General features: G+C 40.7%; 1 protein-coding gene across 1 annotated transcript; it reads right to left on the reverse strand.

The window, feature by feature from the left end:
- Positions 1–8,657: 8,657 nt before the first annotated feature.
- On the reverse strand, positions 8,658–54,826 carry LOC134600827 (uncharacterized). Its single transcript, XM_063445215.1, has 15 exons — positions 54,720–54,826; positions 54,563–54,588; positions 52,998–53,054; positions 51,355–51,411; positions 50,330–50,374; positions 49,317–49,382; positions 44,266–44,313; positions 36,847–36,891; positions 35,021–35,059; positions 30,451–30,495; positions 29,841–29,891; positions 28,502–28,558; positions 25,062–25,115; positions 17,866–17,899; positions 8,658–8,869 (listed from the first exon to the last, which is right to left on the reverse strand). The coding sequence occupies exons 1-14, from the start codon at positions 54,784–54,786 to the stop codon at positions 17,885–17,887; spliced, it is 672 nt and encodes a 223-aa protein (XP_063301285.1). The 5' UTR covers positions 54,787–54,826; the 3' UTR covers positions 8,658–8,869; positions 17,866–17,884.
- Positions 54,827–72,089: the final 17,263 nt, after the last annotated feature.

The following is a 72,089-nucleotide window of genomic DNA, read 5'->3' on the forward strand; positions in this document are numbered from 1 at the left end:
ACACCCTGTGTATAGTGTGTACAGTGTGTGTATATTGTGTGCATAGTGTGTGTATAGTGTGTGTATAAAGTGTGCAGTGTGTGTATGACTGTGTATAGTGTGTGTATAGTGTAATGGATCACCTGGCACCCCGACTGGGTACCTCCGTTAAAGGATGCTCCTAGCGCTTCCTGAGGACTCCAAGCACTCTGGCAGACACCACAATCACCGAATCTAAGAAGCATATGAATGCTCTCAAGCCTCTGAATGCTGTAGACAGTTGAATAGGAACCATACGAATAGGCTTACACTCCTAGCAGTCAACTGGAACAGCATGCAATCAATCCTTCCCCCAATAATGAGACGACACTTCACTTTGAGGGTTAAAACAGGAACTCTGGACTGGCTCATCCAGCCTGGCTTTTATTTCCAACTCACACATACAGGCCACACCCAGGGGGAGGCATAAAATAACCAATGACATAGATGTTACCTCCCACACATCCCCTCCCCTTAGTGTGACACATAATCCCATTATGCATACAGTTTAAAATATACTTTTTACACAATATTTATAACTACAAAACCATACATCACATTCACACAAAATTACATATCCACAATCAATCCATTCAGGGGAACAACATATTAAAAAATGGCATGGATCAGACCAGGGGTTCAAAAGTTAGTAAAGTATCTTTTAAAACCCCTAGCTTTCCAGGTTTACAGGGCCTTCTCTGTGCTGGAGAAGTAATCCAATTATCTCCCAGCACAGAGACAGACTCCATTAAGCACATGGGGACACAAAGACAGTAAAACACTTTAAAATACATAAATTCACCTTTTACACATAACACACAGACATTTCACCTATCCCCAGATAGCTGGGATCTGCGCGCACAAAACTACCGAATAGCGCGCAGATCCTACTCACACAGTACAATTGCCATGGAGCTAAAGTCTTTCCCATAGTCTTTCATTATATGAATAGGCTCCATGGTATAGTTATCTGGTGTATCACATTCCCATAAAGTCTGGTCCATAGTCCAAAGGCAAGAGGCGGGCAATCAGCCCCCTCCAAGGACACGTGGCGAGGTCAGTTTCGCCACATATAGTGTGTGCAGTGTGTGTATAGTGTGTATGCAATGTGTGTATAGTGTGTATGCCGTGTGTATATAGTGTGTATGCAGTGTGTGCAGTGTGTATGCAGTGTGTGTATAGTTAGTGCAGTGTGTGTATAGTGTATGCAGTGTGTGCAGTGTGTATGCAGTGTGTATAGAGTGTGTATAGTGTATGCAGTCTGTGTAGAGTGTGTGCAGTGTGTGAATAGTGTGTGTGCAGTGTTTGCAGTGTGTGTGGAGTGTTTGCAGTGTCTGTAGAGTGTGTATAGTGTGTGTAGAGTGTATGCAGTGTGTGTATAGTGTGTGTAGTGTGCATGCAGTGTGTGTGCAGTGTGTGCAGTGTATGCAGTGTGTGTGCAGTGTGTGCAGTTTGTGTGCAGTGTATGCAGTGTCTGTAGAGTGTGTATTGTGTCTGTAGAGTTTGTATAGTGTGTGTAGAGTGTATGCAGTGTGTGTAGAGTGTATTCAGTGTGTGTATAGTGTGTGCAGTGTGTATGCAGTGTGTGTATAGTGTGTGTGTGCAGTGTGTGTAGTGTGTATGCAGTGTGTGTATAGTGTGTGTAGTGTGTATGCAGTGTGTGTATAGTGTGTGTATGCACTGTGTGTGTTAAGTGTATGCAGTGTGTGTGCAGTGTATGCAGTGTGTGTAATGTGTATGCAGTTTGTGTATAGTGTGTGTAGTGTGTATGCAGTGTGTGTAGAGTGCATGCAGTGTGTGTAGAGTGCATGCAGCGTGTGTAGTGTGTATGCAGTGTGTGTAGAGTGTATGCAGTGTGTGTAGAGTGTGTTCAGTGTGTGTAGAGTGTATGCAGTGTGTGCAGTGTGTATTCAGTGTGTGTAGAGTGTATGCAGTGTGTGTAGTGTGTATGCAGTGTGTGTATAATGTGTGTAGTGTGTATGCAGTGTGTGTAGTGTGTATGCAGTGTGTGTAGAGTGTATGCAGTATTTGTAGTGTGTATGCAGTGTGTATTGTGTGTATGCAGTGTGTATGCAGTGTGTGTATAGTGTGTGTGTGCAGTGTGTGTAGTGTGTATGCAGCGTGTGTATAGTGTGTGTGCGCAGTGTGTATGCAGTGTGTGTATAGTGTGTGTAGTGTGTATGCAGTGTGTGTAGAGTGTGTGTAGAGTGTATGCAGTGTGTGTATAGTGTGTGTATGCAGTGTGTGTGCAGTGTATGCAGTGTGTATAGTGTGTATGCAGTGTGTGTATAGTGTGTGCAGTGTGTATGCAGTGTGTGTAGTGTGTATGCAGTGTGTGTAGAGTGCATGCAGTGTGTGTAGTGTGTGTAGAGTGTGTGCAGTGTATGTAGAGTGTGTGCAGTGTGTGTAGAGTTTATGCAGTGTGTGCAGTGTGTATGAAGTGTGTGTAGAGTGTATGCAGTGTGTGTAGTGTGTATGCAGTGTGTGTAGAGCGTATGCAGTGTGTGTAGTGTGTATGCAGTGTGTGTAGAGTGTATGCAGTGTGTATGCAGTGTGTATGTAGTGTATGTAGAGTGTGTGTAGAGTGTATGCAGTGTCTGTAGAGTGTGTGCATTGTATGCAGTTTGTGTAGAGTGTATGCATATGCAGTGTATATGTTGTGTGGAATAAGTGCTGCCACTTACCTGTCCCTCCTGTCCTCCTCGGCTGGTGGTCCGGTGACACAGCATCACTGGGCAGTTTAGAGGGGCCCAGTATTCTCCATGCTCGTTAATAAGACTATCTACCCGAGTTTCCCATCCAGCAGCAGCAGGGTCCTCTGTTCTCGCGATCCGCAAGAGAGTTGCTATGGCAACCCACGGCAACGCTCTCGCGGATTGCGAGAACAGAGGACCCTGCTGCTGCTGGATGGGAAAATCGGGTAGATAGTCTTATTAGTGGCCGGTCCCTTTACACAAGACACAGGGCGGCATTTCGCTGCCCCTGCGAAAGTTCGCCCCGGGCACCCGCCTAGTGAGTGGTACCAGGGGCGGACCGCCCCCGCCAGCCCCCCTTAGTACGCCACTGCCTCTATATACAGAGTAACATGGCTCCTTCTATATACAGAGTAACATGGCTTCCCTCTATATACCGTGTAAACATGGCTCCCTCTATATACAGAATAACATGGCTCCCTCTATATACAGTGTAACATGGCTCCCCTCTATATGCAGTGCAACATGGCTCCCTCTATATACAGAGTAACATGGCTCCCTCTATATACAGAGTAACATGGCTTCCCTCTATATACCGTGTAAACATGGCTCCCTCTATATACCGTGTAAACATGGCTCCCTCTATATACAGAGTAACATGGCTCCCCTCTATATACAGTGTAAACATGGCTCCTCTCTATATACAGAGTAACATGGCTCCCTCTATATACAGTGTAAACATGGCTCCTCTCTATATACAGAGTAACATGGCTCCCCTCTATATACAGTGTAAACATGGCTCCCTCTATATACAGAGTGCGGGTGGGGGCCCTATAAAATAATAATGGGGGGACCTACTGCTCTCCCCCACGCCCCCACCCCTGAGCGGCGGGTGGGGGTCCTAGGTTACAATAAGAGGGGGGGACCTGCTGTCCTCCCCCCGGCCCTCAACCCTGAGCTGCGGGTGGGGGCCCTATAAAAGAATAATGGGGGGGGACCTACTGTCCTCCCCCCTGGCCCCCACGCCTGCGCGGTGGGTGGGGGCACTAAAAAACAATAAAGGGGGACCTACTGTAAAAAAAAATGTATGCAGCTTCCAAATAAATCTAAAATGGATGCTGTCCAGGAGGTGGGAGGGTCTGCTAGGGAGGGTGTGCTGCTGATTGGCTGGAATGTGTCTGCTGACTGTGAGGTACAGGGTCAAAGTTTACTCAATGATGACGAATAGGGGGCGGATCGAACCGCGCATGTGTTCGCCAGGAACTATTCTCCAGCGAACCGTTCGGTACATCACTAGTTGACACATTGCCGTGCATGGCACATGTGTGTAATCTGATCGTACAACACTTTGTGCATAAGTACACAGGCTTACAGGATGTCCTGAAGCAGGCCAGGAAGGTGTGTGGTCATGTCAGGCGTCCTACACGGCCATGGCGCACTTTGCAGATATCCAGCGGCGAAACAACATGCCAGTGAGGCTCTTGATTTGCGACAGCCCGACACGTTGGAATTCAACACTCCTAATGTTCGACCGCCTGCTCCAACAAGAAAAAGCCGTTAATGAATATTTGTATGACCGGGGTGCTAGTACAGCCTCTGGGGAGCTGGGATTTTTTTTGCCACGTTACTGGACGCTCATGCGCAATGCCTGTAGGGTCATGCGTCCTTTTGAGGAGCTGACAAACCTAGTCATTCGCACTGAAGGCACCATCAGCGACATCATACCATTTGTTTTCTTCCTGGAGCGTGCCCTGCGAAGAGTGCTGGATCAGGCCGTAGATAAGCGTGAAGAGGAAGAGGAAGAGTTGTGGTCACCATCACCACCAGAAACAGCCTTATCAGCATCGCTTGCTGGACCTGCGGCAACGCTGGAAGAGGATTGTGAGGAAGAGGAGTCAGAGGAGGAATGTGGCTTTGAGGAGGAGGAGGAAGACCAACCACAACAGGCATCCCAGGGTGCTCGTTGTCACCTATCTGGTACCCGTGGTGTTGTACGTGGCTGGGGGGAAGAACATCCCTTCATTGAGATCACTGAGGAGGAGGAACGGGAAATGAGTAGCTCGGCATCCAACCTTGTGCAAATGGGGTCTTTCATGCTGTCGTGCCTGTTGAGGGACCCTCGTATAAAAAGGCTGAAGGAGAACGACCTGTACTGGGGACTGTTCCCCCTACATAGGGTCACACTACTAGACCCCCGGTATAAGCAGACAGTGTCGGAAATGTTACCAAATTACAACAAGTCAGAAAGGATGCATCATTTGCAAAATAAATTAAAAAGTATGCTTTACACAGCATATAAGGGTGATGTCACAGCACAACGGGAATATAACAGGGGAAGAGGTGAAAGTCATCCTCCTCCTCCCACGACCACGCCGGCAAGGAAAGGATGCTTTACAGACGTGTTGTTGATGGAGGACATGCGGAGCTTTTTAAGTCCTTTGCATCGCCACAGCCCTTCGGGATCCACCCTCAGAGAACGACTCGACTGACAGGTAGCAGACTACCTCGCCTTAACTGCAGATATCGACACTCTGAGGAGCGATGAACCCCTTCACTACTGGGTGTGCAGGCTTGACCTGTGGCCTGAGCTATCCCAATTTGTGATAGAACTTCTGGCCTGCCCCGCTTCAAGTGTCCTGTCAGAAAAGACCTTTAGTGCAGAAGGAGGTATTGTCACTGAGAAGAGAAGTCGCCTAGGTCAATAAAGTCTAGATTACCTCACCTTTATTAAGATGAATGAGGGATGGATCCCGAAGGGACTGACAGTGGGCGATACATTTGACTAAAAAAGGCCTGATGAGATGAGTTGCCTTGGGCTAAAAATGGTACACACGCTGCTGTATTTTAGCTCTGAATGCAGGTTGACTTGCGTGACTTATCCGCCACCTACTAGGGTTCAAGCCCCAATGTTTTAGGGCACTTTCTGCCTGGGAAACAAACATCAAATTTCAGCTGCAGCAACAATACCTAATTTTTCAGGCATGTGTACATGCCTAATTTTTCGGGCCTCTGGTGATGCACTGTGGCTTCAAAAACCAAACCAAAAAAAAAGGCACATAACAGGGATTAAACTGATAGGAATAGTACTTCTTAACACACCACTCCTATCTGGTGGCACATTAGATTGCACGCGCAGTGCCCCAAATTTGAAGTAGGAGGACCGACCAAGCATCTTCTTCCATCTCCCGGTTCCTAAAATCGATGCCATATATACGTCCCCTGATAGGGCGCCAGCTTGTTATTCTCTTTTTCACTTCACTAGGGACACTTTACTGCACTATGGGCACTTAGACCCACTCTTTGTCTTGCACAGTGTTATTTCTAGCCAGTATCTGTGATGGGAAATTAGGCAGTCATCTAAACATTTAGATTGAGCTTTAGCTTAGAACACCCTTGAAGGTGTTTAAGGAGATTAGGGCTAGTTTAGAGGATTCTTCTTAGACCTCTCTGAATCTTTATAGCCCTTCTACCTATCCATCATTTCTGGAAACTAGCTAAGAGAAAGGGTGGCTGTGTGTCTGTGATACATTTAACTTAATATATCACCTTATTGACACTTTTTATGATAGCATCACTCCGGTCTCCATACTCTCTGCCTATACCCATCTATTTAGAGGGAATTTCCTTGCCCCAGGCAATATTATATAATAGGTAATAGTATTACCATTATTACACAATTAGCCACTATAGGGGACTGAGTATAGTATCCCTTTGTTATTTATAAATGATACAATAAAGACGTTTGTCCATTACTCAATTTACTTTAACAAAGGGTACTAACCACGGTATTAGGAAGCATTACTCTGTTTTCCCTTTCTCCCTCTATTATACACCTATGCTCACAAGGATTTGTAGGTATCACTTTATTATAGTTGTCTAACCTTTTCCTATGCCAGTTTTAGATCTCCTTCTTGGGAGATTTTTTTCTTTTTTCAGTTTATTAGCATACCTACGTACAAGCCCTCGGTGGGGCTGGCACCACCACCTGACCACATTTCCTTGTTTCTTCCACTCATACCGCTTTTTCCATCTTTGAAGGGGTTTGGCGAAACAAGGAAATAGTCCTCTACTCGTAACAGGGATTAAACTGATCAGAATAGTACTACTTAACACACATTATAATAACGCAGAGAGAGGCAACGCAGAGAGCGAAGTCCGAAGAAGAGGAGTCAGAGGAGGAAGGTGGCTTTGAGGAGGTGGAAGACCAAACACAGCAGGCGTCCCAGGGGGCTTGTTGTCACCTTTCGGGGACCCTTGGTGTTGTACGTGGCTGGGTGGAGGAAGAGACCTTCAATGACATCAGTGAGGACAAGAAACGGGACATGGCTAGCTTGGTATCCAACCTTGTGCAAATGGGGAGTGTGAGGCTGTGCAAATGGACTGTTTGCGGTTGTTTGGGGTGCGTTAAACGGGGAGTTTGGTCTGTCACTGTGAAGCGGGCGTAACCCTTACACTACCTGATCGATACAACATCATACAGTAGGTCCCCCCTCATTATTTTTTGGCCCCCACCCACCGCTCTCGGGTGGGGGTGGGGGAAGACAGTAGGTCCCCCCATTGTGATTTATGGCCCCCACCTACCACGCAGGGGTGGGGGCTGGGGGAGGACAGTAGGTCCCCCCCCCCCTTATCCTTATTTACTGAATATTCCCGTGTATAACAATGTTTGGCATTTAGTGAATATTCCCTATTCTGCTTTGTGTCAGTGTGTATCATGGTCTCTGAGGACAGGTGTCAATCCATATCTGCCAAGTGACCCTATGTAGGGGGAACAGTCTCTATTCTGCTCTGTGTCAGTGTGTATCATGGTCTCTGAGGACAGGTGTCAATCCATATCTGCCAAGTGACCCTATGTAGGGGGAACAGTCCCTATTCTGCTCTGTGTCAGTGTGTATCAGGGTCTCTGAGGACAGGTGTCAATCCATACCTACCAAGTGACTCTATGTAGAAGGAACAGTCTCTATTCTGCTCTGTGTCCAGTGTGTATCAGGGTCTCTGAGGACAGGTGTCAATCCATATCTGCCAAGTGACCCTATGTAGGGGGAACATTCCCTATTCTGCTCTGTGTCAGTGTGTATCAGGGTCTCTGAAGACAGGTGTCAATCCATATCTGCCAAGTGACCCTATGTAGGGGGAACAGTCCATATTCTGCTCTGTGTCAGTGTGTATCAGGTTCTTTGAGGACAGATGTCAATACATATCTGCCAAGTGACCCTATGTAGGGGGAACAGTCCCTATTCTGCTCTGTGTCAGTGTGTATCAGGGTCTCTGAGGACAGGTGTCAATCCATATCTGCCAAGTGACCCTATGTAGGGGGAACAGTCCCTATTCTGCTCTGTGTTAGTGTGTATCAGGATCTCTGAGGACAGGTGTCAATCCATATGTCAAGGTGTCAATATGTCATATGTCAGGTGTCAATCCATATCCATTGTGATTTAGGAATGTTAGGTGATTTCTGCCCTTTATGGATTAAAACCAGACTCTGCATCAAGTGTGTAATTTTCCATGGGAGTTTTGCCATGCATCCCCCTCCGGCATGCCACAGTCCATGTGTTAGTCCCCTTGAAACAACTTTCCCATCACTATTGTGGCCAGAAAGAGTCCCTGTGGGTTTTAAAATTCGCCTGCCCATTGAAGTCTATGGAGGTTCGCCCAGTTCGCCGGTTCGCGAACGTTTGCGGAAGTTCGCGTTCGTCGTTCGCGAACCAAAATGTTATGTTCGCGACATCACTACTTACAAATACACCAGCCATGTGCATTCAAACCATTTTACACTATATTACACATGTAATGGAGAGTTTCGCCTCAACACAGCATGCCCTATTTATTTTACTAATTAAAAATTCAGGAACAAATGAGACAGAGAAAAATCCATGTGTCCATGCTGGGGCCCCACCAACTTGAAATGTCACCAAATTCCATTGTGATAAATAAAGACAGGACATATTATTTCAGTTTGCACAAAATATGTTTATTAGACATAATTAAAGAAGATTAGTTTTCCTTTTCATTGGATTAATCTGACATTTCAGTCTAGCTGAAAGAAGAGAAATCAACATATTTGAATCATTGGAATCACAGGGAAATTTAATCAAACAGCATATATATTGCATTTATATGCTTCCAAAGACTTCTGCAAGATTTTAAGTCGGGTGTCTCTGTAATACAAAATACAATATAATCAGCACTAAATTATTTTTACAGTTGTACTACTACAAGGACATATTGATTATTATATTAAAATATTCAACACATTTAAATGTAAAATGTTCAGCTACACAATGAAAGCATAACTAGTTCTTCTATATTCCTTTTTACAAATTGCTTTATAATAAAAGATATATCTTATAACATTAAATATGAATACAACATTACTTTTAAAAAACATGTTAAAATATGTGTATTTCTGCAACATAGTATGTGTTCATTACAGACTGAGTTTCCTAGTGTTTATGGTGTTCTAGGTGAACTTAAGTACTATTCCTGCTACCATATCATATATTCTGAGCTTCAACTACATCCTGAATTCTATATGATAGAACTGGATTTATTTGCAATTAATATTTTTCAAAGCAAGTACCTTGATGATGGGCCATGGAATAAGTACTGCTATAGGCTCATTACATATATTTTTATAATAGCTCTTAGAATGTATATTTAGTTAAGCTCGGTTCTCTTTACTTATGTCAGTTTTCAGGTTTGAAAATTTGGATATAGTTCCTACTAACACATCATTTTTTTATTCTATTTTTTTTTCACCGATTTCATTTGCTACAAGTTTTTCTCCTACACCTTTTACATAGTCCCTTTTTTATCCTCCTCCCTTATTTCAATCTTCCTTTTAACCTTTTATTCTCAATCTATGGGCTTTTTTCCCCCTCATCATGATTATTCTCATCATTCTTTGTCTATTTTCCTTTTCTTATCTAGTTTGCTTTTTTCCTTTATTTTTTTGCTTTTTCACCTTGTGTTGCCCTCCTTTTTTCTCTACTCCTCTTTATTTTATTGTCCCCACCATATTTTATTATCCCTTTGTAACTTATCCCCATTTTTATCCATTTACCCTTCTTCTTTATCCTCTTACCCTTACCCTTCTTGTATGCCAGGTTGCCATGTTGCACCATCATGAAATGCTAGAAACGTGTCATCAAGATTTTCCTGTCTACTGTTTGGTAAAATTTTGGTATACGTTATGAAATCTGTCATTTTTTTTCACGTGTTGCTGTTTTTTACTCCCTGTTATTGATTATCATGTGTTATTTTTGAGCTCATGAAAAGGAGTTTTTTTTTCTCAGCTTTCATCCTTTCGAAAGTATTTTTTACATCCAGGGCAGCTGTAGGCAGTTAATTTCTCAGTATGTGGGTCAGTTTGTGTAGAGTGTGTGTATGACAGACAGAGCCGTCAATATGTAAAAGAGGCATTTTATCTAAATAGTGATCCCATTCCCTTCCTTATCATTTTTCTTTTTGTTTCATTTTTGCATGATTAGTTGCATTATGTGTAACTGTGTTCCTTGGATTTCTTAGTTGTCCCAATTCTGTCACTTCCCCTGGCCAGTTGTCTCCCGTCTCTCTCCTGTATATCGCTGCTTTCAGTCTGAGGGGGTGGGCCATGCACAGATTAGGTTTTCAGAGTACTTTTATAATTATCATCCAATTTCTCTCACTGATTGTCTGTCATGGATGATTTACCACATTCTCCCCATAGCTTTGTCTGTTTCTTAGTGTTAACCTCCTGGCACTTTAACCCTTTAACCCCTTAACACTGCTAACGATATTTTACAATTCTGTCAGTAATAATTCTGGATAACAACCTAACCTCTGTTCAAGGTTCCCCTGATCTGCTCCTACTAGCTTTACACAACAATACTCTAAGGACAAGTAAATTCAGACTTTCTCAGGTTTTGAATGCATGGTCAGGTGAGGTCTAAATTCACGTAATTAAGCAGGTAACTCCTTCCACATCTTTGCTGACAACCATACCTCCAGGAATATTCGGTACATTTTAATGGGACTTTGAGACAATGGAGGCATCTGCTTACTCTCTCTCTCTCTCTCTCTCTCTCTCTCTATATATATATATATATATATATATATATATATATATATATATATATATATATACACACATCAACCTGTCCTTAAATACACTAAGTCTACCGGAAGATGTATATGTAATGTATTGTATTGTATGCTTGATTTGTAGGCTGTTTAATTTTGTATGGTATACTCTTTTTGCCCTCTTTTTATTACAGGCCCACTGTATCGTCGGTTCCGGCACACCACCACCAACTTTTTCATATTAATATAGGTCTAATATAGGGACCTTACATACCTACTTCTAATATGTTCATTATGGCATTTGATGCCATGACCATAAATGGAAGGCTAGGCCTGTAGTTATAGGAGGGGCTTGATTTCCCTTCTTAAGGATGCCAGACCACTCCCCATTATCATTCAGTCTGGTGATTTGCCCCTCCCACCACTCCCTTTTATAATATATTTATCTAGGGTGGGCCCTCTTTATTCCAGGCCCACCGCATCGTTGGTTCTGGCACACCACAACTGACTTTTTCATATTACTATAGGTCTCACATAGGGACCTTACATAACTGCTTCTAATATGCTCATTACGGCTTTTGCTGTCACGACCATAAATATATATTACATAAGTATACACGTAAAATTTAAATACATATATGTATTTATATTAAAATTCTATGTATATACGTGTATAATCTTTCAACATAATTATGTTATTTTATTAATTAAAATTTTGAGGGACGTGCCTGCAGGTAGAAAGTCCAAAGAATTTAATTCACAAGCACTATATTTAACCCTGTAGCTTTCCAAGACACCATAAAACCTATACATGGAGGTACTGATTTACTCAGGAGACTTCGCTGAACACAAATATTAGTGTTTCAAAGTGGTAAATAGTATTACAACTATGATATTGTCAGTGAAAGTTACTTTTTTTTTGCATTTTGCACACCAACAGCACTTTCACTGAAAATATTATTATTTTAATAAGTTTTACTGTTTTGGAACACTAATATTTGGGTTCAGTGAAGTCTCCTGAGTATCACAGTACCCCACATGTACATGTTTTATGGTGTTCTGGAAAGTTAGAGAGTCAAATATAAGGCTTGCAAATTACATTATTTAGTATTTTTGTTTTTTCACATTGAAATTTGCCAGATTGGTAATGTTGCCTACAAGACCATATGGTAGCCAAGGAATGAGAATTACCCCATGATGGCATACCATTTGCAAAAGTAGACAACCCAATGTATGGCAAGTGGGGTATGTCCAGTCTTTTTTTAGCAGCCACTTATTTACAAACACTGGCCACAGTTTGCGTTTATATTTGTTATTTTTACATTTTTCACACAAAAACAAATATGAATACTAACTTTGGCCCCTGTTTGTGACTAAATGGCTTTTAGAATAAACTGGGCATACCCCATATTGAATACTCTGGATTCTCTACTTTTTGCACATGGTATGCCATCATGGGGGTAATTCTCATTCCTGGGCTACTATACGGTCTAAAAGGCAACATTACTAATCTGGCAGATTTTAATGTGTATAAACTGAAAAATGAAAAGTGCTATATTTGATCCTGTAACTTTCCAATCACCATAAAACCTGTTCATGGGGGGTACTGGTGTACTCATGTGACATCGCTGGATACAAATATGTGTATTTTATTGCAGTAATACCTAACAGTATTATGGCCATCACAGTTAAAATGCCACACAAAACGAAAAACATTAGAAAAAAATATTTATTTCACACACTTTAGTTTTTATTCATACTTAATTGAGATATATATATATATATATATATATATATATATATATATATATATATATATATATATATATATATATATATATATATATATATATATATATATGAAAGACTCATCTTTCCAATGACTTTTACTACAGTATAAAAGTATATCTGGGGATCAACTCACATGGACCAGAGCCCTATCACCCCTGGCTCTGAATTGCTTGTTTATATTGATATTACATCTGATTCAGAAAAGTATCCTGTTTTGCTATACTGTGGGTTTATCCCTCTCCATTGGAGCAATTCAAACCCAGAGCCAGGGGTGATAGGGCTCTGGTCCATGTGAGTTGATCCCCAGATATACTTTTAATCTTGTATACCCTGTGTATACAGATAGTCTGCACTATATACTGTATATATTTTTTCAGAGTACTCAGAGAAGACCCTGACTCCAGTGCAGTTGCTAGCACACTCCAACTTTCTGGTATCTAAAAGCTCTGACCTACCTGTGGCCAAACACTTTCTTGAACTTAATCATCCATTACCCACCATGAAATTCATGGCAATCGACCACATACCATTGCCACTAAGAAACTTCTACTTCAGAAAGAACTATACTGGATTAAGACTCTCAACACCATTTTCTCTAGAAGACTTAATGATATTTCTATGATCATCTCACTAAGACCAATATGACTACTGTATATTTGGCCTTTTGAACTTGATCTATATATATGGACTATCAATATATCACCAGATGGAGCGAGCTAATCTCTCTCTGGCAGTATAATATATACTCTGCTTGTTAATGTTTCTTATTGAATATTGTCTATATGGCTAAGATATCTAATGCAGTACACTTCTAATATCTACGATGATTTTTTGTATTATTTCATGTATTATTTCATGTGTTGAATGCCTATTTGCATTACCAATTTAATTTAAATGCAGCTCCAGCTACTTAGCTACTACTGTTCTTTTTCTTTGGTTATTTGTCTGGCTTAAACATACTACATATATCCCGTATCAGCTACACATTTACTTGTATACTCTGAAATATACACAGTTAGCCTAGCAGTACTACCCCTGTGTTCGTTTTCCCCTTGCAGGATGGTCTCTATACACTTATTCAATTGTGTACTAAATGTGGATGTTTATGTTTAATTTTTACTTTAGTACTAGGCTACTGTGTATCTATATTTTTCTCTGTACACTTCTTTGCTATTACCCACCTAGTGGCCCCTCTGCTAAACAGCTGTTTTGGTCCTCCCTCCTTTTATCCCACATGCCCCCTTAGCTCTGCTCGTCCAAGCTCTGTCTACACACTGACATTGCATTCTTTCAATATATGCCACATATTTACGTGTCTGCTTTTACGAAATGTATTGCTATCGATATGCCCATACTGACTGCTATGCTTTCAACATATCTGTCCACCGCACCGCTTTTACAACGGTACCCCAGCAGAATTTAACACTCCATATGCCAATTGTCTTTATCCCCTATATGATTGTTTCTTTGCTCGTGGGGACCACTATACTTTAATATTCACCTAGACCTTCCCAGTCTAGCCCTATCCCCAGCACGATATACATAGTGCTCAGTACTACTAGTCCCCACACAGCCGGCAACACGCGATCGCTTTGCTCTATACACACACCCCCTTGTGTTCCAACCATGCCAACTAGTGGAACACAAACAAATCATTCTAGCTTGTTTCAACAGTGGTTTCAGCTGAACAGGGTAAATTTTAATCATGATTTTCACACACCAGCTGGCTACATTCCAGGGGTTAATTGTAAGTACACAGGCTGTATACAATGTATTCATTACGGTTATATGTTATTTAAGCACTGTTTATTGTACAGCACTGTATCCTGACGAAGGTTCCATTAGTGAACTGAAACATTGATCCCTAGGCTGATGCCTGAATAAAGATATTTTTTTTCACCATATTTCTGAATTCCTAGGAGTGCTATCTTTACACTATTTATATATATATATATATATACATATATATGTGTATGTTTGATGTAACATGAAAGCTCTGTTTCTCCTGAACAAAATTATATATAATAAGTGTGAAGTGTGGGTGCACTTAATATGAAAGGGGTTTATTACGGTTAAACAGACATAGCTCAAATTTAAGGTTTTGTTTACATTTTGTTTGGATCAAACATGTACAATTGACTCTGTCCTTAAGGGGTTAAGGACGAAGCCAGTTGTAAAAGTTCTAATCAAAACAAAACCTGAAGTTTGAGATATATGTCTGTTCAATCATAATTTACCCCTTTCATATTAAGTGCACCCACACTTATTAGAAATCATGTTATTCAGGGGAAATAGGGCTTTCATTTCAAATATTTCTATATGCAACCCAATTTAATATGAATACAATCTAAAAAATAATTGAGAAATTAAGAAATGTTGTTTAATGCCTAGTTCTGTATAGCATTTTAACTGTGAATGTCATAATACTTTTAGCATTAACTGCAATAACATACATATATTTGTGTTCAGTGATGTCTCACAAATATAACAGTACCCTTACCTACAGATTTTATGCGGTATTGTAAGATTAAAGGGCCACATATAGGGCTTTCCCCCTTTTCAGTTTTTAAAAATTTGCCATAATGGTTCTCAGGACCTATGTTTCTTTGAGACTGTATGGCAGCCCAGGCATGAAAATTATGCCCTATCATGGCATACCATTTGCAAAAGTAGAACCTAGAGTATTGAAAATGGCATATGTCCAGTCTTTTTTTAGTAACCACATAGTCACAAACCCTGGCCAAACATAGCGTTCGTATTAGTTTTTTTGCATTTTTCACAAATAAACTGCCCTTTCACCAAGTTAATATGTCAACTTAAGAAACACTGAAAAATGGGGGGGGGTGGGGGGGGGGGTAACACCTAGTAACAAACTATACAAAAAAATAGAGGAGAGTTAGTAGCAAATATCATAAATTACCAAAATTAAAATATTTAAAAAATACATATATAGATATATCCGTAGTGAAATATGCCCCCCAAATGATATTATAACAAAACATGAAAAGAAAACTAGTAGTTTAACCTATTACTAGGCTAATAGAAGGCATGGGAAAACTGTTAAAATAAAAGTCCTTGATAAATGGCAAATAGATCTAAATATATCAATTGAGAAAGAAGAATGGATGTACTCATTAAGTTATATCAATAAAGTAATACATAATTTAAAGGAGCACTATAGGGTCAGGAACACAAACATGTATTCCTGACCCTAAAGTGTTAAAACCACTATCTAGCCCCCTTGGCTAGCTTTGCCTGCCTAAAAATAGTAAAATCTTACTTGTATTCAAGTATAAAGCTGCTGCCTCTGCCTGTGAACTTCCTCTGACCTCTGACATCATCAGAAGTGGTGGCCTGATCCAATCACAATGCTTCCCCATAGGATTGGCTAAGACTGACAAGGAGGCAGATCAGGGACAGAGCCAGCACAATCAAACACAGCCCTGGCCAATCAGCATCTCCTCATAGAAATTAATTGAGTCAATGAATCCCCACGAGGAAAGTTCAGTGTCTGCATGCAGAGGGAGGAGACACTGAATGTTTGAATGCATTTTAGGCAGCCATGACCCAGGAAGGATCTCTAACAGCCATCAGAGGAGTGGCCAGTGAAGTAATCACTAGGCTGTAATGTAAACACTGCATTTTCTCTGAAAAGACAGTGTTTACAGCAAAAAGCCTGAAAGTAATAATTCTACTCACCAGAACAAATTCAATAAGCTGTAGTTGTTCTGGTGACTATAGTGTCCCTTTAAATATAGTCAAAACACACTATATCAAGAATAGGTGGTATAGAGTACCTACAGTTTTATCTAAGACATAGTCTGCTCTAACAAATAATTGTTGGAGATGTGGTCTGACTAATGGTGATTATATGCATATCTGGTGACTATGACCACCGATACAGGCATTTTGGGAAATAATAAGGGCTAAAATATTGGATATTATGGCAGTAAAAACCTTGCCATGGATCCATAACTATTTTTGTTACACATAGGAATGGACACATGGCAGAAATATAATTGTGACTGTGCCATACTTGTTTTGATGGCGGCTAAAAGTGTAATTGCCAGATATTGTAGGACAACCTATACCCCTCTATGGCAAGTAGTGTAGAGGCAGTGGATACACCAATTAAGAATGGAGAGAGGCTTTTGGAAACCAGTAAAGAAATCCAACTTATTGAGTTCATATTTAGAGAAGTTGGGCAACAGCAGTAGATGCTAATAATATAGATATGAACTTTTACGGTAAAGACTGCGGAATTCCCTGATCCCCTGATTAAGAGTGGGGGGGGAGGTGGGGGGAGAGGGGAGGGTATATTTTTTATAGTCCTAATAAGATATATCAACTAATAAGTGACTACTATGATATATATTTGCACTAACAAAACAAAATGAATTAAATGTTATATTCTTGATTAAGAAAACAATAAAAGTGATAAAAATAGTAGTTTCACCTTTTGTCTTAACTAATGATAACACTATATAGAGAAATAGAAGGTGGAGTAGAAAACCAAAAATATAACGTATTGACTAAATGAGGATAAGAGTATATAAAACAATGTTGGTGACATAGTCATAGTCAATCGTACAGAAAGAATCAAGAGGAATAGATATTGTAGGAGAGTTAGTGAATATAGGGATAATCTTTGTTCCAAAAATAAGGGATATTCACAAAATTTTAACCTGAGGATTGCAGTAACATTGGTACTCCAAACCCATATATTGTGACAGTCTGGGCAAAAACTAAGGTGCCCAAGATCTGCCAAGATAAAAAATAACTTAATAACATTTCTTAAAAAAAAAATTAAAAAAAATTATGAAATGTATGAGAATGTGAGAATGTTGTTGGTGAAATATATCACCCAAACTGAATTATACAACTAAGTTTTACTGTAATGGTTTTGTTGGCTAGATTAGAGCATTATTCTCCAGTTTGCAATCAAAGATATAGTTGACATATACCTGGAATCTCCTCAGCAACCAGCCCCATCCTTCCCTGCATTGAAAACAAGGAATTAACACTTATGTATAAACATTGTCAATTTTGGCCAATCTGGATTGTGTTGATAGGTTAACTGTTCTGGAGGCGGATTAGCCCTCTGCACTCCATCCCTTCAAGGATTTACACAACTAACACTGATAATTCAGAAGTGTTAATTCTTTCTTATAATGTGCCAAGTAGAGGGCAGTATCTGGGCAGTATGCCATCTCCCCAGTGTAAAGAGTCAAGCCAGGAGTCAAAAAGTGATACAAATGCAAAATACATTTTCTAGGTAAATAAGTTTTGTAAATAATCTTACTTTAAATTGTCTTGTATTGTTATCCAATTAAAGGCTAAATAGAAAAGATTAAAAAAAAATACATTAAAACAAATTAAATTACAAATGTTTCTAAATACTTTATACAACAGAGAGCATCATGATATGCTATAAAAAAATGTGCCGATTCAAAGATACTACCTCTACCAATAAAAATATTTATTAAAAAAATAATGAATGTAAAAAATACATATAAACCAATACATATTTCATTTAAAAAAATGTTACAACCTTATCTAAAACTAACCTTTAAACAAAAAAAAAAAAAATGAATTGATCTTTGTTATATGTATGTGACTAATCTGTGTGTATTTATAACTTTTCAGTCCAAGATGGCTAATTATAACATATCTGAGATATGATTATAAAGGTATGGGTTTTGAGAGAGAGATATTGTTATTACCACAGACCAGAGCCGTCTTTAATATGGATTGGACTCTGGGCAAACATTTGCTTGGGCCCCCTGGACCTTTTCATCCCCTCCCTGGCATGCAATCATGTCTCCCACCCCAACGCAGAGGCGGACGTAAAGTAGAGAGGGCTCGAGTGCATTCATTATTTTGGGCAAGAGGGGGCAAAAGGTAGATCCCCATCTGTCGTGCAACTCCAACAATGCTTTGACAGCTGGGGCGCTACCATTTTCCCATGCATGCAGGGTTGTATTTAGCACTGAACAGTATTTGTGTGTTTGAGTGTAAGCATGTTTTTGTAAGGAGTATGTTTGTGTGAATGAAGAGGTGTGTTTGTATGTAGAGATAGCATTTGAATGCAAGTATTCATTTATGTGTAGTGTTGGTTTATGAATGCACTGGTGTGTTTATATATAATTGTTGTTTAAAAAAAAGGTGTGTTTATATGTAGTGCTGAAGTTTGAATGCAGGTGTGTATTTGCGTGTAGTGTTGAATGCTGAGATGTATGCACAAATACACATGCACTGCCACAAATACACAGATATACACAATCATACAGATGCAGCTATACAGACACATTTACACACACTGACACACATGCAGATACACTGACAACATACAATGACAACATACAGACAAAGATACATAACCTGACAAATGCAGTTACAAACACTGACATGCATGCAGATACACACATTGGCTACATACACATACATGCACAGATATACACACAGATACATACATACTGACTGACACGCATAGACTGGGACACACACACATAATGGGACACACACATACTGGGACACACACACATACTGGGACACACACACACATACTGGGACACACACACATACTGGGACACACACACACACATACTGGGACACACACATACTGGGACACACACACACACATACTGGGACACACACACATACTGGGACACACACACACATACTGGGACACACACACACATACTGGGACACACACACACATACTGGGAGACACACACACACACATACTGGGAGACACACACACATACAGGGACACACACACACATACTGGGACACACACACACATACTGGGACACACACACACATACTGGGACACACACACATACTGGGACACACACACACATACTGGGACACACACACACATACTGGGACACACACACATACTGGGACACACACACATACTGGGACACACACACACACTGGGACACACACACACACTGGGACACACACACGCACACACTGGGACACACACACACACTGGGACACACACACACACTGGGACACACACAGACAGACATACTGGGACACACACAGACAGACACATACTGGGACACACACACAGACAGACACATACTGGGACACACACACAGACACACTGAGACACACACAGACACACTGAGACACACACAGACATACTGAGACACACACAGACATACTGAGACACACACAGAAAAACATACTGGCACACACACAGACAGACACTTCAGTTTCTCCAGTGTGCTGGCTGGGGTAGTTGGGAGTTGGGGGTCTGACTCTCCTTGCTCCCCCCTCACTGGATCTTGGCTCAACTGCCTCCTGCGCGGCCCGATGTCTTTGAGGTGGGAGGAAGTGATTTGCGGACGTCACTTCCTCCCATGCAGCCGTTAAGCAAGGGGCCCGGTCATGCTGTTTAAGGGCCACAGCGCCGCCTGGACCCCTGCTGAAATTCACTGGGTGGTCCTAAGTGTGCGGGCCCTGTTGCAGCCGCAATACTAGCACTGCGGGCCCATTTGTGCTTTAAGCACAAATTTATATCTTGTCGACCATGCCATAAAAGGGATATTAAAAAAATAAGCACCAAAATAAATTAACCTCAAGCATGTAGGACAGACGTAAATAAAATAATACTCTGGTATGCTACACATTAGTTAGATATCAGGACACCTTCCCCAGACAGCCGCCATACTAAGCCCTGCATACTTTGTGCAGCTGCCACATCCATCTTTACCCAGGACTTCATTGGAAGGGCAGGAAGACACCTGGCAGGGAGCACATGCCCTGTCTCCAGCCCCTGCTGGGGGGGACATGGCGGAAGTGGCAGTATGGCTGCTGACAGCCCCGGAGTCCTGCCAGAAGGAGCATTGCAAGTGCTGGAAGTATGCGGCGGAGCTCAGCATCCCTGCCCGCATGGAACCGCGTCTGTCACCGACAACTTCTCCCGCAAAGATGTGGAAGCCAGTCACTGCGGCTGTAGCAGACTTTATGCGTTACGTCATGGGCGTTCATCCAATCAATGCTCGCTTATAATTTAGAGTCGGGTTCTGACCTCAGCCATTGCAGCTTACTGGCGGCAGGTGTGAAGGTATGTGAGTTTAGTGGAAAGAAAGAACTCAATAAAAGCAGCAATCTGTGTACACAATACCCACAGAGAACATACATGTAATGTGTATTGCAGGGTTTGTGTGTTTATTGGGGTGTGTGAAGTCTAACCTTGCAGTAGCTCTAATCTGTGGAGTTACTGCAAGCTCTTCCCAGCACAGACTGTATCACAGCTCATTGAATAGTGTTTGCGGGGCAGGTGCCCGGGGTAATTAGTAATAAGCTGCCTCTATACTTTAGCAGTAACAGGGCTCCCATGTGAATCCCATGTGAACTGCAAATCATCTCACAAATACATAGTGCTAGCTAAATAGCAAGAGCATGTATAGATTTGTTGATTTAATAAGAGAAAACGTGCATTTAGTTATAGTGCTACAGGAGTGCAACCCAGTATGTAGATTTCAATTTTTGGGGGAGAGGGAGGGTGGATCTTGGGTGAGTTCCATGCTTTTTCCCCCCAGGACTTGACCCCTGAATGTAAGTATTATGTTTTCTTTTACATTGCTGAGACTCAAGGGACAGTCTATTTGTACCAGAACCACAACATTAAGCTGTAGTGGTTCGGGTGCCTAGAGCAGGGCCGCCATCAGGGCATGACAACCGCAACGGTTGTCTGGGCCCGGCGGTCCTGGGGGGCCAGGACTGCTCAGGTCGTCCGGGCCCCACATTTAGTGGGTACATACCGGGTCGCAGGGGGCCCTGCGTGCCCGGTATGTACCCACTGGGCCAGCCTCTTCTCCTGGGGGGCCCAGCAGCTGGTCACCTTAGGGCCCCACAGAGGCTGGCCCTGCTGACAACCGGCGGGCGCGCGAGGGAGCACTCTCCCTGGCGCACCATACTGATGCTGGAGCCGGAAGATGAAGTCATCTTCCGGCTCCGGCATCAGTACGCGGCACGCGAGGGAGCTGAAGAGGAAGCACTCAGCCAGGGTGTCAGGGAGGAAATTTGAGTGAGTGGGGGTGGGGGAGAGGGAGGGAGGAAATTTGAGTGAGTGGGGGTGGGGGGGAGAGGGAGAGGGAGGAAATTTGAGTGAGTGGGGGTAGGGGGGGAGAGGGAGGAAATTTGAGTGAGTGGGGGTGGGGGGGAGAGGGAGGGAGGAAATTTGAATGAGTGGGGGGGAGAGGGAGGGAAGGGAGGAAATTTGAGGGAGTGGGGGGAGAGGGAGGGAGGAAATTTTGGGGGGGAGAGGGAGGGAGGAAATTTGGGGGGGAGAGGAAGGGAGGAAATTTGAAGGGGGGAGAGGAAGGAAATTTGGGGGGGAGAGGAAGGTAGGAAATTTGAAGGGGGAGAGGGAAGAAATTGGGGGTGGAGAGGAAGGGAGGAAATTTGAAGGGGGGAGAGGAAGGAAATTTGAGGGAGGGGGAGAGGAAGGGAGGAAATTTGAGGGAGGGGGGATAGGAAGGGAGGAAATTTGAGGGAGGGGGATAGGAAGGGAGGAAATTTGAGGGAGGGGGGATAGGAAGGGAGGAAATTTGAGGGAGGGGGTGAGGAAGGGAGGAAATTTGAGGGAGGGGGAGAGGAAGGGAGTAAATTTGAGGGAGGGGGAGAGGAAGGGAGGACATTTGAGGGAGGGAGGAAGGAAATTTAAGGGAGGGGGAGAGGAAGGGAGGAAATTTGAGGGAGGGGGGAGAGGAAGGGAGGAAATTTGAGGGGGAGAGGAAGGAAATTTGAGGGAGGGGGGAGAGGAAGGGAGGAAATTTGAGGGGGGAGGGTGGAAGGAAATTTGAGGGGGGAGGTTGGAAGGTAATTTGAGGGGGGAGGGAGGAAGGAAATTTGAGAGAGGGAGGAAGGAAATTGGAGGGGGGAGGAAGGAAGGAAATTGGAGTGGGGGAGAAGGAAGGAAATTGGAGTGGGGGAGAAGGAAGGAAATTGGAGTGGGGGAGAAGGAAGGAAATTGGAGTGGGGGAGAAGGAAGGAAATTGGAGTGGGGGAGAAGGAAGGAAATTGGAGTGGGGGAGAAGGAAGGAAATGAGAGGGAGGGGGAGAAGGAAGGAAATGAGAGGGAGGGGGGGAAGGAAGGAAATGAGAGGGAGGGGGAGAAGGAAGGAAATGAGAGGGAGGGGGAGAAGGAAGGAAATGAGAGGGAGGGGGAGAAGGAAGGAAATGAGAGGGAGGGGGAGAAGGAAGGAAATGAGAGGGAGGGGGAGAAGGAAGGAAATGAGAGGGAGGGGGAGAAGGAAGGAAATGAGAGGGAGGGGGAGAAGGAAGGAAATGAGAGGGAGGGGGAGAAGGAAGGAAATGAGAGGGAGGGGGAGAAGGAAGGAAATGAGAGGGAGGGGGAGAAGGAAGGAAATGAGAGGGAGGGGGAGAAGGAAGGAAATTGGAGGGGGAGAAGGCAATGAGAGGGAGGGGGAGAAGAAGGAAATTGGAGAGGGGGGAGAAGAAGGAAATTGACGGGGAAGGGGGAGAGATTGACATCCATCACACACAAACACACACACAATGCACCCCTTGCACACAGAAAAACACACAATGCATTACACACAGACACACATACACAAGCAATTCATCCCTTACACACAGCAACACACAATGCACCCCTTCCACACACTCAGTGCATCCTTTACAGACACACACACTGCATCCCATACATACACAAACTCACCTTGCAGCCCTTACACATACAAACACAGATTCACACAATGCATTCCTTACACACATCAGGACATCCCCCCCCCCCCCCCCCCCCACTCACACACACTCCCCTGTGAACAAACTCATTGGTGGAACATGAAGGTGGACCCTGGGACCCAGACCTTGAGCTGTGTATAGGGCCCTCCAAAAATGGAGCTGCTTCCCGTTCTCCCAGAACATTGATTTTTGTGACCACAGTTACAAAACGCCTCCAGAGAGCCTGTTCTACACCAGACCAGTGGAGCCAGACGGCAGCTGAAGCCCATCATCATCCTCATCTGGTTGTAAGTAAGCAATCTAGTATATTATTCGTGGCACTAATCTCTAATTTACCTCACATTAAAGGGACACTATAGTCCCCAGAACCACTGCAGCTTAATGTAGTGGTTCTGGTGTCTATAGCCTGTCCCTGCAGGTCTTTTATTGTAAACACGGCGGCACTGCAGCATTGTGTTAGTTAACATGGCAGATCATATGGGTGGGGCACTGTGATGTCACATGGGGGGCAGCAAACTTTACTTTTGCCTAGGGCGGCAAAAATCCTTGCACCGGCCCTGCAGACACTGCATCCCTGTAGGCGGACCCGGGGGGGAGGGGGGGGGAGGGTGCAGGCGCCGGGGGACCCAGACCTTGAGCTGTGTCAGGGGCCCCAAAATTTCTGATGGCAGCCCTGGCCTAGAGTGTCCTTTTAAGGCAGGTTTAAGGCATGAAGACACACAGAGTGCTAACCCCCAGGTTGACAGTTATTTTCCCCCTGTGGTTGTCACACAGCCTGAAGTAGTTCAGGGCTAGTAATGACAGCATATAGAGATTCATGCAGTCGTGCAAGGGGTTGCCTGCCCCTGTTGAACTATAACTCCTATAATGTCCAAACAGAATCCAGCAATGGCTGGTGGGAGTTAAAATATGCATCTGAAGTACAGGCATGGTGAAGCAACCAAAAAATAATAAATAAAAAGGAATGAATATAGTTATTTATTTTTAATTATATGCAGGAGTGTCTTGGTGTTAGCTCCACTGTTTGACTATGTGCTTGGGCTGTTCCTTTAAGCTGTTAGCTACCAGGAAGATTGTTAATGATTGTTAATGGCACCTTTATTCCTAATCCTTTTCACCAAACTCCACCGCTTGTTCAATAATATTTTTTTACCATTGAGTGATTTTTAAAAAACTTTAATTGCACCATTGTTTCTATTATTCCAAATGAACAAAGAACAATTATGCAAACATATGTAACTAGTACCCCAAATAATTAAAGCAAAGCTAGAATTGCATTTAAAATGAATATTTGTCATGTGTACAACGCTGTAGTTTATTTCTGAGTCTATTCTAATATGCTTCTCCATGACTTTATTCCTAGATTAGGATTCTCCCACTACTGTAGTTACAAGTAACACTTTAACATTGGCTGTACATTCATACCCGAGTGAATGTATCAGATTCTAAACAAACTGTCTGTTGGTCTGCATGTCCTTCCATAAGTCTGCACTTACAGATATTTAATTCATTTGTCGGTAAAAGAACTATATATTATTGTGAATGTGATTTCATATATGACCAGATCTATATACAATTCAATGTATGTATTTGATTTAATAATGCACCAATTGTTATTGTATTAATTAGACATTGAGCACCTTTAAAGGATTGCACTGTTTACAGACACTTACTGCCATTTTGTCATACTATCTCAAAGTGAGTCATTATTTGGTCTATATTAACATATTTTATATTGTATGTGAAAAAAGACCAGTGTAAGACACTCACCACGTCGCATAATGGTAGATCGATGTTTCCTAGATCGGCTTTAACAATATCCAACTAGTAACAAAAAGAAAGATGAAATAGAAATGTATAAAATTGCAAGAATATTATAATGAGCAGAACTTACTCACATGCACATGTCTACAAAGATATATTAGAGCACTGGCTAACCATGGTATCTATTGCGGTTTACTTAAAATAAATTCTAAAATCTGAAAAAAATGTTTATTCTAAAGTCAGTTTAAACCATTCCCCTGGTTTACTGTCAAACAATTTCCGAGCAGTTTGTTAAAAATTGTGCCTCTCACAGGCACTCAAACTCCAATACAGTTGATTACATTTTATTTACAAAATAACATTTTATTAACAATGCTATCACCATATAGTTAAAATACTACAAATATAGAATTCAATTTTGATGGTGAGTGTGTAATTTGAGCTACACATACTGGCTACACTCAGGATGATTGCCTGTATAACCAGCAGATCCATTTTAACAGCCATCTTGGAGGAAAAGTGAAAAAAAGCAGACTTTAAGTTTATCCTTATCTCCTTAAGGACACAGCTTCAGAAGCCTGTCTTGCACTTAAGGACACAAGCAATTTGTGCATTTTTTTACGGTTTGTGTTCAGCTGCAATATACATGGTCTCATTTATTGCACTAACAAATATTATATATATATATTTTTAAGGACAAAAACAAAATGGTTTACTGTGATGGCTATTAAGCTTTCTAGACAAACATATCAACTTCTAAAATTTTTCCACGTTGAAATGTTATTTTTTGCTCTGTAACTATCAAAATAAACTGAGCTCCTAGACATTTATTTTGAATTACTTCTCTTACACTTATTATTCACACATTATTGTCAAAACAAAATTACCACACAAAAGTCTGTTTATATAAAAGAGACAGCATATGTTATTTACCTAAGGGTATTTTATTTATTTATTTTTTCTGCTTTTTTGACATACAGATATGTAGCTTTAAATCATTCATCATTGTATCCGGCTGAGGAAGCTACATTCTAGTAGTGAAACGTTTTCTGGTATAACTTTTGGACATACTTCCGTTTTTATTTCTAAAGTATATCAATAAATTGTTCAATTTATATCCTAGTTCCCAGTTTATATTCATCCTTATTACTCATCCAGGGAGTTCAGTCCCCAACTGCACAATGCACGAACATAGAGCCATAGGGGCTCCACGTATGTAAGTACCCATTTAGCATTTGGTTTTATTAAGGTACCAGATACTGGGCTATTTTTCGCCTTACATATTGTCCCCAGGAAAAGGCTTTATGTTTCCTATAGGAGTCGGTCGCCTATACAGAACAGGACGTTATCTACACCAGAGCTAGGTTTATAGCTCTCTGTTTGTGAGTTTAAAATAATACACATTATTATATATATATATATATATATATATATATATATATATATATATATATACATCTTGGCTCTGTACAATCTGCACTATGTTGTATTGTTATTTATAGGTACCTATGGTGTTAGCTACAATATTGGCATAATTTATAAAGGTTATTATTACTTTAATAATTTCTGTCTGTATAAGCGCTACTTTTTTATCTATTGTATTATTTATCTGGACAAGTCTCATATTAATGTTTAGATGCTATTATTTTATATTGTTTTTGTAATATTACATTTATTTTAATCTACTTTTTTTATATAAGCACTAATACCTGTCTATCTATCTGCTTGTTTAGTAAAGGGTTAATTAAGTCCCAGACAATTGTCCCACTAGTCCCAACTATATCAGGGTAACCCTGTGGCTATCTTTTCCTTCAAAGACATGCAAGATGTAAATATAGCAACTACCACTTTTATACAGTTTGTCCAATTTTATCCCATACAGGGATCTTTTTGGCTGGGATACAATGTTTAAGCTCCAGTTTTCCCTTATATTTCATAAGGGACTCGTCGATGCAAATATATTTTTTGGGGGTGCAAATTGTTTCCAATTGTTTGTTAAAGTAAGACATTGAGGGGTATTTGAATAGATGATTATACTGCAGGTGACCTTTTGGGGGCACTTTGAATTGTCACTAGAGTACATGGGCCAACTCACTCATGGTGTGGGAAAAATTGGGTGTACTACATACTGGGATTTGCATCAGTACCACCTAATGCAGGGCTTTTTAATTATTTCCAATAGCATAGTTAGTGCCCAGAATTGGTTTAATTCTGGTACACTGGTGGGATACCATTTCCCTTTTCTGTCAATTAGACTCTCTTGGTTTTGTGCCAGATTCTGCTGAATCTTGATCTTGGTGTGCGTGACAACCTCCCCTGAGTTTTCATCCACCAAGAGCTATGGTGAAACTAGTCAGCCTGAATTCCAGGGTTGGCAGTGAAATCAGGTGTAAAATCATTAGGGGGTACCCTGTTATCAGCGGCATGAGCAGCGCCAGGGAAATCAGCAATTTCTACTGAGGGCCTTCAATATCTGGCAAAGAGGTGGCACCTGTGTTACTCTCAGAGGCACTCTCTGAGGCAGTGTCTGTTGCCTCTGAAATTGTCGATACAATTCTATAGGCCTCTTCAGGACTAAACTAAAGTATGGTCTGCAAATAAATTTCAACTTAAAAAAAAAATAGCTTTTTTGTTTTTTTCTTTTCTTTTCATCCATAACTAGCATTACTAACCTGTTAGTTTCCCACTAACTTCCAACCACACCGGCTAACTAAATAACCAGTTTAAAAATATTAAATTAACATTAAATAAATGTGACCCCTGAAGTTTAAAAAAACAATACAAAAAATAAATAAAAAAAACAGATCACAGTAAAATTCTGTGATCTGTATTCTGATCAGTATAAGCAGTGATCAAAGGACAGGGAATGGGTTATTTAAAAAAAAAAAAAACAATAGGGTAAAGATAGTTTAAAACAATTTTGTTTTTTACAGGGAGACAAAGTATCACAACTATTTGTCTCTCTCTACTTCATAACTCATAAAGAGGTGGAGGGAGGTGTATGGTATATATCAGCAGCACTGTGATCACTGTGACTGGCTGTCTCATTGCTCACATCGCTATATGCTGCTGCTGGTCTGCCTTCGATACTAAGGCACCCAGAAACAGCATTAACCCCACGATCACCACAACTGTGGTGATCTGATGCTAATTTTAGTACAAGAAGGATATTTTCCATTGTGTGTTAAGGGTAAGACTCACATGACAGACAATTTCTGTCCAGCAACCCAAATAGGTCAATATTCAAATTGTGTGGGGTTATTGCAGCCACAGTTTTACAAAATTATGTTTATGACAGATCTGATTTTAAACTAATATTTTTTTAAAATTTTGGCAAGCTAGAATAACTTCAGATATGGTTGGATAGAGACCCCTAACCCTGTAACCACTGGCTTTGGCTAAATCTGTATACTCTAACTTTAATAAATAATTACAAAAATCCTTACCAGTTCACTCTTAAATGCATCTGTTACAATTTTCGCAGCTGAATCTGTGAGAGATCTCTAAAAAGTATCAACAAAAAAGTCAATAATGTCAAGTGAATGCATCCTGTGACTTCAAATTAGACTATTTTTAATAATTTTTTATTATCAAAATTCCCAAAATATTTTTAAAATGACATATAAAAACGTGCATTCTGTTGAAAACCATATTCTTCAAAATGATAGATAATTAGACAGACAGGTATAGTGACTAAAGTGATTATGTAACAAAATTAAAATTTTATATCGATATTACATTAAAATATAATTATATTAATTTGTTAATAATATCCATACGTGAATTCTGAAAAACTGATAAATACTATGAAGAAGTCATTTCAAAGACAGGTAGTTTAAAGACCAAAGACCCAGAAACATCCTATTTTCAGGTTCATTCTGACCAGCATCCCCATCAGGTCAAATCAAGAAACTGACAGGATCTGAATTAATGTCACATTGAATTTGATGTCAGTGCTGTGAGCTGTTATTAGAGTTTGTACCAAAAGGTAACCTAAACTGTTCAGATGGGACTGAAAAAAGGATAATTTTTCATGTTGGTTTGGAATTAAAGATAAAAATGATGGCATGTGAAAAGTATACTTGTAAAAAAGGGAAGCCGTGAAAATCTCTTTTGATTACTTCTTCTCACTTGGTCTGTGAACCAAATGGCAGGAAAATACACCTATCAGTGTACTGCTAAATATTTACATAATAATTATATTCTATATTTTGCTGTACATTGATTGACCACATTTCACTCAATTTTAGTTTGTCTGGACTGTTTTTTGACCAGAACAACATAGACATTAAAACTCACATGTAGGTTTTTGTCCTTTTTTATTGTTCTAGCAGGAGCATAAAACCTAAAATCCCCAACTTAAAGTGACATGACTTAATTTCAGAATTTATTTTTCTTTTACATCATATTCAATGTTGTATGTTCTGCCTAGTGTCCTATTTTTTCATATAATAAATAAGCAATTTTATGATAAATGACAATTATTTCACTGGAGGTCTTCAAAAGTGCAGTGAATTTTTCCCTCTCCTGTTCTTTGGTTATCCTTTATTAGAACATTAGGCTGAGTGATAGATTGGCATAATTTCTAAGTAATCAATCTACCTACTTCTTTAGATTAACCCTGTTTTCTTTCAAGCTTACTTGCATGGCAGTTGTTATATTGGGAATATACAAATGATCATACTTGGCCTTGCTCCCTAAGCACAATTACATACATGTAAAGTACTATAAAGAAAGATAATATGAAAAACATACATGCTATGGCTTTTCAAAATAGGTTCTTACCAAAGCTGTCTCAAGCTCCAAAGTATCCTCTACTGTGCATTCCAAGTTTTTCTATATCAAAATTATAAAATGTTCTTTTAGTAAAATCTGAAAATGCACGTTTTAAAACATGTACAAACATGAAATGGAATACGTATGTTTTAAGGCAAAAGAATAAAAACTCTGGTTTGATTGATTAGAGCCAAACTAGCTTTATTTTGGGGTTGTTGAAAAGTCATTTCAAAATTAAAATGTATTTTCTGTAGCACCTTTGCAATTATGCATTAACATTTCATAAGGAACCACAGAAACCACAATACCATTTTATATTACATGAACCTGATTCTCTGTTGTAAGGACTTTAAGGACAGCTTTTTTTCTGGTGAAACTGTGCTTAGTGAGACCAGGCACTAGTTGAGCGCCACCAGTTCTGCTTATCCTTGTTCCTTGTGGCACTGAAAGTGTAAATAAAGAGGTAAGTAACACTTTGTAAAATATCTAAATACCCCAGAATGTGATAGAGCCTCTTTAAGAGTAAATATGATTTTAAGATTTAATAAACGTTCACATAAATTGGGACATTTTTACATATTTTCCATTTTAATATTAATTGCAGATTTTTTTCATTTACCATAACTTCAATGACATCATCCATAGTGGAATCCGGATCTGATAGCTGAAAACCATAATTTGTTTATATCATTAAAATGAATGTGTTAAATGAAATATTGTTTTATTTATCAAAACGTATACCTAATAAACAAGTAAAAAGTTATACTTGAAGCACATTTATGGTGTCTGCTTGTATTGATAAATGTTCCCTGTTATTTTTTTCAATTATTTTCTATAAAAGGGGACTTATAGTGGATTTTAACACACACTACAATTATCTGTATAACAAGCCTAACTACATGATGATTTAAATGTATATAGTAGTAATGTGTGTTCACATTGAAATGATAAAATTATAGTATACAGAAATTCTAATCAGAACCTTAAAAATCTAGACCTAAAATTTGAATTTACAAATCCTAAAACCTTCCTAAATGTAATCTATACTAACCATAAAACTACAGTGCCTTGCAAAAGTATCCCCCCCCCCCCCCCCCCCGCTCCTTGGCTTTTTACCTATTTCATGTTTTATTAATCTGAATTTTATGTGATGAGCCAGAACACAATAGTGAAATGAGAAAAATATATACATAAAACTATATTTTAGAAATAGAAAACAGAAAATTGGCATGTGCGTATGTATTCACCCCCTTTGTTATGAAGCCCATAAAAAGCTCTGGTGCATCCAATTACTTTCAGAAGTCACATAATTAGTGGAATGATGTCCACTGGTGTGCAATCTAAGTATCACATGATCTGTCATTACATATACACACCTTTTTTGAAAGGCCCGAGAGGCTGCAACTGCAACACATAAGCAAGAGGCACCACTAACCAAACACCGCCATGAAGACCAAGGAACTCGCCAAACAAGTAAGGGACAATGTTGTACAGAAGTACAAGTCAGGGTTAGGTTATAAAAAAAAATCCAAATCTTTGATAATCCCCAGGAGCACCATCAAATCTATCATAACCAAATGGAAAGAATATGGCACAACAGCAAACCTGCCAAGAGACGGCCGCCCACCAAAACTCACTGACCAGTCAAGGAGGGTACTAATCAGAGAGGCAGCACAGAGACCTAAGGTAACCCTGGAGGAGCTGGAGTATCTGTACATAGGACGACAATAAGCCGTATGCTCCATAGAGTTGGGCTTTATGGCAGTGTGGCCAGAAGAAAGCCATTACTTTCAGTAAAAAACGAAATGGCACATTTTGAGTTTGTGAAAAGGCATGTGGGAGATTCCCAAAATGTATCGAGGAAGGTGCTCTGGTCTGATGAGACTAAAATTGAACTTTTTGGCCATTAAAGAAAATGCTATGTCTGGCGCAAACCTAACACCTCACATCACCCAAAGAACATCATCCCCACAGTGAAACATGGTGGTGGCAGCATCATGCTGTGGGGATGTTTTTCAGCAGCCGGGACTATCAAACTGGTCAGAGTTGAGGGAAAAACATGGATGGTGCTAAATACAGGGATATTCTTGAGCAAAACCTGTACCACTCTGCGTGATTTGAGGTTAGGATGGAGGTTCACCTTCCTGCACGACAATGACCCCAAACACACTGCTAAAGCAACACTTGAGTGGTTTAAGGGGAAACATGTAAATGTGTTGGAATGGCCTAGTCAAAGCCCAGACCTCAATCCAATAGAAAATCTGTGGTCAGACTTAAAGATTGCTGTTCACAAGCGCAAACCATCCAACCTGAAGGAGCTGGAGCAGTTTTGCAAAGAGGAATGGGCAAAAATCCAAGTGGTAAGATGTGACAAGCTCATAGAGACTTATCCAAAGCGACTTGGAGCTGTGATTGCCGCAAAAGGTGGCTTTACAAAGTATTGCCTTTAGGGGGGTGAATAGTTATGCACATTGACCTTTTCTGTTATTTTGTCCCGTTTGTTGTTTGCTTCACAACAAAAAAACAAAAAAAATATTGTATCTTCAAAGTTATTCATTCTTAGCACCTTTTCACATTTCTGACTGCGATCTTGATTCCCAACTTTATTCCATGTCTTCAGCCTCTCTTTACACAAGCTCTGCTTCCTACAAGTGTTTCATAATTTTTTAAAACGTGTCCTTCCTTATATTATGTATGATATTGTACCCAACCATTACAATATACACTCCAAGCTAACAGACTATGTATAAATTGATGTATTTTTGTGTATTGTGCTTACAGCCAAAATTACAAATCTCCTTCTCAACCATGGCCTTGTTAATGATGACAGTATTTATTATTTATTAATAAGAACATGTTGATTATTTGAAAACCAATTGGCAAAATAAAGGACTAAGTTCTCAACATACATTTATTCTCTTAATTGTCAGCTCACCAAGTCACTGCATAGTGAACAGGGGTGGCACCAGAAATTTTGGGGCCCCTGACAAAGCACAAGGTCTGAGCCACCCCCGCACACCCCCTAACCCTCTGGCCTGCCCACGAGTGGTGTGTATAGTGGAAATGAATTAAAAAATGTGTAATGGATGTAGTGTTTGTGTGTATTAGATACTGTTTGTGCAGTGAATGCAAAGTGTGTGTATAGTGAACACAGAGTGTGTTTGAGTAGTGGATGTAGTGTGTGTACAGTGATGTAGGATATGTTTGTCCAATGGATGTAGTGTTTGTGTGTACTAGATGCAATGTGTTTATTGGATGCAGTGTCTGTAGTGGATGTAGTGTGTGTATTAGACACAGTGTCTCTGTATAGTGAATGCAGAGTGTTTGAATGTGTGGTGGATGTATTGTGTGTACTGTAAATACAGGATGTTTATGTAGGGGATGCTGTGTGTATAGTGAATGCAGAGTGTGTGTCAGTGTAGTGAATGCAGAGTGTGTGTCAGTGTAGTGAATGCAGAGTGTGTGTCAGTGTAGTGAATGCAGAGTGTGTGTTAGTGTAGTAAATGCAGTGTGTGTATCAGTGTAGTGAATGCAGTGTGTGTGTTACAGTGTTAGTGTAGTGAATGAAGAGTGTGTGTTAGTGTAGTGAATGCAGTGTGTGTGTGTGTGTGTTTACTAGTGTATGCTTTTTCCCCTACCCCCACATTAAATCCCCAACATTAAATCTAATAACTCTTATTCCCCCTCCCTGTTTTTTACCTGGTCCAGGGAGGTGGGAGATTCCATCCCTGGTGGTCCGGTGGCATGGTGGGGCCCCCCTGGCTCCCTGTACTTGCAGAGGGAGCCCAGCAGACTGCAGGAGCACATTACAGCTCTTCCCTCTCTCTAACTCCCGCGTGCGTGCCGTGCGGAGCGTTGCCATGGTAACCCGTGGCAACTCTCTGATGGCCACACGTCTCGCGGGAGTTAGAGAGAGGGAAGAGCTGTAATGTGTTCCTGCAGCCTGCTGGCCCCCCTCTGCATGTATGGGGAGCCGGGGGGCCCACGGCTGCACATATTTGTAGTGATTAAGACCTGCAGTTGTTATGGTACTGCAGTCTTCTATTCCTTTCCCAATAGCTGAGCATAAGTGATTATAACTGCAGGTAGGGTGTAGAGGAATAGTGTAGATTAATGCAGTTTCCAAGACGATTCTCCCCAGCATGTAAAATATCCCCCAAGCATGAGCCTAGACTTCATGAAGGGTATAACAGGAATTAACTTTATTGACGCCACACTGGCTTTTATGGAATTCCTCCTGCCAGAGAGCCCACAGTAAACAAAAGGAACAACCAATCAGTATGTACAATACACTCAGACACTCCCAGCAATTACACACAAACCCTCCCCTTTGCCTGTGGTACAATTATCTCAACACAAAAAAATAACTTACTTATCACAGGCAGAAAATATACAGTTTTTACAAAATATTAATAACTTCCAAAATATACATGCCATTCACATAAAACATACATTTTCAGAATCAGCATACTTGGAATATACACATACTCAAAAATCAGGGCAATCGGTTCAGGGGTTAAAAAGTTAAGGGAAAGTCTTATTTGACCGACCGCAAGCACGTTTTCATGCCCAAAAGAGGTCCATGGATTTGGACTGTGTGGTCAGTCTATTTTACACTGAGAAAATGACTAAGTCCCATTCGAATGAGCGTTTGAATCTTAGTCTCCAGCCGCAGTGTTGAAGCGAAGGAGAAGGTAAGGGTCAGCGGTGTTCATGCAATTGGTAGCCGAAAACAGTTCCATAGATTTGGCTGCACACACCGCTGACCGCGTTCAAATTAGTTAAAATGGCCGCCGCCACTTGTTCGATTTTCGAATGGCGGCCACTTCGACTACTTCGGCACTTCGACTGCATCCGAAGTGCCATTTTAAAAGTACAAATCCTTTCTCTGGGAGTTAAAGGGCCAGCAGCAGCACAATAAAAATCCATTATGCCCAAATAAACGAATACAGCTGAAAGTCATGAATAAACAGAAGAAAATGCAGAAAATAAGTCTATTTTCTTCACAGCAATCATCGCTATATACATGTGCAGAGAAGGAATTAAGGAATATTAATTTCCATAGCTAATCTCTATCTTTGCAAACTAATGGCTTAATCTTTTTTTCTTTGTAAACTCTTTTTTTGATATGTATATAAGGCACCTGTTTATCAATATTTCAACGTTTACATTTACAGTTTCAAGCTTACCTTGCAAAATAAATTTGTAAGAGCATCTGGAATATTTTTCTAAACAAATAAAAGAAAATTTTGTTTTATTTTTTAAAACTTCATATATACTTTAAGTTAAAAGAAAGAAAGAATAATCTATACATTTTGATGCTCATATCATGAGGCATTAATCAAGTACGGAATACAAAAAATGTGGGAACTTTTCAAGATCAGCTCATTTCCTGGAGCATAACTATCATTCCTGAAATGTTAAATGTTTTAAAAAAAACATTTACTACTGACTATTTCTTGCTCCCACTATGGACTCATTACAAACATTCTCATTTATCACTAAAGTGGCTGTTGTTAACCTTTGTGAGTAGCGACTGTTTCTAAACCACAGAATTTCATCCATCAATGACTGAATTACAGACTGATGTTACTTTTAATGGAGGGCTCATAAACTGGCAGGCTTTTTTGACAGCTCCCAGACTTTAGGACCATGCAGGGAGCATTGTTGAAGTGCTCCCTACATGGTCCTAGTGCTGCAAACTGAAAACTCATCTAATGATATGTTCATTACAGTGTGACGACAGACATATTTTTTGCACATAATTGATATTGAGCAGTCACGTGCATAAAGGGTTTAACTAGTCCCCGCACAAAGTGCAAATATCTCTGTATGGTGTGCCGTATTTCAAAAATGCTGCACATGCAGATTCCTACCACCATGACCATTACCAAAAGCAGAAGTGGTCATGGGTGTTATAGTACCCATTAACAATTTGATAACTCTTCTCCAGGAGTTATGATTACTGAGACTTAGGTATTGAACATAATTTATATGGCACATTAACTGATAAAAAAATTGTAAATTGTGTCAAAAAGTTTTAGAATTCTGAGATTGTGATTGCTTTAATATCGGTAACATGTCAATAAATATTTGCTAAGGCTCTGATTTGCCTTTATAATAGCACATACACCATTTTTTATTTATTTATACATGTAATGCATGTATGTTTCTTAAACGTGCACTCATTGAAATTTTAGGAGATCATCAATGTGTATGAAATTTCAAAATCTGAAACGGCCAATCAACATATCACGAAACAAAAAACTCGATGAACATTTTGTTAGTTTTGTGATTTGTACTACTTGCCTGCCAGCAGCACTAGGGGCAAAAAAAGAAGAATGGGAAAGGTAGGAAAAATCAAATTGTCTGAAAAAAGGTTCATAGGTTAAATTCGGCTGAGATTCATATTTTTTTCACCAACAAATTGAATCATATGAATCAAATGTTTTATCTGTGCATAGTTCTGATATTCATACACTGTGTGTGTGTGTGTGGGGGGGGGGGGGGGGGGGGAGGGGAAGGGAATCTGAAATGATTTGCTCTTTCAAATCATTTTACAAGAGTTTAGTATCAGTGTACAAAAATGTAATACAATGCATGTTGATACTGCACATTTCATTACTTGCAGCAACTGCCTTACTCAAACCCATAGCATGCATTATAATAGAATGGCATGTCAAACACATTCATATTCTGTAAAGGCAAAAAAGCTGTTGTTAAAAAACAAAAAAAAACACAACTGTCAGGAAATTCAGATTGCACTTGGAGGCTCGTTTAGAAGCACAGGCATATTAACATGGCTTGAAAACATGATTGTTATTATAATTAGCAAATTTCCCAAAAGACTATTATGGTAAGGGAATAAACCCCAAATAGGGTGGTAAAAGGTGTCCCACAATAAAGCACCCTCTGCATTTAATGAAACCACCTGGACCCTAAAAATTATGGCCATGATACAGAGATACAAACATATTAAAAGAAGACAATTTATATTGAAAAATGTGATACATACACCCGCAAGATCCTTGAGACAGTCGGACGTTAAGAGACCTTCGAGCTGCAATTGAAATAAGTAAAAGTAAAGTAATCATCTGTTCTCAATAAAAGTTAAGCAATTAAATAAATGCTGTAATTTTTTTTTTCTAATCATTTGAAGTCTCACTTTTTTTTTTTTTTTTTTTTTTGGAGAAATAAATTGTATTAATGAATGAACATCTCAAAACAAGACTCGTGTTTATGTGCAGTGTCAATCACTTAAAAAAATAGTAGTAAATATGCATTATTTTCTAAACATGGTGTACAAATTAATGTCAATATGAATCTGAATCTTCATAGAGGTTATACAATTAATGTACTCTATAAACTGTAAGTGAGAGAATAGTGCAGCAGAATTAAATTATAATGAATTTTCACCCTGCTGCCCATTCATTTGGTCCTTACCTGGTAATACTTGGTGACATTTTTTAAGGTCGTATTTTATAACTTTTAGTTTTTTTTTATGTGATTACCAGTACTACAGCTTCACTATCCACGGAAAGACTGATAAATCTAATTATTAGTTTGTCCCTTTGTATTTTCTACAGTAATTTATTGTAACATGCATTTTATTAAATGCTTTGTGGTAATCACGTTACTAGCATGAAAATGCTAAATGCAGGATTTAAGTTTGGAAACAAAACAGTAAAACTGGAAATATGATATGGCTGTGATGTTTCCTTGAGTGTATTAATCGTGGGGCAGTCCACCTCCAGTTGACAGATGTTAAGGTTGTTCATGGAGTACCCCCCTCATGCCAGAGCAGGCTGGTACCTACCAGTGGTGGTTGCAGAATGGAAAATTCCTGCTCTGCAAATTAAGATCTTGCAGGTGGACCTTGTGGGAGATAAGGGAGTTGATGGAATCAATCTGTACCTTGCTTGCATAGCTCCCTAACCATCCTGTGCCAATGCGGTGAGCTGGGATCTAACACCCCAGCCCTAGCATTAGTATAGAGCTGCATGGAGCTGTAGAATCAGTTCAAATATTGATCCCAACTGAAAATCACCAAACAGTAGATATACCGATTTCCATAAAAATCAAATGTGTGTGTTTGAATATGAGTATGTGTGTATGAATATGTGTGTTTAAATGATTATGTATGTGTGTATATGCATATGAATGTGAGTGTGTGTGAATATGCATGTGTTTATTTATTCATTTGAGTAAGTGCATATGAATCTGAGTGTGTATGTGTCAGTATACAAGTGTCTGTATGAATGTGTGTTTGTAAATGTGAGTGTGTGTATTGATAATTTCCCTCATAAATAATATATATTTATGCTCCTGGTGCCAATATACATTCCTCACTGGTTGCTAGATAACCTAGGGCAGTGATGGGAAACATTTTGGAGCCTGAGTGCCCAAACCACACTACAAACCAACTTTTTTTCCTTCAAAGTGCCAACATGGCAATTATACACACTGACACTCACAGATACACAGACACTCACAGACAGGGGTGGGCTGGGCCGGGGGGCAGAGAGGCAGGGAGGCAGGGAGGCAACTGCCCCCAGGCCGCCCTAAATTCTTTTAAGACCGGTCGCGGCGGGCCGGTCCGAATGCTGCAGCCGCCTGAGCGCTCTGTTAAGAGCCTCAGGCAGCTGCAGCACATCTTCTCCCCTCCCCTCCCCTGTAGTGTGGCCGAGCTCCTCTCCGGTCCGCGGTGCCCGGCCGGAGTGATAGGAAGGCGCACGCTCAGTGTGCACTTCCTGTCAGTCCGGCCGGTTACAGGAAACAGAAACTCCTGTTCCGCGCAGAGTCAAGGTTTCCTGTAACCGGCCGGACTGACAGGAAGGGCACACTGAGCGTGCACCTTCCTATCACTCCGGCCGGGCACCGCGGACCGGAGAGGAGCTCGGCCACGCTACAGGGGAGGGGAGCAAGAATAGGGGAGGGGGGGAGTAGGGGGAGGGGAGAGTAAGAAGAGAGGGGGGAGTAAGAAGAGGGGAGGGGAGAATAAGAAGAGGGGGGAATAAGAAGAGGGGGGAGTAAGAAGGAGGGGAGATAAGAAAAAGAGGGGGGTAAGAAGAAGAAGGGGTGAGTAAGAAAAAGAAGGAGGAGTAAGAAAAAGAGGGGGGAGTAATAAAAAGAAGGGGGTAAGAAGAAGAGTGGGGGTAAGAAGGGGGAGTAAGAAGAAGGGGGGAGTAAGAAGGAGGGGAGATAAGAAAAAAGAGGGGGTAAGAAGAAGAAGGGGGAGTAAGAAAAAGAGTGGGGAGTAAGAAGAAGAGGGGGGTAAGAAGAAGAAGGGGGTAAGAAGAAGGGGGAGTAAGAAGAAGAGGGGGGAGTAAGAAGAAGAAGGGGAGTAAGATGGGGTAAGAAGAAGAAGGGGGTAAGAAGAAGAAGTGGGGGTAAGAAGAAGGGGTAAGAAGAAGAAGAAGGAAGAAGGGGGAGTAAGAAGAAGTAGGAGGGTTAAGAAGAAGAAGAGGGGGTAAGAAGAAGGGGGGAGTAATAAGAAGAAGGGGGAGTAAGAAGAAGGGGGAGCAATAAGAAGAAGGGGGAGTAATAAGAAGAAGGGGGTAAGAAGAACAGGTGGGGGAGTAAGAAGAACAAGTGGGGAGTAAGAAGAACACAGGGAGGAGGGGGTAAGAAGAACACAGGGGGGGTGAGGAGAACACATAGAGGGGGAGGAGTGAGAAGAACAGAGGGAGGGGGGAATGAGAAGAGCACATGGAGGGTGGGTGGGTGTTAGAAGAGACCGCTAGGGGAGGGTGGGGGAGAGGAGAGACCACTAAGGGGCAGGGGAGCGCTCTAAGGGACAGATGGGACAGCTCTATAGGACAGGGGGCAAGACAGGGAGCACTTTCACACTACGCGCACACACACACACACACACAATGCATCCCTATACATACACAGAAACACACAATGCATCCCTATACATACACAGAAACACAACATGCTTCCCTTACACACAGAGAAACACACAATGCATCCATTACACACACACACAATGCAACCCTTACACACAAAGACAATGCATCCTTTGTACACATTCACAGAAACAGACAATGCAAACCCTTACACACACATGCAAACACACACACACTGCTTTTCTTACATACATACAGAAACACAATGCATCTCTTACACTCAAAGCACACACATACAGACACACACCTTGCATCCCTTATGCATACAAACACAGATTCACACAATGCATCCCTTACACGCAACCAGAAACACACAATACATCCCTTATGCACAAATACGCACTGCTTCCACTACACACAAACACACTGCATCACCTACACAAACTGGTATCCCTATACACTAAATAACATAAGCACACATATTAGATCCTCTACAATAACACATAACACACCCCTACACACTCCACTCCCTGAGAACGAACTCATGAGTGGGTGGAACATATAAGTGGACTTACGAGTGGGCCTTATGGGCATACTCACCGTCAGGCCCTGGGGCCCAGACCTTGAGCTGTGTAAGGGGCCCCCAAAAAATGGACCTGCTTTAAATTCTCCCAGAACATTGAATTTTGTGACCACAGTTGCAAACAGCCTCCAGAGATCCTGTTCTACACCAGACCAGTGGAGCGAAATTGCAGCCCATCATCATCCTCATCTGGTTGTAAGTAGGCAATCTAGTATATTATTAGTGACACTAATCTATAATTTACCTCACATTAAAAGGACACTATAGCTTAATGAAGTGGTTCTGGTGTCTATAGCTGGTCCCTGTAGGCTTTTTAATGTAAACACACACTGTGTGCAGCACTTGCGTTAGTTCATATGGCAGATCATATGGGTGGGGCATTGTGATGTCACATGGGGGCGGCAAATTTTTATTTTGTCTAGTGCGGCAAAAATCCTTGCACCGGCTCTGATCCTGGGCAGGTGACCCACAGGAGGGGAGTGCACTGATTGCACTGCACTCTCCTCCTGCCCAGACCCGTCTTTACTGCAGTGCAAGTGCCCTCTGCCCCTAATTTACAGTGACTCACACTCACAACAAGCAGTGCCTGGAGCCCTTTGCAGAGACGGGAACAAAGAGGTTCTGCGGCAGCTGGCCGTCCTGCAAGCATTACATTAAACAGCTGTTCCCCATGCAGCCACAGGTGGCGCTGTGCTGGGAGAATGTGATTACTCTTCACTTCCTCCCAGCCTACAGAGCAGCGCATGGGAGAGAGAGAGTAGGAGGCATAATTTAATCTTACAATAAATCCTCTAAGCAAATCTTTATAAATTTGGGGGGATCAGCTCTGTTTCCACAGTTTATTGGTGTTTACTCTGATGACTGTATTAATATTGAGGGATGTCTAAGTAGTAACGTCAGTGTGTGTCAGCAGGGCCAGCCGTTGGGGTGTGCACGCTGTGCGGTCACGCAGGGTGCCATGACAACAGAGGCACCCGGTGGTCCACAGGTGCGCACCAGCAGTAGGTGCAGTCAGATCATATCCTCTCCCTCGTGGTTCCGGCGCTCAGTTAGTAAGTCAGAGCACAGGCTCAGAGATTCTCAGCCTGCGCTCTGACAACATTGAAAGTCAGAGCCGTGAAGGAGCGGGTATGACAAAGAGCTACTGATTAGCATAACCTCAATATTTGTTATAAAACCAGGAAAAGGTGGGCATGGATGGTGAACTGATTTGGTGGTGCAATGCCCCCCAGGCCTAAGGCTGCCAGCCCTCCCCTGCTCACAGACACACACACACACACACACACACACACACTCTCAGATACACACACACTCACAGATACAAACTCACAGATACACATACTCACAGATACACAGACACTCAGAGATACACAGACACACTTAGTGCTCTCCATTCTCCTCCTGTCCTTAGTTCTCTCCCATCCTCTTCTGTCCCTTAGTTCTCTCACCTGCCCCATTGTCCCTTAGTGTTCTCCCCTACCCCTCTGTCCCATAGTGCTCTCTCTCTTCCCCTCCCTTAAAGCTGTCCCCTCCATCCTTAGTACTCTCCCCTGCCCCGTCTCATTGTTGTCTCTCCTCTCCCCTCCCCTCTTCCCTTAGTGGTCTCTCCTCCCCCCCTCCTTAAGTGGTCACTCCTTTCCCCTCAGCTATGGCTGCATGCCCACAGAGAGGGCTTGGCATGCCAGCTCTGGCATGCGTGACATAGGTTCGCCATAGCTGACCTAGGGCCTCTGTACAGCTACTTTTGCAGTGAATTTGATAACATTTAGAATTATCATTTAGTAAATAGCCCTGTGGAAATACACATTTCTTAAAATCCCACCAGATTATCAAAAATGATGTCTGTATGTAGGCATAATGCATACATACACAGGCTTTTTTTTTTTTTAATCAGTTATATTAGAAAAGTATGTAGATTAAAATCCTCCAGGGCTCTAGGAAATTGCTAGTTGCAGGTTTCCCGTATGATGCTGGGTACTGACAGGGTCCTGTGCACATCATCCACAGTTGATTAGCTATTTGTTCATCTCTATTATTGCCATGTCTTTTGCAATATGTAGTGCCGATGAGTATGTGTGAATGTGTGTTTAAATAATTATGTGTGTTTAAATAATTATGTGTGTGTGTGTATCACATGACTGTCCGTCACCAGTTTGGAATATGCAGCAGATACAGACAAGGATCCTCTGAGCACATTAAAACAATGCGCAGATCTATGGCCAAGTAGTAATAACCTTCAGAGGAGGCTCTCTGCAAACTGGGGCCTCACGGCCGCCTAAATCACCTTAGGGCAAACTGACATGTTGGGTCCTCAGTCTGTGACCAAGGACCCGAAACAAGAGGGGGCCCGGCGGCTTGCCCAATATGCCACCAGGTGGAAGGCCCCTCCATTCAGTCTGCCATGGGAGGAAAGCACCTTGTACACCCTCCGGTCTGCAGCTCCTCCGGGTGCAGAGCTGCAGACTGAGGTGTCTCGCGACCTCCAGCAAATCAGAGCATTGCTGCAGGTTACCGCAGAAGGCTCTTAAACTTCTGGAGATATGTACCTCCTTGTCTGCAGCTCTGCACCCGACGGAGCTGCAGACCAGATAGGAATCCACAGGACCACCAGGGGAATAAATCTGGGATAAAAAGTATGTTTGACTACCCACCTTATACACACAATGCAACCCCTATTTATTTTCACTTTGGTTGTTAGTGGGGGCCTCATGTTTAAGTTTTGCCTAATGCCTAAGTCTAGAGCCACCACTGATCACCTTCACCACTGCTATGTATATTACAGGTGAAAAACAGTGAGACAGACAGATGTACAGTAATTACATGTGCAGGGCCAGATTTACATTACTTTCTACCCAAAGGCCAGCTTCCAAAATACACCCCCTTCACTTCATATATACTTATATTCAAGCAGTTTGGTGTTTTGTGACTGTATTTGTGCATGCATCTAAATAGGAGATGTGGAGTTAGTAGCTATAGACAGAGACGTGACGGCTGCTTGAACTACACAGTTTCATACCCAGAGAAAGCCCTCATGGGTGTCAGTTTTATAGTCAGTGGGGCGTCAGTGGGTCATTCTCATCCTGTTTTATTAACGTGCCTTCTGATGAAACAGGCACTTTAATAAAACAGGGCACAAGGTAACTTTATAAAATCCTAAAGCAAATCAGCAAGCTTATGTGCGCTAGGTGTCTGTATGGTCTCTTTAATTGAAGAGTGCTATCTTTTTTTGATACTATAAATTAGAAGGAGGGTTAGAGGAGACAAAATGTTCTTAGTTTTTTTTATTATGTTCATAGTTTCTTCATGTTTTTTTTAAGGAGGGGAAGGGCATGTACTTGCGTACTGGCATCAGAGGGACCTTATGATTCATGTGATTTTAACACAGTCAGACATTGTAATTCTATTTGTAACAGTTACAATTATGTATATAACAATAACATATGCTGCAGCATTGTATAATAGGTAAATCAAGACAAACAAATAATTCTGCATGTGAATAGAGCCCTGTCTAATCGAGAAAAACAAAAAAATTTTATAAAGCAAATTTAGTTTATTATTTACTAAATAAGCTACTTTTTATTTCAGACATAATACTTTTATACACACTGCAGATTATGTTCCCTATATAGCAAAATAACTTTCAATTTATTATCGGTGTTTTCTCTAATGGCTTTCTAAATGTAAAGAAATTTTACATCTCTAAACAGGGGTATTTCTCATACTATGTTGTTTTTTTTTCCAATAAATGTTTTAAACTTGTGATTTGCAATGTAACTTGACAATTATGACAAAAAAAGCAAAGTAGCAAAAAAATACATATTTTCTGGGGTTTTTCAGCATTTTTGCACAAAGTTTTAAAACTCACAAAAGTCATTACTTAGTGAATATTCAACACGTAGCATATACTATCATAAAAGAGTACATTATCTGTCTTTATAAGCAGGAGGGGGATAGTAACATTAACTTTAACACAAACATTAAGGAAACATTAACAACTTACAGAATGACATAACGCATCTAGAACAGGTTTCCCAATTCCTATTCCATCCTGCAAAATATCAAGTAAAGAACTTACAATAGATAGCAATTACCAAGTACAACAAATATTTGGATTTGAAAGAATATATTACATTTATTGTTGCTTTTGACTTATTGTTAGACTTATGCTGTGCAGCTGAATTCCGTATCTCTGAAACACCATGCAGACTTAACTTACCAAACAACTAGCATGATGGGCAGATATGTTAATTTGAGTTGTTATTCTGAATTCCAACCATGGCGGAAAAATAATTATTAAAAAAAGATGATTGATGGAACAAAGATGATTGATGGCTACGGGACAGCAACTAACTGTTGTTTTTATTCACAGATCAAACGAGGTTTGACCAATGGAGGGAAAAAAGTGGAACAGTAAGAAAATCGGTATTTACATATTATATATATATATATATATATATATATATATATATATATATATATATAAAAATATATTAAAGGATCACTATAGGGTCAGGAACACAAACATGTATTCCTGACCCTATAGTGAAAACCCACTATTTAGGTGGCTTGCCCCCCCCTTAGACACCTTAGAATGGGTTAAAACTCACCTTAATTTCAGCTCTCAGGCCCCGCCCCCTTGAATTCCATGGGGAAAGAATTGAAATGTTTAAAACCGGCAAGGGGGCAGGGCCAACCAAGTTTTGGCCAATCAGCACCTCCTCATAGAGATGCATTGAAACAATGCATCTCTATGAGGAAAATTCAGCGTTTCCATGCAGAGCGTGGGGATGCTGAACGGCAGGGCTACTTACTGTGCAGCCTTGAGCCAGGAAGCCCCTCCAGTGGCCATCTAAGGAGTGGCCACTTGGAAGTGGCCATAGGGGCAATGTAAACATTGCATTTTCTCTGAAAAGGCAGTGTTTACATGAAAATACCTGAAGGGAGCTATTATACATACCAGAACAACTACATAAGCTGTAGTTGTAGTTGTTCTGGTGACCATAGTGTCCCTTTAAAAATGTATAACTATATATATATATATATATATATATATATATATATATATATATTGCTGCTTCTCTTCTTTTTTACTCTATTGGTTACTTTTTCTCACATGATCTGTGAAGCACATGGCAGGAAAATGTACAGTGTACTACTAAATATATTTACTATATACAGTATCTCACAAAAGTGATTACACCCCCACATTTTTGTAAATATTTTATGATATCTTTTCATGTAACAACACTGAAGAAATGACACTCTGCTACAATGTAAAGTAGTACGTGTACAGCCTGTATTACAGTGTAAATTTGCTGTCCCCTCAAAATAACTCAACACACAGCCATTAATGTCTAAACCATTGGCAACAAAAGTGAGTACATTCCTAGGTGGAAATGTCCAAATTGGGCCCAAAGTGTCAATATTTTGTATGGCCACAATTATTCTCCAGCACAGCCTTAACCCTCATGGGTATGGAGTTCACCAGAGCTTCACAGGTTGCCACTCGAGTCCTTTTTCACTCCTCCATGACATGACAACATTACGGAGCTGGTGGATGTTAGAGACCTTGCACTCCCCCATCTTCCATTTGAGGATGCCCCACATATGCTTAATAGGGTTTAGTACTGGAGACATGCTTGGCCAGTCCATCACCTTAACCTTCAGCTTCTTTAGCAAGGGAGTGGTCATCTTGGAGGTGTGTTTGGGTTCGTTATCATGTTGGAATACTTCCTTGCAGCCAAGTCTCTGAAGGGAGGGGATCATGCTTTGCTTCAGTGTGTCACAGTACATGTTGGCATTCATGTTTCCCTCAATTAACTGTAGCTCCCCAGTGCCAGCATCACTCATGCAGGCCCAGACCGTGACACTCCCACCACCATGCGTGACTGTAGGCAAGCACACTTGTCTTTGTACTCCTCACCTGGTTGCTGCCGCACATGCTTGACACCATCTGAACCAAATAAGTTTGTCTTGGTCTAATCAGACCTCAGGACATTCATGTAATCCATGTCCTTAGTCTGCTTGTCTTCAGCAAACTGTTTGCGGGCTTTCTTGTGCATCATCTTTAGAAGAGGATTCCTTCTGGGACGATAGCCATGCAGACCAATTTGATGCAGTCTGCGGGATATGGTCTAAGCACTGACAGGCTGACCCCCCACCCCCTCAACATCTGCAGCAATGCTGGAAGCACTCATACGTCTATTTTCCAAAGACAACCTCTGGATATGACGCTGAGCACGTGCACTCAACTTCTTTGGTCAACCATGGCGAGGCCTGTTCTGAGTGGAACCTGTCCTGTGAAACCGCTGTATGGTCCAGTGGCGGATCCAAGGGGGGACAACGGGGCAATTGCCCCCCCCGAGATTCTCCCCTGCCGGCTAATGCAGGGCTGGCATTGCCCAAGTGCCAGCCCTGCAATGTGCCTGCGGACCGGGGAGGGAGATCAGAGATCAGAGATCTCCCTCCCCAGTCCGCAGGCACTGTGCCGGCAGATGACAAGGGAGAGAGTGAGGACACGGGAGCTCAGCCTGCAGCTCCTCCGGGTCCTCCTCTCGCGAGATTTGGAGCGTTGCCGCAGTTACCACGGCAACGCTCCAAATCTCGCGAGAGTGAACTCTAGCCCTGGAGCGCGGGCTAGAGTTCACTCCTACCACTGGAACCACCAATGAATCCCACTGGGACCACCAGGGAACAAAATATATTTATTTTAATTAAATAAATAAAAAAAACACACACATAAAAAAGCCCCCCATCCTTCTTATCATACACACACATTGCCCCTGCCCTCCATACACACACTGCCCCCATATACACACACATTGCCCCTGCCACCTATACACACACTGCCCCCATATACACACACATTGCCCTGCCCTCCATACACACAGCCACCATATCTTCCCCTGCCCCTGCCCCCCATACACACATTGCCCCATATACTCACACATTGCACCTGTCCCCATATACACACACATTGCCCCTGCCCCCCATACACACACTGCCCCCATACACACACATTGCCCCTGCCCCCCATACACACACATTGTCCCTGCCCCCATATACACACACACATTGCCCCTGCCCCCATACACACACTGCCCCATATACACACACATTGCTCCTATGCACACACTGCCCCATATACATACTGCCCATATACATTGTTCCCCACACACACATAAACTGCCCCCCATACACACACTGCCCCCACACACATACACTGCCCCCACACACACATAAACTGCCCCCCATACACACACTGCCCCCACACACATACAATGCCCCCCACACACACACAAACTGCACCCCATACACACACTACCCCCATACACATACACTGCCCCCACACACACACACTGCCCCCACACACACTGGCCCCCATACACACATTGCCCCCACCCACATACACTGCCCCCGTACACACACACTGCCCCCATACACACACATTGCCCCCCATACACATACATTGCCCCACACATAGCCCCACACATACACTGCCCCCCATACACACATACACTGCAATACAAACACACTGTAACTGTCACACACACATACTGACCTACACACACACAGCAACCCTGACATATACTGCCGCCCTCACTTACACACTGCAACCTTCACACACACACTGCTAACACACTGTCCCCCTCACACACACACACTGCACCCCTTACACATTGCACCACTCACACATACCACTGCTCCTCTGCCCTACTACAGCCCCATTTCCCAGAGGACCTCAGGTAAGTTGTCAAACTGTCTTAAACAGTTTGACTACTTACTCTGGGAGGGGGTCTCGGCACTATTGGCACAATAACCACTACACTGGGCTGTAGTGGTTATTTTGTCTGGATTCGCCACTGGTATGGTCTTGCCCATCATGTTGCAGCTCAGTTTCAGGGTATTGGCAATCTATCTTCTTATAGCCTAGTCCATATTTATGTAGTGCAACAATTCTTTTTTTCAGATCCTCAGAGTTATTTGCCATGAAGTGCCATGTTGAACTTCCAGTGACCAGTATGAGAGAGTGTGAGAGCGATAACACAAAATTTAACACACCTGCTCCCCATTCACACCTGAGACCTTGTAACACTAATGAGTCACATGACACTGGGGAGGGAAAATTACTAATTGGGACCAATTTGGACATTTCCACTTAGGGATGTACTTTTGTTGCCAACGGTTTAGACATTTATGGCTCTGTGTTGAGTTATTTTGAGGGGACGGCAAATTTACACTGTCATACAGACTGTACGCTTACTACTTTACATTGTAGGACAGTGTCATTTCTTCAGTGGTGTCACATGAAAAGATATAATAAAATATTTACAATAATGTGAGGGGTGTACTCACTTTTGTGAGATACTGTATATTTGTGCACCTTTTTTGTTTTCCCAGAATATTTTTTTCAAGGACAAAAATATGCCGAAATGAACCATTACGTGAAGTTAACCATCACACCAAAAATCCTAAACAAAATCTCTGATTCTGGTAAAATAATTCAGCAAAACTAAACTTTCCCATTGTGCATAATTCTATTTGTCATTCAAAAAATATCTTAATAAGAGGATTAGTACAGACTAGTGCAAACAAGCCCAATACCAATCATATTACCCCTATTAAAGTACTATTAAAGTACTAGTCCAACAGTGGAATGAGAAAATCTTAAAAATGGATAATTAAAACTTAACAAAATCCCTATAAGGATGATACAAAAACACACACAAAAAAACATTGCCAGAAAAATGTGATGAAGTTAAAAAATAGAAAATAAATAAAATTGGATAAGCAGATGGATCCTATATAGATAGTCAGAATGATCAGCTTGGAACAGACTAGGTTAAGAGTTTTCTCATTCCAATGTTGGACTAGTACTTTAATAAGGGTAATAGGATTGGTATTGGGCTTGTTTTTCAGTAGTTTGTACTAATCTTCTTATTGAGTTCTGTGTTGGGTTATGCCCTAATCACCCCACAACCACAATAATTAGTAATCATTTTCAATTGCAACAAAGGAATTACAGTAGTATTATAGTAATAGTATACTTACAAAAACACGGAGAACTAAGTCAACAACACGTACAGCCTCTTTAGTAATTTCTTCAAGAGTTGAATCCTAAAATAATATTTATGCTGAATACTAAAGTTTTTTTTTTTTTATATAAAAGCCAGCTTTATTACATTTATGTAGCTTGTTAACATAAAATGTGTTACAAATCATATTATTAAAGGGACACTGTAAACAACATAACCAGTACAGTTCTATGTCAAACCATGGAGACTTTCCCTCCTAAGCAGTAGTGGAAAAGCAAAGTGTACACTTTTGCATTATCAACGTGAAGTCCATCCAACCTGGACACTCCTACTGGCACTCTCAGCCAATTATCACCATCCTGATCCCAGACTGCACTATTACAATATCTAAACACTCTAAGCAACATTGCACGACACTAAGCTGTAAGGGATATATTGATAAGATTGCTCTTTAGAGTAGATCTCACACTACTCCCCCACATAATTATGTATTTTTAAACGTATACATAAAGAAAGAATTAGGGAGCTGTTGTGTTTGGTAACTATCTACGAAACAGCTGTCTAATTTGGTACTCTTAAACACGACAATCCTAAAAAGTAGAACTAAATCAGGGAGCTGTTACGTTTAGTACATAGCTCCCTAAAAAGGTATTTTCACAATGACATTTCCTCATAAAGGTACCACATTAGGAATCTATCTACTAAAGAGTTGAAGACTAAAATTAAGAAGAGCCATTTTTTAAATGAGTTAAAGTTATTATTATTGCAATTTATATAGCGCCAAGTTGGAGGTTGCTTCTATTATAATTAATTTAGAAATCACATTTTAATGTGTATGAGCATTGGTATGGTAGTTCATAGAGCAGTTAATCAAATAGTAGAAAACATTTAGCTTAAATATATATCTGCATAACTGAAACAACTTAGTGAATTAAAAAATATATATGTACATTGTTAGCACTTAGGGGAAAACAAATCTCAACAGCCTTGATATGTAATGATTTGTCTATGTATAGTCTATATACTTACCGCATTTATATTTGCAATTGAATTAACACCACAACCAAGCTGCTTCTGTAAGGAGAATATAGAATAGAATATAATTGATTAATGTGAATATGAAAATTAAAAATGTTTGAAGAAAATAGAGGAGTGATAAATGGGTTTGTGTGTTTGTTAAATATATTTTCAATGAGACTCAATCCATGGTAAACTATTTCAAACGTTAGACTCATTTTCCACAATCATTGAATACAAACCTAACATAGCATAATGTCTAGTAAGTGTTTTGACTCGTGGGAAGTGCCATATTGTGCTGAATTAAGGTTGAGTTGTTGCATAGTGCTTACTGTTTTGTGATGAACCTATCTGTTATCAGTCACATTGAATAGAGCTTTCATGCTATGGGGGACATTTATTAAAGCATAATAAATGTTATTTTAAGTGTAAAGTTCTAAATATTGTTTTAAAGTGGTTGTTTAACTCTTTGTCCCAGAACAGCACATGTTTTTGTCCTGACAACAATTTTCATTAAGTCTCTGAAGATCAAACTAAGTGTTAGTACATTAGAGCTATAGAATATAATATTAATCTTACTACAGTTAGATCTTGGTGCACAACACATCAACAATTCTAGTACTTGCTTTACAGAAGGTAAAAAACTTCCCAGCTATAATTATGTTACAGACACCTTCTTTCTAAGCAGCACAAGTATAATAAATAAGGTTATGTAAGTTAAAATCAGTTCAAACAGAAAACATTTAAATGTACACACACATTGCAAAGTTAGTGTTATCATTTCTAAATGTCAGCTATCCTTTCAGTTTGACTACTCTGGCCTTAAATTTGAAAGGCACTTTGAATTCACTTTGAAGTCTCACTTTAGTAAATAACCCTATATATTACATATCCAAAATCCCACCGAAAACAGAATTTACATGGAATCAAATGGAAACTTTCTACAATCAGCAGTTTAGTTTTATCATAAAACTGAACATTTATGTGCTTTTCTTGAAATGTTAACACATATTTATTGAAAAAAACTGTCTTCTTACCACAACTGGTATCCAAGCATCATTGAGACCATTAAGTAAGTCCCGATCCTTTTCAGGCTGTAGAACCACATAAATGGTTTAGTAAACTAACTTTAAAACACTGAATACAGTATATGTCATTCAAATTGGTTTTGGTCACAAATACTTTTTTTTAATAATCCTTTATGCAGTCCTGTATTTATATGATATATTCTTGCAGATAAGATAAAGCTACTTTTTATTTTTTTCATTTTTAACCACCGCTCACTTCATACACAGTAAAATTTACATTGGTGTTTTTATGTATTTCAGTTTTGAATAAGTAGACCAGTTTTCAGATAGCTCCCAACTTACTGAGAAAATCCAGTGTCATTGATGCACCAGTTGCTTTTATGGACAATAGGAAGACATCTCTGGACCCATCTGACTCAGGCCTTGGGAGAAAATTGGGCGACTTGACTAGACATTTTTGCAATTGTTTGAAGACTTGCTAAGCTAGAAGGACAACATGGCATTTATGCCCTCTATCCAAAGTCTTCCTCAACACAGCCAGCCTATAACCTCGATTTACTATTATTGGATAATTCCCCCAATTAATTGTTTGTTTTTTTACATGCTATAAAAACTATTTTTAAAATGTCAAACAATATCAGCATATTACAAAATAATTTCAAAAGTTTATCCAAAAATATTGTCGCTTAGAAAGCATATCCAACAATATTAATTGAGGCTTATGTTTTATTTTTTATACTCCAGCACTTTGGATCTTAAGAAATGCTGCATAACTTTTCATCATAAATCAACATTGTATCAATGATGGCTATATTGCTGCTTCATTTCAGAACAAATTCCAGGCCTTAAGCATGGAGATTCCCAATATTTACCATACAGTAAGACATCTTGAGGAGGACAGGGATCATATGTTCTCAAAGATGCAACATTTGGATAACAAATTCTCTACACAACAAATGGATTATTCATATATTTTGTCATCACAAGTGTCAGCTGACCACTCAACAAATAAATGCGCACTGAATTGACTGTAGTCTGCCTGGGACTTTTGTTCTAGGTCTGGATGACGATGCCCTAATAATGTTGCGGAGGTGGAGTTACACCTCTGGAAGCAAAGGAGTTGAAGTGTCATACATGTTATGCCAGAAAACGTGAATATTATTGTGACCTGTACTGTGAGTATTACACACACTACAGCTCACAATTAACAATTAAGAAAATGGGATCATTATTAGACCATGGTCTAACCACTTTAACTAAGACAGCAAACAAATAGATTTGTTGATTCTGCCGAGCTATAAAATCTAGTATGTGCTATTCAAACAATGAAGGGCTTCCATCTCATGGTGAAGGACTCAAAGTCCAGATCACAACATCTCTCGTTAGAATATTATTAATATTAATAAGATTTTAATGTTTCATGATTTTCACAGAATATTATTTTTATTATGTTGTCCCACAATTATTCCTACAAAACTCCATATGTGCATCAAAGCAAAACGCTGGGTTTACAGACTCCAAACACCATGACCACTTCAAATCCCTGAAGTAGTAGTAGAGCTTGAAGTCACTCCTTATCCAATATTTGAGAATGTATTTTATGGTGCATTCCTATTTAGGTATAATTTTTACAGAAACATATAATTTCTTACACTTTCTCCGTAGAGACAAAAAAGATTAATCGCAGAATCAGCAAGAGGCGGTGACATCTTTAAAAAAAAAAGAGAGAAAAATCATGAATAAATGTATTTCACAAGTCTTAAGTTTACATGAATGATAATTTGTAGAGGTTTTCAATTTTAACACAACTAATTAGTATTGTCAATTTAAAACTTGTTTAGTAAAACATCTTATGAGAGTCGCGATAGTTGAAGATTATGAAAATATTTAGTTGATAAATCACAAGTTACATATATGATCGTTTTGTAGTGCTGACTATTTGTTTATATTGTGTTAAAGTGCCAATTTCAAACACATATATGTAATATTGAAAAGTGGAAAATATTTTCAATGAGTTAGTCTGTTTTATTACAGCTATTAAGAATGCTAGTATTTGTTAATTGTATCCCAAAATAGAGTTATAAGATTCATTTACTAATTTGCTGTTAGTAGTATTACCTTACAAGTTTGATATGTTTAATGTATAATGATGTAGGATGTGAATTAGCATAAATGCCTTTGTGATACTCTTTGTAACAAATCTCAATTATGGAAGAATGAGTGTAACTAAGGGTCAGGAGTGTCCAGGTTGGTCAAAGAGTAGCTCTCCAGAAAAAGCTTCAAGAGTGTTCAATAACAGATGGAGCCAACCTTCTCCTGTGAAGGATAGGAGTCTATGTCCCTCCATCTTGTCTCACTAATAACCTGCTTCTTGTCTCACTACGCTAGTTTTAGTTATTATGTATATGCAGCAGATATCAAATTTGGTCAAAATAATGCATGTTGCAGGATGTGTTCCCGCAGAAACTTGGGAACCCTGCCAAGAGATAACGCTCAGAAGATTATGTGATCACAGGAATACTATATCAAACTAGTTAGAAATTCTATTTTGACATAAAGCCTTTTTTGTTTGTCTGAACTGCATAAAAAACTTTACTCTCCCAATAAAGTCTCAGAATCATCTTTATACCGACTTGCTGTCTGTGTGTTAAATGATTTCTCTGGACCAGTAACCTAAGCATGCTAATCTGGAAACGTAAATCACACAGAAGTCAGGATTTCCCTGACACTGCCCATCCTTGAATATAAGTTTGGCATAAAACAATCATTGTTTGTGGGTGACATATCATTTGAACTTTTTTTATACTTTTGTCTATTTTAAAACAAATGTAATTACTAGCACATATGAAACCTTTACATGTGGCAACAATATTTGACAAATGTATATTCTATAAAGGAAAAGATAGATTTAATTCAGCTGTAGGTATTTTTTTGGAAATAAACATTACTGTTCTCACTAGACTTCAATTGATCATGGTTGTGCTATCTGAACTGAAAACAGAAAATAATATTAAGAAACTGTAAAAGGGATCAATTCAAACAATTGTTTCCATGATACCAACCTCTATCGAAATCTTTAAAATGTGTAAATATTACATTATTTTTACAAATGAATTAAGATGCACATTGACAGATCGACAGCAAATATATAACAGTTTTATATATAAGAAGGAAAAAAAAGACAAACAAACTTTTAAACATTTTATATTATTGTTACCTCAAATGCGCCTACCAAACAGGTCACTGTATAGAAAAAATAAGGAAGTAAGATTATATACATATATATTGCACATAAAATAAGCATTAATTTCAAATACAAATACAATTAACTGGAACATTAATAATTTATTATAAATACTTAACAAGTTACAAACCTAGTGTATCATCGCCAGCATAGCAGAGGGCAAGCCCACATAAGAAGACAGTCAATAATATTTTCATTGTGTTAAGAGTTTTCAAAGTCTGCAACTGCCTCAGAGTCTATGACTATTAGAGCAACATAAACACCTCGAAAGGCTGCTTCTTTTTATATTGTTCAGATACAATTACATCATCAGATATTAAACATGGGAGCACATTTTTTGTAATCCATCCAAACCACAAACCTCTCTAATGTCAAAAAAATGTATACATATTATTTAAATAGCTGCCATGAAGAAAACATTGTGTATCCGCATCACAGACTCAATGTAAACATTACTTAATTAAGGTATTCTGCAGTCTTATTGAGAAACTGAACACAGTGTAAAATATAGGCAAGCGAGGCCAGTGTGCAGGGAAGTAGAGGGGCATGCTTCTATTTATATTTAGCACAATGTCTATGCTACAAGTGAAAACGATAAAAAGCAGTTGCAAGTAATTCAATGTAAATTTTAAATTAAACAAAAAAAAAGTCAAATTGTAAAAAAAATCTCTAAGTCATCTATGTTTTGAGTTTTGCTGTTTTGGCCTACAGTTTGATTCATTGTGTGCGAAATTGGCAAATTCAACTGGTAAAGCCTAAAGAAATTGTTTTGCTATTCGCTAAAGCATACCGCATTATTTCAGATATTTTTTTGATTCCAATTCTGTCAATTTAGTTATGATATGAAATAAGCATATTTAATGTAAAGCGTTTCAGCTCTTAATCACAGCCCAAACTAGAACTCAACTGACACAGAGGCATTGGCAGATCCGGGGGAGGCAACAGGGCAATTGTCCCCCCTCACACCCCCCCCCGAGAAAATAGTCCGAGGCTCTCCTCTGCCGGCCCATGCAGGGCTGGCGCTATCCAAGCGCCAGCCCTGCTGTTTGCAATCACGGACCGGTTGAGAGATCAGTTATCTCCCTCCCTGGCCCACAGGCACATTGCTGGATGGCCGGCAGGGGAGGGAGAGAGAGAACCCGGGGGAGCTCTTACCTGCTGCTCCGCCGGGTTGTCCTCCCGCGATCACAGAGCGTTGCCGCGGTTACCATGGCAACGCTCCGTTCTGGCGAGAGTGAACTCTAGCCTGAGCTGCAGGTTAGAGTTCCCTCCCCCACTAGAACCACCAGGGACTGGAAAGAAAGCAATGTCTCCCCCTCCCTCAGCAAAGGTAAGAAGGGAGGGGGGACATTAAATATATTTTTAGTAATTATTTAATTATTTAAAAAATCTATATCTTTAATCTGCCCCCCATCCCCTCACACAAACTATAACACACAGCCCCCCATTACACACACAGCCCCCCTTACACACACAGCCCTCCCCTTATACACACAGCCCTCCCCTTATACGCACAGGCTCCCCTTACACACACAGCCCTCCCCTTACACATACAGCCCCCCCTTACACACACAGGCCCCCTTACCCACACAGCCCTCCCCTTACACACACAGCCCCCCCTTACACACATAGCTCCCCCTTACACACACAGCCCCCCCCATAAACACACTGCCCCCCATAAACACACATAGCCCCCCAATACACACACTGCCCCCTTAAACACATAGCCCCAATACACACACTGCCCTCCTTAAACACATAGCCCCAATACACACATGGCCCCTATACACACACTGCCCCCATACACACACTGCACCACACACACAAACACATTGCACCCAATACACACACTGCACCATTTACACCCAAACACACTGCTCCCAATATACAAATTGCTACCCCATACATACACTGCACCCCTCTCACACACGCACTACCCCTCCATACACATACTGCGACCCTCACACACACTGCACCCCTTACACACATACACACTACAGCCCCTATCACGGCAGACCCTAGGTAAGTTATCCAATGTTTTTTTAAACAGTTTGACTACTTACTCTGGGAGGGCGCCACAGCAACTCCTGGCATCAAAACTACTGCAGAGAGCTGTAGTGGTTATTGTGCCTGGATAGTTTCTTAAAATGGTCTGCCAGTGACCCTCCTGAGATTAGCTTCTGGATCCGCCACTGCACAGAGGTGGACTACCTCTTACACCACTCAACCATGTGTAGCAGGTAAAGGATTAACTTAAGCTTTATTTCCAAGGAGGTGTCCATACTGTGGTTTTCTAGGAAGGGGAAACTAGAGAGTGAAAAGCTGGAAGCAATATCATATGAAAAATAAGGTGCACAATATTGCAAATATATGGTGAAACTTCCAGGGCAAGAGTGCATATAACTTTTCCATGTTATGGATTGTTATATTATTAGTACTTACAATGTTCTTATTTGTGAAACGTATAGTGCCATCACAGATGTATGTATATATGTACTAATCCAAGCATAGCAATTATATAGAATTATTCTAAAATTATATTATTTATTTGTGAATGGGGAGCTACTGACACTGTCAGCAAATTAATTGAGAACAGTTTGAGGCTGTTAGAGGTCACAGACTCAAATAGATGTGAAGGAGACAGAGCTATACAGTGTTTAGGATTAGTGATGTCGCGAACATAACATTTTCGGTTCGCGAACCGCGAACGCGAACTTCCGCAAATGTTCGCGAACCGGGCGAACCGGGCGAACTGCCATAGACTTCAATAGGCAGGCGAATTTTAAAACCCACAGGGACTCTTTCTGGCCACAATAGTGATTGAAGGGGGGGGAGACCTACTCTCCTTCCCCCGCAAGGCCCCCACCCCTGGGCAGCGGGTGGGGGCCATAAAGATAATGAGGGGGGGGACCTACTGTCCTCCCCCTCTCCGGCCCCCACCCCTGGGCGGCGGGTGGGGGCCATAATCATAATGAGGGGGGGGACCTACTGTCCTCCCCCCCTGGCCCCCACCCCTGGGCGGCGGGTGGGGACCATAAAGATAATGAGGGGGGGACCTATTGTCCTCCCCCTCTCCGGCCCCCACCCCTGGGTGGCGGGTGGGGGCCATAATGATAATGAGGGGGGGGACCTACTGTTCTCCCACTCCCGGCCCCACCCCTGGGCGTCGGGTGGGGGCCATAAAGATAATGAGGGGGGGACCTACTGTCCTCCCCCTCTCCGGCCCCCACCCCTGGGCGGCGGTTGAGGGCCATAATGATAATGAGGGGGGGGGACCTACTGTCCTCCCTCCAGCCCCCACCCCTGGGCAGCGGGTGGGGGCCATAAAGATAATGAGGGGGGGACCTACTGTCCTCCCCCTCTCCAGCCCTCACCCCTGTGCGGCAGGTGGGGGCCCTAAAAATAACAATAAGGGGGATCTACTGTCCCCCCCGGCCCCCCCAGAGCGGTGGGTGGGGGCCCTAAAAATAACAATAAGGGGGGACCAACTGTCCCCCCTTGCCCCCACCCCTGAGCAGTGGGTGGGGGCCCTAAAAATAACAATAAGGGGGGACCTACTGTCCCCCCATGGCCCCCACCCCTGAGCAGTGGGTGGGGGCCATAAAAAAAACAATAAGGGGGGGACCTACTGCCCCCCCGGCCCCCACCCCTGACCGGTGGGTGGAGGCCCTAAATACAAATGGGGGGGACCATAAAAATAATGAGGGGGGACCTTTAACTAAAAACCTGTAAAAAAAATTAGATAAAAACAACTTACCATTCGATGTTTTCTTTCTTTTAAAATCTTCTTTTTTCAGCCCCAGAAATGGCCAAATAAAAAACCATAATAACCGCAATTAAAAAAAATTAAACAAAAAAAATAATAATCCATCTTCACCCATGGAGGGTTCCGCGCAGACTGAGCTCTGCAGGGCGGGGGAAGGCTTATAAAGCCTTGTCACGCCCTGCAATTAGGCTAAGAACACTCTGATTGGCTGGTTTAAGCCAATCAGAGTGCTCTTTGTCATTTTACACAGCGTGGGAAAATTCCAAAGAACATTCCCAAGCTGTGTAAAATGACACAGAGCACTGTGATTGGATGGCTTGAAATCCATCCAATCACAGTGCTCTTTGTCATTTTACACAGCGTGTGAATATTCCAAAGAACTTTCCCACGCTGTGTAAAATGACACAGAGCACTGTGATTGGATAGATATCAAGACATCCAATCACAGTGCTCTGTGTCATTTTACACAGCGTGGGCAGGTTCTTTGGAATTTCCCCACGCTGTGTAAAATGACAAAGAGCACTCTGATTGGTGAGCTTGAAATCAATCCAATCACAGTGCTCTGTGTAATTTTACACAGCGTGGGAAAATTCCAAAGAACTTTCCCATGCTGTAAAATGACACAGAGCACTGTGATTGGATGGATTTCAAGCCATCCAATCACAGTGCTCTGTGTCATTTTACACAGCGTGGGAAAGTTCTTTGGAATTTCCCCACGCTGTGTAAAATGACAAAGCGCACTTAAACCAGCCAATCAGATTGTTCTTAGCCTAATTGCAGGCCGTGGCAAGGCTTTATAAGCCTTCCCCGCCCTGCAGAGCTCAGTCTGCATGGAGCCCTCCATGGGTGAAGATGGATTATTTTTTTTATTTTTTATTTTTTTATTGCGTCGGTTATTATGGTTTTTTATTTGGCCTTTTTTGGGGCTGAAAAAAGAAGATTTTAGAAGAAAGAAAACATCGAATGGTAAGTTGTTTTTATCTAAATTTTTTTACCCCCCCTCATTATTTTTAGGGTGAGGGGGGTAGGTAGGCAGATAAAAAAATTTTTGGGGGGAGGGGGTGACTAGGATCCCCCCAATTTGTATTTAGGGCCCCCACCCACCGCTCAGGGGTGGGGGCCAGGAGGGAGGACATTAGGTCCCCCCCTTATTAGTATTTAGGGCCCCCACCCACCGCTCAGGGGTGGGGGCCGGAGGGGGGACAGTAGGTCCCCCCTTATTGTTATTTTTAGGGCCCCCACCCACCGCTCAGGGGTGGGGGCCGGGGTGGGGACAGTAGGTCCCCCTTATTGTTTTTTTTAGGGCCCCCACCCGCCGCTCAGGGGTGAGGGCCGGGGGGAGGACAATAGGTCCCCCCTATTGGTATTTAAGGCCCCCAACCGCTGCTCAGGGGTGGGGGCCGGGGGGCAGGACAATAGGTCCCCCCCTATTGGTATTTAGGGCCCCCACCCGCCGCTCAGGGGTGGAGGCCGGGGGGAGGACAATAGGTCCCCCATTGGTATTAAAGGCCCCCACCCACCGCTCAAGGGTGGGGGCCGGGGGGGACAATAGGTTCCCCTTTCTAATGGTATTTAGGGCCCCCACCCATCGCTCAGGGGTGGGGGCCAGGGGGGAGGACAATAGGTCCTCCCCCTTTTTTTTACATTAGGGCCCCCACCCGCTCAGGGTGTTTTTTTTTTTTTAACAGTGAGCAGCCACAGGCTGCTCACTGTTTAATAGACATGCCCCTACATGCGGTATTGTGAGTAAGGGCACAATTTACCAATACTAAGTAATTTTTACTTAGTATTAGTAAATTTGGCTGAAAGACCACAAAAAAAAATAGGGGGCGGGCCGAACATCGCATATGTTCGCCATCCATGGCGAACGCGAGCACGCTATGTTCGCCAGGAACTATTCGCCAGCGAACCGTTCGGGACATCACTATTTAGGATTAAACCATTCATTAACAGTTTAACCTCGGAAGGTAAACCCAAGGACCTTGTGGCACCATAACATCATTCCAATTATGGATCCAGGAGATTTCCTTTATTTATTCATTTTAGAAAATATTTATAAATTTAGAAACCGCTTTTAAGGGAGGGTTGAGTTGCCAGCTGGATCTCAGATAACAATTTATGATGCCTCTGGTATGAAACCCAAGAGCAGGGTAACCCAATTTGAGGAGCTTGAATTTAACAAATGTTATTTGCTCCATCAGCTGAGAAGCTATCTGTGAGCATTGTAGATTAGGAATGTTAACTACAAGAGAAAACACTCGCTCATTTGGACAGTGGATGACAAAAGGTTTGGGAATCCAGACAGAGAGAAGGAAAGAAAGACACACACTCTTCTTCTAATCCTAGTAGCTGAAAGGTCATCACTAGGAGGCATAGCACATATTGACAGGTAAGCTATGACCATTTTAGAGGCATTAGTCTCCTTTTGACCACTTGCTGATACATTTTCTCCCTGCAAATTGCCAACGGCCTCAGTCCACATCACAGATGCTGTGTTGGGATAATGCTGCTGCCACTGCTGCTGGAACTGGCAGACAATGACAACATGTTGTTAAGTTAAACCTAAAAAAACTTCCATGCCTCTCTTGCACTGCAAATCAAAGATCATTTAAAATAAAATACAGAACAAGGGAACAACAACAACCAGTACAAAAAATAAAAATAAATGAAAAGGCATTCTGGCACTCTTTAACAACCCTAACCTATTTATTAAAGTGTCCAAAGTGTACAAAATAGCAATGTTTTAACTGATAAACCAGTCTTTATCAAGCTAACATATGACACACAGTGAGCTAAATAAAATGTTGAAAACAGAAAATAGGAGATGGACTCTCAAAAACACTTCAGATTCACCTGATACATTGCATGACCAGTCATGTGATATAATCACCATATAAACAATTTACAAAAGTGAATGCGAGTGCAACAATCCATATTATATTATACAATCACATCTATTAAAACAAAAGTGGATGTTGGAATCACATTACATGCTTACATCCTGCCATAAATGATGTGTGCCCTATTATCTCTTGCACCTCCTTCAAGAGTCGACTAGCCCTGACACTAAAGTATGGTTTGCACCTTTGTTTTGTCATTGTGAATTGCACTCTTTACTAGAAGATGTTTTAACAAGTTAGTAGTTTTGTCAATGACCTCAAACCCAATGTACACTTTATGTCTGCCAGCTCTCCCAACCAATTTGTCATCTGATTGCCTGCCAGATGTTTTCTAAAGTGTGCTTTTTATCCATTACAAGAGCATGTAGCAGGAGAGATTGATAGACCTGCTGCCATGCAGATCCATCCCCAGCTTGATATGCTTCAAATTTTGAGCATCCTCCACTACCACCCCGACACCCAGGCACCAGGAGCTGCCACCAATGTACTGTAAAGGAAAGGTATGAATGCTGGTCACTAAGTGCACTTCAGAAATCTATGGTGAACTGTACTGACTGACCTACAGCCCTAGCCAGCCTTGTTTTTACCTAACATTTTTGGAAGCAATGGCCTGTCGTAGCTGCATAAAGAGCTCTTCTTCTTTCATAGAAAAGGAAGCTTTCACTACAGTGATCAGCTGGGCAATAAGGGTGATTTTGTTAATCTGCTATTTTGATGACACAGAGCACTCTGATTGGTGGATTAAGTAACCAATCAGAGTGTTATGAGACAAATTACACAGCGTGGGAAAATTCCAAAGAACTTTCCCACGCTGTGTAAAATGACACAGAGCACTCTGATTGGTAGATTTCAAGCCAACCATTCAGAGAGCTGTGACAGGTAAATGTAGAGACTTGGGTGAAGAAGGGTGAAGAAGGATTTTTTTTTGCGCTCAATTGTTTTTAAAGTGCGTCGCTTATTCATGTTTGGGAGGAAGTCTATTTAATTAAGTGTCTAGTATGAGAGTGTATGAGAGGGGGCGCCAACTAAGTGGTAGGTGGAGGAGGGACATAGGAGAACCTGTCAATGGAGAGAAGGCAGCAGCAAGCAACCCTAGAAGTGATCTTCAAAATATCAATATATCACTCAAATATTTAAAAAAATCAAGTTAGATATTGGATTTTTTGCACTTAATTATGTTACTACATTCTACTTATCTCTCTTCTCATATCTCAAAGTGATCCTCATATACTGCCTCTCTTCCACATTCCTAACTCCTCTCTCCCCTATACTCTCCATGTATATTTCTTTTTAATTAACCATTTCAAAATTCTATTTTTTTAGTAGTTGGTTTCCTTCTTCTTTAGTTATTATATGTCTTTCTTCTATGTAGTTTAGTAAAATTTTTGCAGGATATATCCAGGTGTACCGCATATTTTCCTTAAACAACCGATCAGTCAATGATTTTAATTCCCATCTCTGTTGTTGAGTGAGATTAGATTTCTTGCCTTCTAGATTCTTTCTTTATATATATAGTTGTGAAAACAAACTATGATATCTCTTGGTGATTGTGGGGATAGTGTTGATGGTTTGTTCTGTGGGCTCCTGCCACAAGTAATTCCTTTTCTCCTAAGTCTCCTACCACTTTTTAAGAAAATTCATATAAATAGTACTTTATTTCATCACTTTTTATTTCTTCTGGTACTCCTCTTATTCTCAAGTTATTTTTTCTTGATCTTTCTTCGAGAACTGCAATTTTTTTTCATCTCTATTAATTTCTTGTTTGTATTCTCCTGTTTATCTTGTTTTTTGGTCGTATCATTTTTGGTTGATTACATTTTTTCCTGATTTTACTGGATATTAGGATTAAATAGTTGTATTTATTTTTTGATTTCATTGAAATAGTTTGTCAATTCTTTTTTATCAATTCTTTATTTTTGATGTACATATTACAACATACATGTTTGCATGGTCATTTCTCAAGTATTTGACATAAAAAGAGTGTAAATGCAACATGAAATGGTGAGATTGCAACACATTTTATAGGAAATGAGAAAGAAAACATCATCATATTCACAATTCTATGTGGTTATTCAAAGAATAAAAAAAGAAAGCTTTAGAATAGAACTGTGGGGATTTGCACAAGTTAAGTAATACTGGAATCTCTTGCAGAGGACCCTATAAGAGGGCGCATTGACAAAAGAATGTGTTAGCTATACACGTAGCATAGGACACAGTAAAACATCTGCCAGATAGGGAGGCTATATAGGCTATACAAGGGGAGGTATGTGTTGCTTTGTCTTAAAAAGTGACTCAGCCAATGCCTTTTGGGATGCCAATATTGGGAAGGTAAGGGTGTTTTGGCTAATTAGAGTTACGTCAGTAGATAGTAACAGTAATACATAATTTAAATCAGGCTATACAGACTCACTAGGACTCATTTGAAGTTATAAGAAAGAAAAATACGTAAATATTAACCCCTTAAGGACAGTGGGCGTTCTATGCTGTCCTTAAGGGGCTGGCTCTAAACGCCAGTGGGAGGCATAGAGTGTTCTCACCATTCTTGCTGCCCACGTGGCCGCCGCCATTTGCTCATTGCAGATCGCGGTCAGGGGATCTGCCTGGCAACCCAGGCAGTCCCCCCGTGGCCAATGTACGCGATCTGCAGCATGTGATCACAGTGACAGCCAGTCACTGTGATCACTGTTACAATGTGTCAGCCAATGATTTTAAATCACTGGCTGATACTTTGTCTCTGCCCCTCTCCTCACCTCACTTCAATCTGAGAGAGATCGTTGCTGATAGCAGCTCCTGTTGAGAAAAGTTTTAAAACCTTTTCAAAGTAAAAAAAAAAGTGATTTTTTTTAACCCTTCCAGTGCTTATCACAGCATTAACTCTGTGATCAGCCTGATTAGGTCATTTAGTACTCTTGTACTACATTATTATTTTTTGGGGGGTAAAAAAAAACCCGTAAAAAAAACTTTTTTTGACCCTTTGTGTCAGTTGCAGCAACCCAAATCTCCCTTAACCCCTTCCCTGCTGCTGTGATCACTGTACTGTACAGTATATCTGCTGTACAGTAATGTATCAATGATCACTGTGATCAGACGGCTCTCTGATCACACTGACCTTTTTTTAGGGTTATTTTTATAAAATAAAACATGATGGCCCCAGAAATACTGCCGCTCATTGTTACACCTGGCATCACTGTAACAGTGTATGACTGCAATCTAATTCTTTTTTTTTGAGCTCTTTATGTCGGACGGCGTATTTGAGCTCATGGCTCAGCAAACTAATTCGTTTGCCATGCGGTATCTCTCTGCACATCCGGGGTCCCATTATAGTCGTAGGAATATGTGGCGACCCACGGATGTTGCAGAGATGAAGCGGTTTTGGGCATTAACCCTAGTGATGGGTATAGTTAAAAATCCAGTATCAGGTCCTATTGGAACAAGCAACGCATCCTGGCTACCCCTCTTTTCCCTGAGGTTATGCAGAGGGATCACTACCTTAAACTGCTGCGATTACATAAATTTAATAACTCACTGTCCCCCCCTAGAAACGACCCACTGTTTGACAGGCTCTATAAAATTCGGCATTTTATCCAACTTCTGTCAGACAAATTTTCTGAAAATTATGTCCTCGACAAAAAAAATTTCAATTGACAAATCGCTAATGAAATTCAAAGGTCGACTGCTATTTAAACAATACCATCCTGACATGGAGTTAAATTTTATAAATTATGTGAATCCTCTACTGGGTACACATGGGCATTTTGCATTTACCAGGGGAAGGATAGCCATCTTGACCCACCAGGATGCCCTTCTGTGGGTATAAGTGGCAAGATTGTTTGGGATCTAATCCTTCCCTTGTTAAATAAGAGATACAGGCTATGGGTTGACAATTACTATACCAGTACAGAATTATTTAAAAATGTATATTGCTTTGAAACCCTAGCCTGTGGCACAGTGAGGAAGAATCACAGGGGTTTTCCCCCAAACCCTGGGAAGAGGCAGAAGTAGCTGTCCCCCAGGATGAGTTGCTTGCCCTTCGCTTCACAGATAGGAAGGATGTATACATGCTGTCTACAATGCACAAAGTACAATGCCAATGTCTGTGAGAGGTAGCACTGAGCATCTGGAAAAGCTGAAGTGCATTGTAGACTACAGCAAGTTCATGAGGGGAGTAGACTTGGCTGACCAATGCATACAGCTCTATCTGGTGAACTGAAAAAAACTTGGACCTGGTACAAGAAAATTGCAATCTACGTGAGCCAGATTGCAATTTTCAATGCCTATGTCCTCTATAAAAAAAAGAGGTCATAGGTTGCCCTTTCCTAGAATTCATGCTAAGCCTTTTATCCCATATGCTATTTACTCAGACCCCCAATCCCACTTTGGAATCAGTAGATCTCCAAAGACTTTGTGGCAAACACTTCCCTTCCCAAATACCACCCACCCCCAGTAAAAAAGCTCCCCAAAGAAAGTGCTGTGTTTGCTACAAGAAAGGAGTCCAAAAGGACTCCAGTTATTATTGCCCAACCTACCCATCTCTACCCGCCCTCTGCATAACAGATGGTTTTAAAGTCTACCATACAGAGCTGAACTACTAAATAACTCTGTATGCGACTTTGGCAGTTTGTTTGCTTTTTTGCCTGGATTTATGACCTCGGCTTGTCCTGATTATGCTTTGTTAGCTGCCTGTACCGACCTATTGGCTTCTCTCACTGACTACTCTGTCTGCCCGGTGAAAAGTGAGTTCATGTGTATGAAAAAGCACAAATAAAATTATAACCACTATGTGGGCCATTTGTTTCTGATAAAGTGGTTAGACCAAACATCTTAAAATGCACCATTTGGAATACTCTGGGTTGCCTACTTTTGAAAATGGTATGCCATAATGGTGGAAATGTTATTACCCAGGCTACCATACTCTCTCAATGGCGAGATAGGCCTAGAAAATCACTTTGCCAAATTTCAATGTGTAAAAACATAAATGGACAAGCTGTAAATTTGACACTGTAACTCTCCAAAACCCCATAAAACCTATACATGGGGGATACCGTGGTGCTTGTAATACATCACTGAACAGAACTAGGAGTGTTTCGGGGCAGTAAAATATATATACTGACAATAATATTATCAGTGAAAGTACAGTTTTTATGTAAAAAATGCAAAAAAACACTAACTTTGGCTAAGGTTTGTGCCCAAGTGGTTATTACAAATACTGGGAATACCCCATTTTGAATACCCTGGGATGTCTACTTTTTCAAATGGTATGCCATGATGTGGGTAATTTTCATTTCTTGGCTGCCATACAGTCTCAAAGGCAGCCTAGGCACAGCAAACTAATCTGACAAATTTCACAGTGTATAAACTTAAATGGACAAGCCGTATATATGACCCTGTAACTTTCCATAGCTTATAAGGTTGCATAATGTGCTCATAGAGTACATTTATGTTTCCATAACATGATTCCTATAGCAGGTCACTCTGACAAGAAGAAGGGTCTTGTACTCCCTGATATTGCTAGTGTCTCAACACAATTTATGTTACAAGTTGTGACATCCATTGAAACTGAATATTATTATTATTAGTAGTATTTACAGAGCGCCAGCCTATTCCACAGCGCTTTACAATAAAATCTGTAGGAACAATCACATACAGTTGCAAGAAAAAGTATGTGAACCCTTTGGAATGATATGGATTTCTGCACAAATTGGTCATAAAATGTGATCTAATCATCATCTAAGTCACAACAATAGACAATCACAGTCTGCTTAAACTAATAACACACAAAGAATGAAATGTTGCCATGTTTTTATTGAACACACCATGTAAACATTCACAGTGCAGGTGGAAAAAGTATGTGAACCCTTGGATTTAATAACTGGTTGAACGTCCTTTGGCAGCAATAACTTCAACCAAGCGTTTCCTGTAGTTGCAGATCAGACGTGCACAACGGTCAGGAGTAATTCTTGACCAATCCTCTTTACAGAACTGTTTCAGTTCAGCAATATTCTTGGGATGTCTGGTGTGAATCACTTTCTTGAGGTCATGCCACAGCATCTCAATCGGGTTGAGGTCAGGACTCTGACTGGGCCACTTCAGAAGGCGTATTTTCTTCTGTTTAAGCCATTCTGTTGTTGATTTACTTCTATGCTTTGGGTCATTGTCCTGTTGCAACACCCATTTTCTGTTGAGCTTCAGCTGGTAGACAGATGGCATTAAGTTCTCCTGCAAAATGTATTGATAAACTTGGGAATTCATTTTTCCTTCGATGATAGCAATCCATCCAGGCCCTGATGCAGCAAAGCAGTCCCAAACCATGATGCCCCCACCACCATACTTCACAGTTGGGATGAGTTTTTGATGTTGGTGTGCTGTGCCTCTTTTTTGCCACACAGTGTTGTGTGTTTCTTCCAAACAACTCAACTTTGGTTTCATCTGTCCACAGAATATTTTGCCAGTACTGCTGTGGAACATCCAGGTGCTCTTGTGCAAACTGTAAACGTGCAGCAATGTTTTGTTTGGACAGCAGTGGCTTCCTCTGTGGTATCCTTCCATGAAATCCATTCTTGTTTAGTGTTTTACGTATTGTATATTCGCTAACAGGGATGTTAGTATTTGCCAGTGACTTTTGTAAGTCTTTAGCTGACACTCTAGGATTCTTCTTCACCTCATTGAGCAGTCTGCGCTGTGCTCTTGCAGTCATCTTTACAGGGTGGCCACTCCTAGGGAGTGCTGAACTTTCTCCATTTATAGACAATTTGTCTTACCATGGACTGATGAACAGCAAGGCTTTTGGAGATACTTTTATAACCCTTTCCAGCTTTATGCAAGTCAACAATTCTTAATCGTAGGTCTTCTGAGAGCTCTTTTGTGTGAGGCATCATTCACATCAGGCAATGCTTCTTGTGAAAAGCAAACCCAGAACTGGTGTGTGTTTTTTATAGGGCAGGGTAGCTGTAACCAACACCTCCAATCTCAATTTATTGATTGGACTCCAGTTGGCTGACATCTCACTCCAATTAGCTCTTGGAGATGTCATTAGTCTAGGGGTTCACATACTTTTTCCACCTGCACTGTGACTGTTTACATGGTGTGTTCAATAAAAACATGGCAACATTTCATTCTTTGTGTGTTATTAGTTTAAGCAGTCTGTGATTGTCTATTTTTGTGACTTAGATGATCATCAGATAACATTTTATGACCAATTTGTGCAGAAATCCCAATCATTCCAAAGGGTTCACATACTTTTTCTTGCAACTGTATATATTTAGTCGGATATAATGGAAGCAGATTAATATCTGGACTGAACCTACCAGCACAGAATTTGACATCTGCAGGCAATACAAGTAGCAGACTCCTAGAATAGCCACTGAGGGCTAGGAGACTGAACATATTATTAAACAAATTCATTCTGATAATCATGTCCACTCAACCTCTATGGCCATCAAGGAAGGCTTTTAAGATTAATTTGACTCCCTTTACAACATAAGGCCTAATGCCTTCAGGAACATGCAGCTTAAATCCTGAAGGTAAGAAGGTGTCTAGTCATTTTTGCCTCTATAATAACGTAAATGAACTGATGTTGTTGTGGAGGTAGACGTGATCCTTTAATATTTGTTAGTCCATATGATTTTCTGCCTTTAGGTGGTCAAATAACCAAAATCAGCCCCATGATGGATAGAGAAACATACAGGTAAGTAGGAATGCACAAGGATGAATGGTGACTTCCGAGGTGTAAATAAGGTAAACAAATACAACCTTATAATATGGAAGCGTAGTAGGCAGTGTCTACAAAAAAATATATAAACCGCACATAGTGTGATCAATGTATATACAGAGAGACACGCAATATTAATAAGGAAAACTCACACGACATAAGTGAATATCAGGATTAGGATGATGTGCCTGTTATTCACTTACGTTTTGTGGGTTTTTCTTATTAATATTGCGTGTCTCTCTGTATATACATTGATCACACTATGTGCGGTTTATATATTTTTTTTAGACACTGCCTACTACGTTTCCATATTATAAGGTTGTATTCATCCTTGTGCATTCCTACTTACCTGTATGTTTCACTGTTTTTTGGTGTTCTAGAGGGCACACGATTTAGTATGTTTGCTTTATATGTGCTTTTAGTGGTCAGTGTTCTCTTGTTTTATTTTCCATGATTGATAGAAGCAGTAAAAAATCCAAAGCTGCGTTTTCTGAATTACATGGCAAGTTGCCTGGATGTTGAAAAAAATTGCATGCTTTTATAAGCCCTATGAAACATAACTGCACTTCTATAACCTAAGTCTATGTCTTTAGAATTTAATAGGTTTGATTTTGCTAAGGAAAAAATACTGGCAAGCCTTTCCGCTTATGTTGTTTGTTCCCCAAAAACAAGGAACATTGGCTCTCTTTCCCATGGCATAAACAGCCAATCTAACGTCTAAAATACACATCCTGTATTCTGTCAGTAGATTTGATTTACTTTTTTAATTAAATTAATATTATGTTTGTCTGGAAAAAAAATCTTTCTTCCTGCAACTTAGCTGTAATTTCTATATCTGAAGTGGCAAGATGAGAAAATGTTGATTTATTCCATCTTGAAGCTCCCTTAACTAACTAACTAAAATAACTGGCAAAAGCTAATGAATGAACCATGAAGCATGAAGAAAGTATACTAAATTTATATTAGAAACTTTAAATAATCACCTGATTTTGTTTTTGAAAATCTTTAATTAGAATATTTTTATTTTTCCCAAGCAATACTGTGATACTACTATTGTAATTTATTTTATACAAGAAATGTGCTTTAATTTTTTTAGATAAGTTAATGGAACATTTTAAGCTAGATAATTATACAAGAGAAAAAGGATAGCGCCTGTGATGAGACCAATCTCGCCACTGTGCATTGGAGGAGCCTGGTTGCCTGCCTACTGCCTTTTGACTATGGATTTTTTTCTGCTCTGGCGTTCGGTAGATTCTCGGATTTACTGAATGAACTCATTTAACCCAGATAGCTATACCATGGAGCGTATTCGTGTAATAAAAGACTTTGGCTCCATGGCAATTGAACTGTATGTGTGTGGTCTGAGAGCCATTCAGTAATAATGTGCGCTCAGACCTAAGCTATCTGGGGATATGTTGCATGTCTGTATTTTATGTAATAAATGTAACCTTGTGTATTTTATTGTATTTTACTGTATTTTACTGCCATGTGTTCAATGGAGTTTTGCCTCTGTCCTTGGAGATAATTTGATTACTTCTCAATTATCTCCAGGATAGAAGACTCTGTGGAACTGGTTTTGGGCAGAAAAGCCATGCTTCCTTTAGTCACAAAGGACTTTGATCTATCTTTTGAACCAATGGACCAATGTGGATGATTTTGACATATGTTCGTATTTGGAGTAGACTGAAACCCACAGCTCTGTCTGTTCACTGCTTGACCCTCAACACAGAGCTTTGTCTCGTTCTTGGTGGGATTTACTGTATGCTGTTCCAGTTTGACTGCTAGGAGTGTAAACCTATTTGCATGGTTTTTCATATTCAACTGTTTACAGCATTCGTATGGTTCCGGTTCAGCTGTTTACGGCATTCATATGCTTCTCCGGTTCGGTGGATTGGTGTTTACATTAGCTGTGCCTGAGTCTCTGGAAGGGAAGATCTACTAAATGGCTGTTAACCCCTTTTATGCCTGGGGGTGATATATGTAAGAGATAATAGAAATGGAAAAATATATGGTGTAGAATTCTTTGCACAGTAGTGTGAAGTGCTCTTACAGATCTTAGAAGCTTCACTTCTATAAGCGTGACTGGTACAATCCCTGCTTGTGGATTCTTGTATTCTCCCTCAGTTGCAGTCAGTAATACAGGATATGAAAAAGATAAAGAACACACAGACTAATCTAGTGCAGTATGTCTGGATGAGGTTGATGAAACAGTACAATAGAAACGCACTCACATGTTATTGAGCCTATAACTTGGCTCCTGAAAAGCAACAAAAAATGTAGAGCAACAAAAAATCCTGTTGCCTGTAGCCTGTAGAGCAACCTGTAGAGCAACAAAAAAGCCTGTAGAGCAACAAAAAATCCTAAAAGGCACATAAAGAATCTCAACGAATATACGAAGATTGATTTCATTTTAAAAGATCAATTGACCTGGTTTTCAAAAGGAGTCATTTATCTACTGAAATGTCCCTGCGATTTATTATACATAGGTAGGACCATTAGAAATGTAAACGTTCGGATATCTGAACATGTTCGAAACATTAAAAAAGGTCTAGAAACCCATAGCGTTTCTAATCATTTTAAAACTCATCACAATCTCAATCCAGAACGCCTCTTCTTTTGTCCATTAAAAATAGTTAAAAAGCATTGGAGAGGTGGAGATTATAATAAAAAATAGGCTCCGAAGAGATGAAATTCATTTTTAATTTCAATACTTTAATTCCCCATGGTCTTAATTCAGACTTTGAGATTTGCCATTTTATTTAATTTTTATGCTTGGGTTTTAGTCCCTTTTTTTTATAATCCTTTTCATTACTTGTTTTATATTTTTATATTTCTATGTTTTCACTTATCTTCTATTATTCTATAGGTTGTCACTTTTTTTCTCTCAATCCAATCAGCACTGATGGCATGTTTCCCACCAAGAAAATTGATGTCCATCAGGTAACGGGTATAAAACAGTAAAGTCCAGAGTGTCGTTAATAAATGTATTAAAAAAAAGACTTGGGGTGGAGTCACCAACTGAACTGAGCAGACATGCTTCTGAAGAGCTCCCTGAAGAGCAGAGCCTTAATACTGATTATATCAGCTTTGACTCACCCAAGTGCTCCCAAACTCAAGGAGAATCAT

This window comes from Pelobates fuscus, chromosome 3 (assembly GCF_036172605.1).
Source record: "Pelobates fuscus isolate aPelFus1 chromosome 3, aPelFus1.pri, whole genome shotgun sequence".
Lineage (NCBI taxonomy): Eukaryota > Metazoa > Chordata > Amphibia > Anura > Pelobatidae > Pelobates > Pelobates fuscus.

Bases quoted from the DNA above. Each gene is read 5' to 3' on its own strand.
- LOC134600827 (XM_063445215.1), bottom strand. From the start codon at position 54,786: ATGAAAATATTATTGACTGTCTTCTTATGTGGGCTTGCCCTCTGCTAT. The intron at 51,412-52,997 runs GTAAGAAATTAT...GTGGTTCTACAG, and splicing joins TTTGTCTCTACGGAGAAAGT to CCTGAAAAGGATCGGGACTT. The intron at 29,892-30,450 runs GTAAATGAAAAA...ATTTTGATATAG, and splicing joins ATGATGTCATTGAAGTTATG to AAAAACTTGGAATGCACAGT.